General features: G+C 45.7%; 2 protein-coding genes and 2 long non-coding RNA genes across 4 annotated transcripts in view; 3 read left to right on the top strand and 1 right to left on the bottom strand.

Moving 5' to 3' along the window:
- Positions 1-191: 191 nt before the first annotated feature.
- Positions 192-2,267, bottom strand: LOC115388097 (tripartite motif-containing protein 35-like). The gene is made up of 2 exons (XM_030091033.1): positions 700-2,267; positions 192-611 (listed from the first exon to the last, which is right to left on the bottom strand). Exon 1 carries the CDS (start codon positions 2,156-2,158, stop codon positions 713-715), a length of 1,446 nt encoding a protein of 481 aa, XP_029946893.1. The 5' UTR covers positions 2,159-2,267; the 3' UTR covers positions 192-611; positions 700-712.
- A 21,997-nt stretch (positions 2,268-24,264) lies between these two features.
- On the top strand, positions 24,265-38,424 carry LOC115389073 (membrane-spanning 4-domains subfamily A member 15-like). Its single transcript, XM_030092459.1, has 8 exons — positions 24,265-24,364; positions 25,059-25,209; positions 29,502-29,612; positions 31,825-31,881; positions 33,738-33,842; positions 37,414-37,539; positions 37,812-37,913; positions 37,996-38,424. The coding sequence occupies exons 2-8, from the start codon at positions 25,069-25,071 to the stop codon at positions 38,059-38,061; spliced, it is 708 nt and encodes a 235-aa protein (XP_029948319.1). The 5' UTR covers positions 24,265-24,364; positions 25,059-25,068; the 3' UTR covers positions 38,062-38,424.
- Positions 38,425-43,844: 5,420 nt separating this feature from the next.
- Positions 43,845-46,985, top strand: LOC115389352 (uncharacterized). The gene is made up of 3 exons (XR_003931582.1): positions 43,845-45,601; positions 46,284-46,385; positions 46,466-46,985. It is a non-coding gene; the product is annotated as an uncharacterized LOC115389352 (long non-coding RNA).
- A 20,570-nt stretch (positions 46,986-67,555) lies between these two features.
- LOC115389351 (uncharacterized) overlaps positions 67,556-71,801 on the top strand; it is a 7,482-nt gene continuing 3,236 nt past the window's right edge. Inside the window, exons 1-2 of the long non-coding RNA XR_003931581.1 lie at positions 67,556-67,604; positions 70,146-70,268. This is a non-coding gene — a long non-coding RNA (uncharacterized LOC115389351). The remainder of the gene's footprint in view (positions 67,605-70,145; positions 70,269-71,801) is intronic.

The raw sequence follows: 71,801 nt of genomic DNA, 5'->3' as shown, positions 1-71,801 counted from the left end.
TGGAAGGTGAACTTAGACATTGATACAGATGTTTACGATTTCAAAATGAATAATAAAATCTCACAATTTACAAGCTGATGTTTCTATTCCAACTCAAAACTTGTCTCATGTTTCCTGGTTGTCCACTTTCGAAAAAAAAAACAAAAAAACTCAAACAACACAATCAAAACAAACACACCTCCAAAGCTCCTGCACCAAATATTACAAGCCTGTCTTTTAGGAGAGACCAAAACACTACAGAATGACTTCACTGTAGCTCCAGAAAAATGTGAAACAGTCAGCTGAAGAGTCTAAAATTACATTAAAAAAAGTTCAATCACTTGTTAACCCAGAACTATTTAGATTCTATTAAAAGGAATAATAATAATAAAAAAATTGCATATTTTCTCTGATCAATATTTCCATATTTTACAGCAACAAACTTGCTGTCTCATGGGGCGTAAAGTGAGGACATTTTCTCCACCTGCTCACACTCTGCTGTGGGATGGATCTTCAACCAGCGTCTGTCCACTGTCAGCCAGCGAGGCTCTGATGCTCAGCGAGGTGGAGCTCAGGACTGCTGGAAGGTCACAGAGGTCATCGAGGGTCGAGACACAGCGAGGCAGGAGGAGCTGTTTGGGATCAGCAGAGGAGCTTCAACAAAAAACTGAGACAGAAAACACTGAATGAACTGAAAATATAGAAGTGAAACAGACTGACCTGGTTCAGGAGATCAATAAGAACATGTGACCTCTTCCACTTCTGTAGAGAAGCTCAGTGGTAAGACCTTCACTGGATTTTCATCGGAGGTTTGAATGTAAGGAAACATTTCATTGGTTTCTACTGAAAAGGTGTGAATGTATGAGTTGGTGTCAGGATCATAGAATGACAGCTTCCTGTTGTCACAGTCCAAATGTATTCTGACCCTGGTCAACTTCTTGTTCAAAGTGAGATCTACTGGAAACATACAATCAAAGTACAATTTAAATTTGATCTGTTCCAACATATTAAATGATTGCTCATCATCTATCTTACAGACTGCTGTGTATTTTCCACCAGTGAAACACATTTCTCTGTATGAAGTCCCATGATATGGTTTAGTCCTCACACCGACGCTCCAGCAGTTATTATTCGTCACATCAACATCCCAGCAGTGAGTCCCTAATCTGAAGCCCTCTGATCCAAGGACGATGCTGTGACCTTTAACCCTCTCTGGATTATCTGGAAGCCTCTGCCTCCCTCCTCCTCTCACAGCGGTCAGATCATCACAGACCATCAGATCCTCATGAGCCGTGTTGGGATCCAGAATCACAGGACTGTAGGAGACCTTCTCCTTCATCTTCTTCCAGATGTTGAAGCTCAGGTTGCCCAGATGTTTGGCCACATCGATGAGAGCTCCTGAGGGCAGCTGTGGATCCTCCAGCAGGGGGCGCTGCTGCACCTCTTCCACTGCAGCCTTGTAGTTTTGTAGGAACAGGCTGTCTGCAGCTCTCAGCTTCTCCTGGGAGGATCTGATGGTGTCTGACAGAGCTGATCTCTCTCTGTTCAGAGCCTGGATCTTCTCCTTCATCATCTGACTCTTCTGCTCCTCTTCCTCCCTCAGAGCAGCCATCCTGGCCTCCTCTTCCTCTTTGAGAAACTGATGAAGCTTCTGAAACTCTGCACTAATCTGCCTCTTTGTGTTTCCAGCCTGGACTTTAATGAGATCTGCAGTTTGATCAAACTGTACTTTAACTCTGTTAAAGGCCTCCAGTTTCTCCTGCAGAGGTTTCAGGGATTTCTGGAGATTCTTTCTGTGTTCTTTTGCAGCTTCATCAACAGGTCTGATCCGGTGGTTGATGTGTGTTCCCGAGTCTCTGCAGACGGAACAAACCAGCTCCTGATGATCCAGACAGAAGAGTCTGAGTTTCTCTGAGTGCAGACTGCACAGAGGTTCAGAAACTCTCTGCTGTCTCTCCAATAAGAAGGCCTCACACAGGTTCTTTAACGCCAAGTTTCTCGGTGGATCTTTTAAATCAGATGTTTCTCTGCAGACTGGACACTGCTGTGAGCCGTTCTGCCTCCACCAGGTCTGCAGACAGTCTTTACAGATGCTGTGGCTGCACAGCAGGAGGACGGGATCAGTGAAGATCTCATGGCAGACAGGACAGGACAGATCTGTTTCTGTCTGATCAGACATTTTGTCTCAGAGTGAAAAAGACAAAAGCAGCAGTGGAAAAGTCCTTTTAAAGTGATACTCACTAAGAGCTGTGGATTTTGGATCAGCAGCAGGTTGAAGAGTTTCTCTGGTTAATTCCACTGTAGCTGTAACTCCTCTGACTGTGTTGGAGGTTGATCACTGTGAAAGTGAAACTTCCCTATTAATGACTCATTTCCAAGTATTCCAGCTATTTGGTCACATGTTGGTGATTCTCAGTTCTTAAAGGTGCAGAAAAAAACCCTCTAACTACATTTTGTAAAGGGATATACTGACTACCACACATACACAGGAATGAACTAATAAAATGTGAACATTTTTAACTGTTTGGGAAAACCAGTAGAGGCACTGATGTGACCTTGAACTCTCTTCTGCTTAACAAAGTCATCCAAACCCGTCCATATCTTTGGATTTACAGATCAAGGTGGTCAGTTGTAGGTGAGACTCAGGAGAGAGGACGCCCCCTGCCGTGCATCATCCTGTGGGTTGAACCCATGAACAACCAGGCAGCTCTCATGAAGGGGCATGGGGTGAAAGTCCAGGCTTGATCACCCTGCAGCTGGCCTCCTTTGATGAGGGTGTCCAATGTTGAAAGGCCTCAACACCCCTGATTCAGATGTGCAGCTCTGATGATGTGTCCAGAGATTTACATTCTTCCCAGATCTGAGACAAAGCTCCCACGTCACTCTATATTTTGACAAGCTATTCTGACCATAATAGGAACAAGTCGACTATATTTATCAGTTCAATTACACGTGACCAAATGTTTTATGGCTTTGAAGATATAAATAGTGTCATAAATATCCAATGCGATGAGTAAATTATAAAGCACACGGTGTGCTGAGGCAGGACATTCAGGTTTTGTCAAGGAATAGTTCCTCAAATGTTAATCTCATAATGATAACTCAACACCTCGTTGCACTGAAAACAAAGACAGAGAATCAGAACACCAGTTGTTGAAATATCATACTGTGATTATTTCCCAACTGGCTTACCTGAGTTCAAAAGCAAACATGTCATACTAAGAGTAAATATATATTCAGATAGATGGATACTAATAACTGTTTTCCTCTACAGTGTCATGACTCCCAGTCCAGACTCTCCTGGATTCGATAGGTTGACAGTTGACAGTCACTGTAATCACAATACAACTTGGTCATTTGTCCATTTTCACTTGAAAGATAATTTTTGAGAGGTAACTTTAATGTGTCCAAACTAACCCGCAAGTTAATAATCTACAAGTGAGTCATGTTGACTCATTCATCACGTGAAGCATCAACCTGTTCACACCCTCAACTTTAATCCAACACACATTCATAAGTACACAACAGTTTCAAAACACCTGGAAAAAACACTCAAATAATAATCATTAAAAGAACACGTATGTCTCTGAAAAAGTTCTCAGTGCAGCAAATAATGAAATGAAAAAACTCTTTCAGGTCTAATGTTGGCTTAATGTCACGCCCGGCCGCCACAGTGAGCTCACTGCGGCTGGCTCACATTTCGCCAAATTCGTCCGAACAAAATCATAAACGGTTGGTATTCGAACAAATAAACGACATAGTCGGGCTCTAAACGACCGCTTTGTTGCCTAATTTAAAAAAAAATCTCGATGAAGTTATACATTTGAAGAGTTTAGAGCTAAAGTGAAATCAGCTTTAGCCGGTCGATTTCGGCTCGGGGGGGAGTGCAATGCATTGTGAGTTATTATGTAGCATGCTGTAGTGTAAACGCTTTGCATACTGTCTGATGGACTGAGTAAGCAGAATGCAGGATGGATAGTATGAGTATGGAAGGATGTAGGAGGCAGTATGGGGTTTCGAACACAGCCTCTTTTTCTAAAAACATGCAAAGAGAGCCTGTGCTTCGGGGGCCATCCTACTTCTGTGGTGTCTGTGTAAAAATAAGGTTGAACATGCAAACAACACACCTAGTGGCACGAAGTGCAAGTTCAGGAGATTTCAACAACTAGAAAAACCCAATGAGAAACACTCCATGATAGGTTGGTAAAATGGTAAATGGACTACACTTGTATAGCGCTTTTTACCCTGCATGACAGTGCCCAAAGCGCTTCACACTGCAATATCACATTAACCCATTCACACCATACTGGGTGGTGGTAAGTTACTATTGTAGCCACAGCTGCTCTGGGGCAGACTGACGGAAGCAAGGTTGCCAATCTGTGCCATCGGCCCCTCTGACCACCACCAACCATTCACTCTCACACTACATTCACACTTAGGCGAGGTGGGTGAAGTGTCTTGCCCAAGGACACAACAACAGTTTTACACCTGCAGGAGCAGGGATCGAACCACCAACCTTCCAGTTATAAGACGACCCGCTCTACCAACTGAGCTACTGTCGCCCCAATACACATCAACATTTATACCGCGATGTATACCGTTACCGTGAAGGGATTGGGACAACTGCAGGTAGAAATCAAGGGCAGGCTCACATCTCTGAGAAAAGCAGAAAACCTCTTGACGAAACGCAGAAGGAAGGAGCAAGCAAGATCCCGCTTTTACAAAGATCCCTTCAAATTTGTGAAAAGCATATTCACAAAGCAGAAGCGCGGAAGACTCTCTGCGTCAAAGGCCGACCTCGAGGAATATCTGAAAAGAGCTTCTACAGATGACCGGCGACAGGAAGAGATTACACTCCCACCTGATATTCCACCAATCAGCACAACAGAATACGAGCGAGACATCAGTCCACCCAGGTGGAGCGAATGGAGAGCAAGAGCCGCATCAGCTCCAGGCCCTAATGGAGTTCCATACAGGCTCTACAAAAATGCCCCAGGTGTCCTGCAATTCCTCTGGAAAGTGATGAAGGTCATGTGGAAAAAGAACGAGATTCCAACATCCTGAAGGAGAGCCGGGGAGATCCTCATCCCCAAGGAGAAGGACTCATCAGAAATTGTCCAGTTTCGCCAGATTAGCCTTCCGAATGTGGAGGGGAAAATCTTCATCAGCGTGGTCGCTCATAGGCTGGCAAGTTACCTGCAAAGGAACAACAGGCTTCTCGATGGGTAGTTGGCGGACAGCGAATAAGTTCTGGGCTGAGGCTGCCGCCGATCAGGGCCTATATGGATGACCTCACCTTATTAACTATGACCAAGGCATGCACAGTGCAGTTGCTAGGAAAACTCCAGAACAACATCAAGCTGGCTCGCATGAAGATCAAGCCGAGCAAGTCCAGAAGCATCTCCATCATCAAGGGGAAGTTGTCAGACTACGGCTTCCACATTGGAGAAGAAGCCATTCCAATGGTCTCTGAGAAGCCGGTGAAGAGCCTAGGATGCTGGCATGATGCCTCCCTCAAAGATAAAGAGCAAACAGAGCAGCTCAGGAAGGACATAGCCAGCGGCCTGGAGAACATTGATAGGACAATGCTTCCTGGTAAGCTGAAGCTCTGTTGCATGCAGTATGGACTTCTTCTACGTATCCTTTGGCCACTGACCCTCTATGAAATTCTGCTGTCAAAGGTGGAAAAGCTGGAGAGGATGGTCAACACCTATGTCAGAAAGTGGCTTGGCCTTCCCAGGTGCCTTAGCAGCATTGGGCTTTACGGAAGAGGGATGCTAGAACTTCCCATTTCCAGCCTGGTAGAGGAGTGTAAATGTGCCAAGGTCAGGTTGGAGATGACCCTGTAGGGCACCTGTGATCCACTTGTGGCCCAAGCAGCACCCATCCTGGTCACTGGGAGGAAGTGGACCCCGTTGGCAGCAGCTGAGCAGGCAAAGACAGCAGTCAGACACAGGGACATCATGGGGCATGTTCAGGAGGGGAGGAGTGGTCTCGGTCTCTCTACTAGCACACCCACCTGGAAAAAAGCCAATCCAGCCGAGAGGTGCAAGCTAGTGGTTCAGGAGGTACGCCGGGAAGAAGAAGCTGGAAGGCGATCAAAAGCTGTGGCACAGGCAAAGCAAGGGCAGTAGATGACTTGGGAAGGAGTGGAGAGGAAAAAACTCTCCTGGAAAGATCTATGGGAGATGGTGGCATTCAGGGCAAGATTTATAATCAGGGCTGCTTATGATGTTTTACCTTACCCCGCAAACCTGAGTCAGTGGTATGGTGAAGACCCCACATGCTCTCTATGCCAATGTCCGGCAACACTAAAACACATCTTCGTGGGATGCAAGACCAGCCTAAGCCAAGGCTGGTACACCTGGCGACACAATCAGGTGCTAAGCTGTCTTGCAGCAGTACTGGAAAACCAACGCACAAGAACGAACGCCCTTCCTCAGCCACCATCACATCGGCAGCCAACATTCTTTGTCCGGGAGGGTCAAAAAAGCTGCAATATTACCAGTTCAGATGACATTGGGCAGCTGGGTAAGGCACAGGACTGGATGTTGCTGGCAGACCTGGGCAAAAAACTTTGCTTTCCACTGGAGATTGCGTCCACCAATCTGCGTCCAGACCTCGTTCTGTGGTCATCCTCACATTAGCTCGCTTATGTCATTGAGCTTACTATACCCTGGGAGAATGCAGTGGAGGAGGCCTATGAGCGGCAGATACTGAGGTATTCCGATCTTCCAGCAGATGCCAAAGAACAAGGCTGGAGTGTGAAAGTACGGCCAGTGGAAGTAGGCTGCAGAGGCTTCGTAGCCACCTCAACATCTAGGCTACTTAGGGAGATGGGAGTGCGGGGTAAGGCTCACAGGCAGACTGTCAGTAACCTCTCCAGGGCTGCTGAGAAGGGGAGTCAGTGGTTATGGAGCAAGAGGAAGGACTTGACCTGGAGCTCCAAATGTCTGATGGCTGATGGGGGTGAACCTGGGACGCTGGGATTCACTGCTGAACCCTCTGGAGCTGTCGTGGGCTTGTCAGCGAAACACCGAAGAAGGAGGGCACTCACTTGACAACCCAAAGGATGCTGTCACTCATTTGCCTGCCACAGTGTCTCATCGGTGCCATAGGTATCTACTGAGGGATAATAACATCTAGTCCTACATAACTAATACCGCGATTTGAGTTTTAGGTCATACTGCCCAGCCCTAATTTCCTGCTAGTGTCAGTACAGACGAAGAGTGTATTTGGCAGCAACAGCTCATGTGTTCTTTGTTAATGTTAATCATTATTGCAAAGATAGATGTAAGGAGAGGAGAGGGTTTTGGGTTTTAAAAATCCCTTTATTGGGCCATTCTAATTAATTAACAACATTGCGCAGCAAACACTTACAAAAAACAAAGAAGCAAAAGCTAAAATCAAAGCTCAAAAGCTAAAAGTCAGCTCTTCGTCTTCCCCCACCGAGCACAGAACGCCCCCAACAGCCCAGATCTTACAAAAGCCCAACAGATTCCCAGTCAGTTTGTAAAATGCATAATCAATCCTCAGTCTGGCCTTAAAGGCCTCCACACACTACAGGATAATCGGGCCGAATTTTGCCCCGATCTTCTCCTCCCGATCGAAGCCGACAGGGTCCGATTGTCGGGAGTATGCAAATGAGTTTGGGTCCGATCTTCATGTCGTGTGCGGTGTGTTCCGAGAGATTTTTTCCGGTCGCAGCCTCTCGGGAGGCGTTGGAAGGGGAGATCGTCGATAATGAACATGTTTAATATTTCCGATCGCAAATCCTGTAGTGTGTGATGCTCCGAGAGGCGCCGATCAGCTCCGAGTAGAGCTGTCCACACCCTCGAAATGAAGCTCCTTGATTGGGTGAATATAGTTCCGTCTCACCAAGATGCTGCTGATTAAAAAAATCCACTTACAGCAGTCAGAGCTGGATGAATATATGTCTCTGAAATATATTCATTATATATGACAGTGAAACAGAAAAGTCAGAGCTCCTAAACTCAGACTTGGAGAAAGTGAGGGGTTAATTCTATTGCTCCTGGATGAACTGGATTTCCTCCATTCAGACCCAAACTCCGATCTAATATCTGCATCTCGCCCAGTCCTGCAATAATCCCAATATTTTAATTCATCTCCGTTATTAACCATCACGGAAGAATGGGGAAGAAAAAAAAATAACAATAAAAGAAAAAAAAAACTTTCCGCTGACTCCGTGCCTTCAGAGACAGAGCGGACTATCATGAAACTTACCTAATCAAAGCTCAACGTGTTTTTATTCTGGTGTAAACTATCAAATCTGTGGACATAAAGAATTATTTAAGATGTTTGGTGATTTAAAAAAGTAGCTTTTATTTGACACGGTCTGCTAATAACTTTATTGTACTGCTCCACTCGGGACTCAAAAGTAAAAAAAAAAAAAAAAAAAAAAAAAACCCCAAAAAAAGAAACACATACAAACAGATTAGCTAATAAGCTGAATTATTATTAAATTTGGAGGGTAAATTATAATAAAATGATCTGAAACTATGTTTCCCTCTTCTGTACTGGAACATTAAATTTTCTGACAAGGTTCTGATAGTCCGTGCTCCGTGCGCACTGGGGGGGGGGGGGGATACGGATAAGGAGCGATACAGATGTGAATGAATGAACTGAGGGAATGAATGAGTATTATTGAAAGTGGAGGTGAATGTAAAAGCAGCAATGAAGGGAAACAGCACAAAGTCACGTTGGAGTGAGGAGCCGATTCTCGGCTGAAGAATCTGCTGGTGTGTGTTCTGCTCCAGAGCGACTGTGCTGTTCTCACTAAAGCGTGTTTACTTCAGCTCAACAGCGAGCTAAACTCCACTCCAAAAATGACAGAGTCGTGTAGTAAAGTTGAACATTTACTGAAGGCTCTTCATTTCAACATGGACATGGAGTAAAAACTGAAATACACAAAATAAAACAATGTTACATGCCATCAGACTCGAGTATTACAGGCCAGAATTGGAAACACAAACACTTTTTATATGATGCAGAAACAATCACTTTTTAACACATTTTATCATCTGTTTTATCTTTCTGTAACTTATTAACATGAAATATTACTCACGGCATTGCTTGAACGGAGTTGAGAGATGTTTTGAAAGAAGAGAGAGCTGAAAACATGGAGATTTTTACATCTTCTCTGTGAGTGTCTGAACACTTCCTGTTTCTCTGAGAAAACGGCCCTTCAAAATAAAAACACTTCCGGAAAACCCGCATTTTCAAAATAAAAGTCAGATAAAGAAACATCCCTGAATAACAAGTAACAACACACTCCCCGCCTGACCTTTATGAGGTCACTGCTAAATTACTATACAGATTTTGAACATCATTCTTCTTTCGGTAGAAGCAAAACTACTTCAGTCACTGGTCTGTGGAAGGTTTTTGTGCATCCTTGGTCCACAGTCTTCACTTCCACCTTTCGAACTCTCTCATCATTCCCTGGAAAGGTGCATGTGATCCTTGCCATTGGCCAGTTGTTGCGAGCTTCGTGATTGTCCTTCAGCAGAACGATGTCTCCTTCCTGCAGATTTCTTTTGGGTCCCGTCCACTTCATTCTCTTCTGCAAGGTAGGCAGGTACTCGCGACTCCAACGTCTCCAAAACTGGTCAGCTAGAGCTTGAACTTGTCTCCACTGCTTGGTGTAGAGATCCTTCTCTGTGAAGTCTCCAAGAGGAGGGGGGACTCCAGCTTTCTGTGTGAGAATCATTGAAGGTGAGAGTATGAATGGAGAGTCTGGGTTTGTAGACACAGGAGTGAGTGGTCTTGAGTTCATGATCCCTGTGACTTCTGCCATGAGCGTGCACAACACTTCGTGTGACAGATGGACATTGTTTTGAAGCAACATGGAGTCTATGATTCTTCGGGCCATGCCGATCATCCTTTCCCAGGACCCGCCCATGTGTGAGCTGTGAGGGGGATTGAACTCCCAAGTGCACCCTTGCTGGCTGAGGTACTTTTGTACACTGGTGCCCCTCTGGTCTTGGGTGAGTCCCAGTTCGTTGCAGGCTCCTATGAAGTTGGTCCCACAATCCGACCTTAGCTGCTTCGCAGGTCCTCTGATGGAGAAGAAGCGCCTGAGAGCATTGATACAGCTTGATGTACTCAGTGACTCAATTACTTCAATGTGAATGGCCCTTGAACTCATGCAGCTGAAGATAATAGCCCACCGTTTGTTCTCTGCATGTCCTCCTCGAGTGCGTCTTGTTATAATGGACCAAGGACCAAAAACATCCAGTCCCACATAGGTGAAAGGAGGGCATGTTTGAAGGCGTTCTGGAGGTAAGTCTGCCATGTGTTGCTGTTGGAGTTTCCCTTGCAGCTTTCTGCAGGTCACACATTTGTGTATGACCGAGTTGATCAGAGTTTTTCCTCCCAAGATCCACAGACCTGCTGCTCTGACTGCTCCCTCAGTCAGATGGCGACCTTGATGTTTCACTTGGCCATGATGGTGTCTGACAAGCAGTAGAGAGACGTGGCTGTCCTTAGGCAGGATAACTGGATTCTTTTCTCCTCCACTCAAATGTTCATGCTTGAGTCGTCCTCCAACACAGATCAGGCCACCTTCGAGGATTGGACAAAGTGGCTGAAGGCTGCTACCTTTTGAAATTTGGTTGCTCTGTTGGAGAGCTACAAGTTCTTTTGAGAAAGTTGCTCTTTGAGTTGCTTTGAGGACAACTTCTTTCGCTTGAGTCAGCTCGTCTGGGGTGCGAGGTCGGTTACAGAAGTGCCATCCTTGGCATTTGCCATTGTTTTGTCTGAAGGATCGTGCAACATGGATCAGGAGTGCTACACCTCTTAGGAGAGAGCTGAAGGTGGAGAAACGCTGAAATCTTTCAATGGTGAGGCCTTTCTCTTTCAGCTCAGTGGTGTAGGTTTTGACCTGTGGTCGTATCTCGATGTCACTTTCAGGTTCAACCAACTCAAATGGCTGACCTTTTCTTGTCCTTTCTGCAGGATGCTGGCGTAGGAAGGCAGGTCCAGTGAACCAAGTGGTCTTTCCCAGATGTGATGCGGGTACTGAGCGAGATGCGTGGTCAGCTGGATTGACTTCGGTGTGTACGTAGTGCCACTGAGCAGGTTTCGTGGACTGACGGATTCGCTGCACCCTGTTGTGGACGTACACAAAGAATCTCTTGGTCTCATTGCATATGTAGCCTAAGACTACTTTACTGTCTGTGTAGAAGTTGGTTTCGTTCAGGTTGATGTCAAGCTCATCCTGGATGAGCTCCGCCATTTCCACAGCTCAGACAGCAGCACAAAGTTCGAGTCTTGGGATGGTAGGCTCAGACTGAGGTGCCAACTTTGACTTTCCCATCACGAAGCCGATGTCGACATGTCCATCTTTTTGCACTGCTTTTAGGTACGCCACTGCACCTATTGCCTTTGTGGAAGCATCGGAAAACACACACAGCTCTGTGTGTACTGCCTTGGAGAGAGAGGTTTTCGTGTATGCACGTGGCATGTGCAGACCTTTCAGGTCTTGGAGAGAATCTCGCCAGGCCATCCATTTAGGGAGCATCTCAGCAGGGATTGGGCAGTCCCAAGCAGACTGGTCTCCAGTGAGTTCTCGAAGAAGAGCTCTTCCTTGAATTGTAACAGGAGCCAGCAATCCCAGGGGATCGAAAACACTGTTAACTGTGGAGAGCACTCCTCGGCGAGTGAACGGCTTTTCTGCTGAGGATGCAACGAAAGTGAAACTGTCAGTTGCTGTCTCCCATAACAGTCCCAGGCTACATTGTGCGGGCATGGTTTGATCACTGAAGTCTAAATCTTTCACACGTTTAGCACAATCTTCAGGTGGGAAGGCTGCCATGACAGCTGGATTGCTTGAGACAAATTTATGGAGGCGCAGGTTCGATTCAGCCAGTGAGGCTTGGGTCCTTCTCAGCAGGTCAATAGCTTCAGTTTCAGTTGGTACCGAAAGGAGTCCGTCATCAACATAGAAATGTCTTTTCACAAACTGGACGGTGTCTTCTCCATGGCTGCATGCCCCTTCCATGATGGCTCTTCTCAGGCCATATATGGCCACTGCGGGGGAAGGGCTGTTGCCAAAAACGTGGACTCTCATCCGGTACTCGATGACTGGTTTGGTTGTGTCGTTGTCTTTGTACCAAAAGAAACGTAGAAAGTTCCTGTGGTCCTCTCGAACCTGGAAACAGTAGAACATTTGCTGTATATCAGCCATTGCAGGAACTTGTTCTTTGCGAAAGCGGATCAGGACACCAAGAAGGGAGTTATTGAGGTCAGGGCCCGTGAGCAGCACGTCATTGAGAGAGATGTTGTGGAACTGGGCGCTGGAGTCAAAGACCACGCGAATTTGTCCGGGCTTTTGCGGATGGTACACTCCAAACGTCGGCAGGTACCAGCATTCTTCATCTTCTCCCAGCGGGGTTGCTACTTCAGCGTGGCGATTCTCGAAATCTTGCTCATGAAGGTGACATACTGATCATGCATTTGTTGGTTCTTTCTCAGAGTTTTCTGGAGAGCTGTGAAGCGATCAACTGCCTGTTGTCTGTTGTTTGGTAGTCTTTGACGTGGCTTTCTGAACGGTAGTGGAGCAACCCAGTTGTTAGCCTCGTCCTTATAGACTTCCTCATCCATCATTTTTATGAAGATTGCGTCTTCAATGGAGGGAGCTGGCTTATTGTCTGATTCGGTTCTGTTGAATACTGTCTGTCCGATCGTCTTTTCTTTACTCTTGCTCACCCTGAAGAAACTATCACGTGACTCCCTGCCTTGGGAGGTTTTCTCTTTAACGTGCAGAAAGTTTGTGCAGGGTCGGAGGATTGATGGGCGGCCATTTTCTAACACGTTGGTCTTAAACGTTGTGACCACGGGTTTGTGCGCGTTGCCCAGGCATACATCTCCTATGAGCACCCAGCCTAAGTCCAGACGTTGGGCGAAGGGAGCATTGTGTGGCCCACTGACTTGTTCTCTTACTTTATGCACTCTGATGACATCTCTGCCAAGCAACAGTAAGATCTCTGCTTGTGGGTCTAAATGTGGGATGTATTCAGCAATCTTCCTTAGGTGTGGGTGGTGCATGGCTGCATCTGGTGTGGGGATCTCTGACCTGTTGTTGATGATCTCGTTGCATTCGATAAGCGGTGGCAGATGGATACTGACATTGCTGTCCAGCGACTCGATGACAAATCCCTCAGCTTTCCTGCCGGATGTCTCGACCATGCCGGAACATGTCTTGAGGCAGTATGAAGATGGTTCAACCTGTATGTCAAACAAATCAAAGAAGTCAGATCTTGCCAATGAGCGATTGCTTTGGTCATCTATAATTACATAAGCCTTGATAGCTTTGTCCCGAAAACCCTTTGGATGCAGTTTTACAAGACAGATCTTGGAGCATGATCTGCCAGCTTGGCCCAGACCGCATATTTCTGTGCAGCTGGAGCTAACAATGGCTTCGTTAGCACGGTCTTCTTCTCCCTCCCCGCCGTTATCTGTTGGCGATGAAGTAGGCCGGGATGCCTGCAGGACTGGTCCGGGATGCATGGCTGTTTCATGCAAGCTGCTGTTGCACTCAGCACACTTTACTGCTTTTTTGCAGTCCTTTGCCATATGAGAGGATGAAGATACACATCTGAAACATATTCTCTTTTCTTTGAGAAAATTCTTCCTGTCAGGCAACGGTTTATTCCTAAATGCCCTGCACTTCTGAAGAGAGTGTGGCTTGTTGTGGATTGGACATGTTCTGGCTATGTCAGTATCGCTCTTTACTGGTTCTGTATCCAAGTTCTCTGAAGAGATGTTTGTCTTGTGAACTGTGACTGGATTTCTGGAGCTGTGACCTCTAAAGGTAAGTTTATCTTGTTTTACAGGTGTGTTGCTGCTGCAGGGAAGAATGAAACTTGGATCATTGCGCTTTCTGGCTTCGTGACAGACAAACCTGGTGAAGTATGCGAATGGTGGGAAACAACCACCATTTTCTTCTTTCCAACTGGAGCCAGCGGACACCCACTTTTCTTGAAGTGCATACGGCAGTTTCTCAACAATGGGATTTATGCCTCGTGCAGTGTCTAAATATGACAATCCCAAGAGATCACCATCCTCCTTTGCACACTGAAGCTCCATGAGCAGGTCACCAAGTTCCTGTAGCCTTTTGTTTTCTTTAGCTGACACCCGTGGAAATTCATCCAGCCTCTTGAATAGGGATCTTTCTATTATTTCTGGTGCTGCATAACATTCATGGAGTCTTCTCCATGCCTTTGTGAGTGCTGCTGCTGGATTATTCACATGCACAGACCGCATCCTTCTCACATGTTCACCGGACTCTTTACCGAGCCATTTTGTCAGTAAATCCAATTCTTCTGTTGGTGTGAGGCTTAGCCCTCTAATGGCGCTGGTGAAGGATGAGTGCCAAACACGGTAATTTTCAGGTCTGTCATCAAACTGGTACAGGCTCACCAAGTCTCGGCGAGCGAGGAGCTGAATGAGAGGTTCGGTTGCAGCTGAATTACCATGAGCTGTTGGAGTGGTGTGGGGAGTGAAAGGCTGGGCTGAAACATTTAGATTTGGGTGAGGCCTGCTTGGATGTCTCTGGTAGTCATATTCTTCACATGAGAGCTGGCATTCACTTTTCATAGAGAATGGTTTACTCACCGCTTGATAGTCAAACTGTCTTGGCCTGTTCATAGAGTCAAGACATGATGGCTGTTTACTGTGGGTTACCTGAGCCTGGTCTTCTGGATGGCTGCCGTCATCATAGACTTGTGGAAGAGGGGTGACAGGTGTAGGTGACCCACCTTTACCTGAGTAGAAATCGGTTTGTGACTTGACAAACTCACTCGTGCGTTCTATTTTTTCTTCTTCTGTGACGGCATCCAACACTTTAAAGTCTCCTTTTAGTTCAATAGCTTCCAATACTTCAGCCTCTGCAATGGCTGCCTCTGCTTCACGCTTGAGGGTGAGTGCTTCCAACTCTGCATCATATTTAGCTGCGGCTAGCTGTTTCTCTGCTTTCTCTATCTTGAGTCGAGCTCCTTGGTCGGCATAAGCTGCTCTTACTTTGGCGGCCTCTGCTTTAGCACGAGCACGTGCTGTGGCGCTGGCTGTCGAGCATGATGTCCGTGAACTTCTTCTGCTTGAAGTTGAAGACGTGTCGCTCTGCCTCTCCGCCATCTTTCATAGCTGCCAACACCGCTGATGTCTGCCTTTTTACTGTGCTGTTCTCACTAAAGCGCGTTTACTTCAGCTCAACAGCGAGCTAAACTCCACTCCAAAAATGACAGAGTCGTGTAGTAAAGTTGAACATTTACTGAAGGCTCTTCATTTCAACATGGACATGGAGTAAAAACTGAAATACACAAAATAAAACAATGTTACATGCCATCAGACTCGAGTATTACAGGCCAGAATTGGAAACACAAACACTTTTTATATGATGCAGAAACAATCACTTTTTAACACATTTTATCATCTTTTATCTTTCTGTAACTTATTAACATGAAATATTACTCACGGCATTGCTTGAACGGAGTTGAGAGATGTTTTGAAAGAAGAGAGAGCTGAAAACATGGAGATTTTTACATCTTCTCTGTGAGTGTCTGAACACTTCCTGTTTCTCTGAGAAAACGGCCCTTCAAAATAAAAACACTTCCGGAAAACCCGCATTTTCAAAATAAAAGTCAGATAAAGAAACATCCCTGAATAACAAGTAACAACACAGCGACACCACACACTGGAAGATCAGGAGAGGAAGATCGGGTGCGATCTGTCCTCTGTTGTCTTGTAGTGTGTGGTGTCTGGATCGGGGAAGATTGAAAAAATCCTGTAGTGTGCGGCGGGCTTTAGCAGACCCTTCAGGACCGACACCACATCCACACTGCCCACACCCTGAGCCCGGTTCTTACGGGTCAGCCAAATGGCCAACTTGGCAGATCCAGACAGGTGGTTTAGTAGTGTGTGCACGTTCTTCTTCCGTGCACAATAGTTGGGACCATAAATGAACAAAGCAAGGGAGAAAGCCTCACCCAAACCATGAAACCACCTCTTCAAAAGTTCAAAAAGTGCAGACAGCCGGGGACACTGAGAGAACAGATGAAACAGGGTCTCTGACTGCGAGCAGAAAGTACATTCCTCCCTCACCCCTGGATCCAGGTGTGCACGGTAGCGATTGGTTGCAATAGCACCATGTACCACCCTCCACTGAAGATCCGCTGTCTGTTTCTTAATGGGGAGCTTGTACAGCGACCTCCAGCTGCCTTTTGGGGAAGCGTCCGAGCCAACAAGCTCCGCCCACCTCGACTCCTTCAGACCCTCCAGGAGACGCCAATTGAGCACCTTCACACAGAGGAGGCACAGGGCTATTTTCCCCACATCCTGAAAGTCATTCAGCTGGGGAGTTGCGAATGACAGCAGCTGTCCTCCCGCCTCCTGCCAACCCCCCACTGCTGGAGTGATGCGAAAGGAGGGGAAGCTGTACCCCTCCCCTTCAGACCATTGGTCACACTGTCTTTCAGCAAAGCTCCTCAGGCCTGGTGGCAGGGCGTCGCAGACCTCCCCAACCAGTCTGTTGAACAGCCTGACGGACGTGATGTTGCACCTCTGTCTTATGGTGTCCTCAGACTGAGTCACCATCTTCAACAGGTGACCAACCTTCAACAGGTGCAACCGGCCTCCCTGAGGCTGGTTCTCACACTGGCAGACTGCAGGGTTCGTGTCCTCAAAAGGCTGTTGAAAAATAAAGGTTCCTCAAACACCCACAGCCCAGGATTAATATTTTCTTGTTCCAGGCCCAGGCAAAACTGTCAGCTGGCCTGCTCAATGTTACGAAATTAAGTATTTCAGGTTTTTGCTTCAGCCACTGCAGAGAAACTTGTGGAGCTGATTTTCAGTATCTTCTCCTGAAAGCAGACAGTATGTTTAGTCAGTTCGTCTCAGTGAAAGTCTGCATCACAGTCCACCAGTTTTCAGGTTTTAATGAAGAAGAAGGAAGGAAAAAATAAGAAAAGACATTTTCAGTGTGTGTGTCTGGAGTTCACTCATAGGTTCAGTATGTGAGTGAGGAAACTGTCAGTGAACAACAGGAGCTGGAGTTGTTGTTCAGGACAAACATAAAGGCAAACTGAAGACTCACTACTGCCGCCTAATGCACCGCGGTGATATGACCTCAGTTTCACAGAGTCGGTCGGATTTAATTTCTTAGCTGAAAGACAAGATGAAGGATCGACGGTTAACTCTGAAACTACCATGACCAGGAGACTCTGGACCCTCTGGAGGAAATTAGTAGTCACTGGACGTAACTCCAGTTCTATGAGTAAGTGTGGGGTAATTCGGGGCAACAGTAGCTCAGATGGTTGGCGGTTCGATCCCTGCTCCCGCAGGTGTAAAACTGTCGTTGTGTCCTTGGGCAAGACACTTCACCCACCTTGCCTAATATGAAAGTTGTGAGAGTGAATGGTTGGTGGTGGTCGAAGGGGCCGATGGCGCAGACTGGCAGCCTCGCAGCCTCGCTTCCGTCAGTCTGCCCCAGGGCAGCTGTGGCTACAATAGTAGCTTACCACCACCCAGTATGGTGTGAATGAATAATGCAATGTAAAGCGTCTCTGAGTGTCCAGAAAAGCGCTATATAAAACCAATGCGTTGTTATTATTATCAAGTGTGTGCCCACCTGCGGGCTTCGCTATTGGCACCCCTCTTGGTGCACTGAGACAGCAGAAAACAGAAAGCAACAGATGCACCAATTCCCTACGCGCAGTGGTGGAAGAAGTACTCATTTTGTTTACCTAAGTAAAAGTACAGATACTGGGGCAAAAAAATACTTAAGTAAAAGTCAAAGTACCTAATTTACTTAAGTAAAAGTACAAAAGTAATTGCTTTCAAATTTACTTTGCAAGTAAAAAGTAGGGCTGTCAAAAATAACGCGTTAATTGCGTTAATTAATTGATGTAAATAATCTGATAAAAATTTTTAACGCAGTTTAACGTGTGCGCATCATGACAAGACTCACCTCTACCAGCGGGTGGCGGTAGTGCACCCGCATGGAATGCAAGCTGCCTGCAAGCTGCCAGCAACCGAAGAAGAAGAAGAAGAAGCCTCACCTCAGCCTCGGCTCGTCCATGCTTCACATGTACGCGTTTCCGCGTCTGCTTTGGAGTGTCCGCGCACCACCGATGCGCACGCGCTTTCTCCCACACTACAATCTGGCTGCTGCGCGGACGTCCGCGGTTCGGACAGGAATTCACGACGATTTTTACGTCACGCGGACCAACGCGCAACACCCACGCGGACATGTGAAGCATGGACGGGCAGCAGACAGGAGGCAAAGGTGGCCTGGCGTCAATTCATTTATCAAAACAGAAGGAGAAAGCAATATGGAGGGAGATGAACCGCTTGGCCCCATGGATTCTACTTGTTTGATTAAAAAAATGTTGAAGCAGTTTTCTGTTTTCCACACAAAAAGGAACACTGGCTAAGAATGACCTGTTTAATTGTGCAAGAAATAAGTGTGGTATCTCTTAGTTTTACTTTTCTTGTGGTACTACATTTGTTACAGACCTTAAAATGTAACTCCTGCCAAAAGTCAACTTTAGAGGGACTGCAGAGGGAGCACTGCACACACACACAGACAATATGTTATGGTGTGCATGTTTTAGTCTTTTGAATATTTATTTTATTTGGAGCCTTAAATATAAAACACATCACGTGTTAAATATATATGATCATGTCCTGTCGTTTTTTTGTTAATGCAATAAAGGAGAAACGGGTGTATTTCAGACCTAGTTGGAAATTGTGATTATTTGTGATTAATCAGGATTAATTAATTAGTAAGCTGTGATTAATCTGATTAAAAAAATTTAATTATTTGACAGGACTAGTAAAAAGTAAAAGTATTTATTTCCGATGAAAAAATGCAAAAATGTAAAATATTGAATGTGAATTGTGAATGTAGTAAATAGTCAAAATAAGAACCAGGCAAAACACTGTCTGCTCAAATTTATGTAGAACAGAGCATTGTAAACAAAACCTTTACAAGCTCAAAAATTGTGAATTATTTACAATTCTGGCATAATACTTAACAAGGCAGACAATTCTCTTGGCAAGTATTTTACAGGTGTTTGTGGTTCAACTTCAAAAGAAGTTGATTTTCCAAGTTTTTGGAGTGGAGATGTACTCTTTTAGGAGAGAAGATCAATCAAGCTGGACTGAACAGTCTCAGCATGCTGCAGATGCAGGTAAAGGTGTGTTTAACTCGGGAGACAGACTGCACACCATGGGGAACGACTTCAAAACGTCAAATACTGTGCTTGTGCTGGTTAGGTAGGCATCTTGCTGCTTTGTACTTTCCTGGACGTTGCCTTCATGGAGCCAAAGAAATCCTCATCATCTGATGATGGAGAGCTGTTGCCAAACCTTTGTGTTGGTACCTGGTGCAAATATATCTTGATGTAATCCATACCTATACAAAAAAAAAAATCATACATTTGCAATGATTTAGTGACTTAGCATTTTATAATAACTCATATTAATGAAAGTGGCTGAATGGCAATTGTTTAAAAAAAAACCCTGCTTTCAGCACATCCTCATTACTTGTCGATGATGTTCAGAACTTTGGGAGCAGGATAGCAGCAGCGATCATTTCAGGATCAGCTAATATTTCTGAAAATCTCTGCTCAATCAAAGCCTGGAGTGCATTGATCAGGGGCTGACACAGCTTTGATGACAGCTGGAGGCGCTCAGGCTTCTGGGTAAGAACTGTAATGGTTGGTACCAGCCATCCCACTGCACATCTGCTTCAGTCTGCAATATGTGGAGAGCCTTCATGGCTGGGGTCATAACGGCAACATATTCAGTCAGGAGCGAGAGCTCGATCGGAATAAACCTGCAAGATAGATATTGCAAGCAATATTATAGATTAAATTTACTGCTCAAAGACATTTCATATAATATATTACAAGTATAGCTATTGTACAATGTAAATGAAAAATAGAATTAATAGATTAAGTAGAAAAGTAGTGTGTAAGTGGCATAAATTGCGACTTACATTGGAACTTTGAGGGCAAAATACATTAAACACACAAAGTTTAATAATTTCAGTTGTTTATTATTGGTGAATTATTTTTCTCATGTCATGATCATTGATTTATTACACTAAACCATTGACCATTAGTGTGCAAGTTTAGTTGATCATTAATTGTTTTCTATACTCTGCTTTGACCAATAAATAGGGTTTTAAAAACGAATACAGATTATTGGACTTATGAAAGACTAAAAACTAAATATAAAGGAGATCTTTCACCGGTCAGCTGATCTTGAACCTCAGGGTAATACCATAACTCAGAGCGGATAGAACAATAATGTAAAAAAAAAAACATGAAGGAAAATCTCACCTGCACGTGCTTTTTCAGATTTGATGGCGAGTTTTTGAAAGCCAGCAGCTCAGTTTTTCCAGGCAAGCAAAGACAGCACTGAAACCACCAGGAGTCATTTTTCCTCTTTCCTTACTTTCCACCACTGCCTATGCGCGATGGTGCAGCACCACGTCCCGCGCCAAGGGTATATATCCTGACAGCGCGATCAATCTCCCTTCTTCTGAATCAGTCAAGCAAGGGAAGCAGACAGCTGGGCCAGCAGGTAGGTGGGCATGCACTTCCTCACAGAACTGGAGTTAGGTCCAGTAACTACTAATTCAATTTCGTAAGTGCTTAGTGTTTCCATCACGCTTAGCCCACCTACGGGCTTCGCTATTGGTACTCACCAAGACGGAGGCCGTAGGCGATGAATGTACTCCCAGCTGCCATGCTGACAGAATTGGTGCGTCAGGCGGAAGTAAACAAACCGTACGTCCAGAACGGCCGCCGAACTCCCGAAGAACGAGGCAGGCAGCCATGCGCCGAAGCGCCGGCCGCGACGTGCACAAGCATAGCCACAGCGATACACACACACGCCTGCCAGGGCAAACCACAGTGGCAGGCGAAGGGGAAACCCCCGGTCCGTGACCCACACACGGGAAGCTGCAGCCGGGCTAGAAGACCCAATACGACAAGTGGCAGAACACCTGTTCCCGCTAAGCACCGCCACGGTCATAACATCCGCAGGCTGCGGCAAAGCCAAGTGGCAGGCAGGAAAAACCCTGGTCCGCGGCCCCACTTGGGATGTGGCAACCGGGCCACAGGGACCAACACGGTTAAGCGACAGAGCCCATGCTCTCGCTGAAAACCGACATGGCCACAGTGTCCGCACCGACGGTGAGAACCCCGGGCAGGTGTCGCGCTCTGAGAGACGCGAGGTGCCAGTCCGCCAACAGGAGGATCTCCGCCGCTTTGCGATGAAGAGGGGGAGACCGCGTCCCCCCCCTGCCTGTTGAGGTACGCGACCACCATGGTGCTGTCCGTCCTGACGAGCACATGGCCGTCCTTCAGCCTGGCTTGGAAATGGAGCAGAGCCCGCTGCACCGCCGTCATTTCCAGCACATTGATGTGAATGGGAGTGAAATCCCAGGCAAAGCCCATTGCATGGTGGTCTAGGGTGCCCCCCATCCTGCGAGAGACGCATCCGTGAACACCTCGACGTGATGCAATATGCAGCCCAGGGGTACTCCTTGCATAAGGAGAGCAGGAACCATCAGGAAGAGGAGATCCTGGCGTGCTTAGGGCGGGATCGAGATCAGTCTGTGTCCGTCCCGCTTCCCCAAGCAGCGGAGGCGACTGAACCACGGTTGCAGTCTGCGCATGTGTAGAAGGCCCAGCCGTGCCACCGGGTGGGCCGCAGCCATTAAACCCAGGATGGTCCTGACCAGATGGACCCTGACCAGAGGTGCGGCCATCGCAGACCTCAGAGCCGAAAGGAGGGAGGCTCGCTTGTACGTAGAGAGGCGGGCCGTCATGGAGAGCATGTCCAGCTCCAAACAAAGATAAGCCATACGCTGAGCTGGGGTGAGCGCGCTCTTGTCCCGGTTCACCACGAACCCCAGGAGTTCGATGTGGAGCAAGACCTGGGTCGTGTGCTCCACTGCCTCCTGATATGAGGATGCTAGTATGAGCCAGTCGTCGACGTAAGTGAGGATCCTCAGACCACGACGACGGAGGGGCTCCAGCACCGCTTCGATGCTCTTGGTGAAAGTGCGAGGGACGAGAGAGTAACCCACGGCAAACCGGAGAAAGGCTCTGTGCCTCCTCAGGATGTGGATGTGGAAGTAGGCGTCCGTAAGGTCGACTGATATCATCCAGTCCCCAGGGTGAATGCTCTCCAGGAGGTGTTTGATCGTCAACATACGGAGCCTCCTGGTGGCAATGTGAGTGTTCAGGACCCGCAGATCCAGAATGGATCTCATACAGCCACTCTCCTCGGGAACCAAGAAGTAGGTGGAGTAAAAACCCGAGTGCACCTCCTCCGCGCTCAGATCCGTTACCGCGCCGCGGCGGAGGAGCTAGGACTCCTCGAGAGCGGTCGCCCCCGCAGGGCATGCGAGCCGCGTGCAAAGGATCCCATTGAAGAGAGGCGGATGACAGGCAAACTGCAGGGCATAGCTGCTTCTCAGCGTCCTGGACAACCAGGGAGAAAGCGGTCCCAACATAGCACGCCACGTCCGAAGCGGAGCGTGAGCAGCTGTACCACGGCCTGCGAGGACGGCCCACCCGTCCTCCCGGCCTCGGGAGATGGGGGGCCCCTGGCGAAAGGGCTGTGGAGGGGGCGTCCCATGAAAGAGCATGGGGGGCCACTTTGGGGCCGCGGACCGGCGCTTTGATGGAGACAACCCCGGCAGAGGCGGCATGATCCCGGAGTTTCCTAGGCCGCTGACCTTGGTGCTGAAGTCGGAACTGGGACGCTCAATAGCGGAAGCCTGGGCCGGCAGAGCGCTGCCGCTTCGCTGTGTTAATACAGGCTGAAGCCGGCGGAGAAACGCAGCTGGGAGCGTAATGAATGAAGCCGGGGCCGGGGCGCTCCATAGCGGGAACCCGGGCCGGCACGGCTCCACTGCTCAGACGCTTTGCATGTGCTCACACGAGCTGAAGCCGGCGGAAAAACGCAGTCGAGAGCGCCGCGACTGGGACAGGGGCGCCTTGTGGCGCGTCCCTGGGCCGGTGAAGCTCCGCCGCTCTGACGCTTCGCTGTGCACACACGAGCAGAAGCCGGCGGATTATGCAGCCTGGAGCGCTTATGAGGTGCCGGTAGGACATTGGCAGAGCTCCGCTGGTGTGACGCGCACGGCGGGAGAGCCAGCGGCCGAAGCTTGCTGCTGTGTCCCGCATCCACAGCCGCAGCGCGGCGAGACCCTGGAGGAAGAGCCGGTGACGGCGCATGCGTCCCGGCGGCGGATCAGCAGAGGATCGGCGGGAAGATGGCCGGGTCTGGTCTGGCGCCGGGGAGCTCCAGGGGGCTGGGCGCTGCTGCTCCACAGAACGTCACTGCTACGGCGTATATGTCGTAGGAACGACATCGCGGCGACGGGGGAGCATACTGAGGCCTTAATATGCTTTCCCTGTAGTGCTCCCCCTGGTGGTTAATGAAAGAAATGATAAATGGTTCCTACAGTCAAAATTCCAGTTTCTGAAACATTTGGAATAACCCGTTTGTGTGTGAGCAGACAGAGTTTCTCGTGATACATGGCGATTGTGATCAACTGAAATATGGGGACGTTATTAAACGTCACGAAAATCCAAAAACAGCAGCAGCAGCGAGGCGGATCCACCAGCAACATATAAGTGACTGTTCCTCATGGTCTTCACTAATACAAGGAGAGATCTGGAAATGGAGCCTGAGCTGCCAAACGTGTTTCTGTTTGTTCTGTCCTCCAGTGACTCCAAACAGGACATATGAGCATTACGAATGTTTATTCACAACACTTCTCAGACAGCGTGTGATATTTGATTTGATTTGATTTGATTTATTTATTTATTTCAAACATGCCATAAATAATGTAATAAATAAACTGAGATATACGTAGAAAAGAGAGAGAGAGAGAGAGAGAGAGAGAGAGAGAGAGAGAGAGAGAGAGAAACAATATTAATAATCCAACAAATTAATGGAGTCCGACATGTCCGAAAAGGGGTAGGAAGAAGCATAAGCTTATATTTTACCATGTTTGTGTAAAAACAATGACACGGAGAGCAGTTCCCATCGCTGCAACATGCAAATGACTCGTAATAAAGTTATTTATTTCCTCGACGCTGGCTGTGCTGCATCACCGTGTCTCTTTCCCTCTGCCTGTGTCTTCCTGGTGGGCTGGGCATCAGACGCTGCACAGCACAGCAGGGTCATTTCCAGACAGTGATGCGTTTCAGGCAATAACAGTGGAAGTAGGAGGAGACCGAGGAGACTGACTCTCCCTGCCGCTGCAGCCTGCTCCACCCCGCACATCTGCGCCTCCAGCTCGGATACTTCTGCCGAAAAACAGCGGAACGTCCGGAGGGTGAGTAGGAAAAGACGGAAATGGATCCACTTTCAGTTGTTATCTACTAGCAGTCATCAGAAATAACGGAACTGATTCAATGAAACAATAAGAAACACTCAATATGGGGATAACAGAGCTGACAGATGACTAACAGCTAACAGAATTAACACTTTCCCATCGGTGTGAGGAGGACAATATGCTTCAAGTGTCTGCCATAAAGCAGAGATAAAACTGATGTCGATGAGCAGGAGTTCAGGGACCGTCTGCAAATTAGAAGAGGCTGAAGAAGTTAAGACAAATAAAACAAGAACCAAAAAAAAAAAAACAAAACAAACAAAAAAAAAAAAAACCAGAATAAAAAACGTAGTTTCATCTCTAGTATTAACTGCAGTGTCACTACCAAAACAACTACAACCTTTACTAGTCTCCTTATGATCATACTTGCTTCAGTAATTTTATTCAGCAATTGTTATTAATCAGCAAACTGGAAACATTTTTAAAATGCATTTTTTGTGCATTGCATTAAGTGAAAAGTGTTTCACCTCTAAACAGGAAACTTTGAGGAGAAACTTTTCTTTAACAACAAAACAGGAACATTTAATATGTTTTTTAAATTTAATATTTATTTTTTCTGCATTTGATTTATTCTACAAGTTTTAAAGTGCTGTGTGTGTTTTAGCATAATTGATGTATTCTTCATTCTAACCTCCAGATACAACAACATGGTTTCTTCCACTGTGTCGTACACCTCGGGAGATGCAGTGGTCGTCACCTCTTTGCTCCCAGAGACTCCCAACGGGCAGCAGCAGCCATCGATGGATAGAAGACACAACTTCGGGAACAGAGAGTCCAAGGCGCTGGGGGTGAGTTTCTGACAACAGACAAACTTGAATGCACTGTTTCTTGGATTAACACTGACAGAAATAGATGGAAATGTAAAATTTTGGATTTCAAGAAAAGTGTTTAGGTACGGTTTAGGAAGACATCACCACATGATTTTTTAAAGTTCGTGTCCGGAGTTTTGAAAGAGAGAGGTTTTTTTTTAATCCAATGTCTCGAGGTTCCGCCCTATCTCTGCTTTCATGAGCGACCAAGCCACGCCCCTTTAATTGTGCACGCGCATTATCTGTCGGGTGAAAATGAGAGCCTCCAAGTCCTACAGCATCCTCCATGTTTAGCTGTTTACGGTGGATGTTCAGCAGACAGTGGATATATCCGAGTAAGCGCGGCGGCTGCTGCGTAGCTAACTCACCTCTGCCTGGGCGAGTGCGCGTGCTCTCTGGCTGCGTGCACAAGTCGATTGACAGCACCACAAGGCTGAAGCTCGAAATCTATTGGCTGAAGCTGACCAGGGGGTCTATGAGATGAAGGCGGGCTCACAAATACATTTTTATATTGCTTTATGCTAATATTATATTGTAGTATCGAACCAGACTGACACATTTAAGCTCTTTTAAAAAATGATACATACATTGGAAACGAACGGAAACTCTGGACACGAGCTTTAATGCAATACCAGTAATAATGGATTGGTTTTAAGAAGCGCTTTTCTTCGGTGAAGTCAAAATGGCTTGCAATGACATTATTCATTTGTTCCATACTCAGTGGTGGTAAAGTTCATCTATAGCCACAGCCACCCTGGGGCAGACTGACTGAAGCAAGGCTGCCATCCTGCGCTATCAGCTGCTTCAGCCACCAGCAACCATCAACTCTCATGTTGCAGACACATGTATTCATCTGATTGAAATAATTATTTGCACTGACTGAATGGACAGACAGCACAGAAGCCATAGCATGGAGACAGGCGCAGGAGACAAGAGCCTCAGAGCCTGAAGCAAGAGACACAGAAACACCACAAACAGGACAACACATGCCCTGCAGACTGCTTCTCCAGATTGCCGCACATCGCCAGTCTCTGGGAGGAGGAGGAGGATGTGAAGGAGTGGCTCCCGCTACTGACTGGACAGCACGCACACACATACACACACACACACACACACACACACGCACATATGCATACACGCTCCATGCCAGACACCTTCCTACTTCCTGGCTCTCGACACCCCTCACACACAGCCTCACCATAATTCTCCCTGAAAATGTTTTGTAATTCAGTTGAAGCTGCACACTTCACAGTCCTACTCCTTCATATCAGCTCTCAAAGATTGACACGATGGACAGTCACCAGACGCCATGTTGTGTCCCTTCTGCACTCAGACGGACAGTCATGCAGCCAATCAGAGCTGCTCCTACAGATTCAGCCTTACAGGGGCGTTGGGAGGGAAAATGGCCACCCGACCAGGTGCACTGAATTAATTAACCAATTATGTGCATTTTTGTCCTCTAAAGAGTGTATCTTGGACTGGAGGATGTATTATATTGATGAGTGGGTTTTTATTTTCTTCCCACTAGAGTTTATAAGGATTTTCTTTCATTTTAGGGCCACAATATGAATGAAGCCAATATGAAGCCACAATTTTGAATGTATTATTGTTGTTGGTCACACCTAGATTGAGGGGCTCATCAAATAGAAGAAAGCCATCGTGGCTCGTTGAAGGGCGTCTTGGCGTGAGTCCTTGTGGCAGTGTTGATGGGGAGGGTGAGAGTAATGCTGTGTTTCCACCAGACGCGATGCGAATTTTTCGTGCGATGAGATTACATACAAAGTCAATGTAATGACACGATTGTCGCTCAATCTTGAGTGGCGGGTGACGGGCGCTAACCGATGACGCGGCGAGCGGCCAGGCCGACCGTTTTAAGCGAAAAATTGGTGCGCCGTTTGACTTGCACTGCCACTCGCCGCCGCCCGCCGCTTCATCGCCAGACGCTTGTCGCTCGAGTTGAAATAATTGAACTTGTCAAGCGAAGGTCAGCCTATCAGCGTGGAGGTCTTCACAGACGTGGTGACGCAGAGCATGCAGGGCTCCGACCACGCAGAACAGTTGGTGTGATGCCAAGGCGACTGGCGATCGGCGTGCCCGATTTCATTTGTTCACCGCTTCAGGTGGAAACTCAGCGTCAGCCTGAAGCAGCGCTGGAACCGGCCGTGGTCCGGGCGCTGCTCCTGCAGAAGACGGAGGAACTCACCGAGCTCAGACCGCCTCTGGAGGGCAGCAGAGCGATGCCGGCGCCTCACCTGCAGCCGACGCTGACTTCTCCATGCCAAATACAGAGCAGCGATGGTGGCAGGCGGAGCATCTCAATCTCAATCTTTATCTGTAAAAGCACTTCTCATATTCATAAGAACAACGCAAAGTGCTGAACAGTAAAAACAGTCATAAAAACAACTACTTGGTAGCGTTCTTTTGACAGGAGGAGGGAGCTGAAGTAGAGTTCCAACCAGACCAAGAAACCTGATCTGAATTGGTCAACACACTTTGTGTTGACTGGAGGAAGGAGCCATGGAAGAGCTCAAGACCAAAGCCTGAACTTACTCTGTGAATTATTTCTTCTGTTTCATCTTTAAGCTTTGCAAGTATTTTTGTTTCATCACTGGGATATTGAGAGCGGTGAAATCAACACCATTTTTTTTTTAGCAGTTAAAATTGACTACGCCTTATTAAAACATTTCCTGGAGGGAACCCCGTCACATCGGCCTTGGTGGGATCCCGCCATCCCATCACAAACCATGACAGGAGACTTTTGACAACTAATTTAATGAGTGTAATTTGAATAATCTACGTAGTTACAAAACCAACAGTATTTGTGTGATTCAGCAAATAATATGAAAACAAGCTTGAGTGAGTCAATTTATATTTGTGTATATATATATATATATATATATATATATATATATATATATATATATATATATATATATACGTATGTATATATATATATATATATATATATATATATATATATATATATATATATATATACGTATGTATATATATACATTAGGGCTGTCAAATGATTACAATTTTTAATCAGATTAATCACAGCTTACAAATGAATTAATCATGATTAATCACGAATAATCGCAATTTCCAACTAGGTCTGAAATATCCCCTTTTTTTCCTGTATTGCATTAACAGAAAAACGACAGGACATGATTATATATATTGAACAAGTGATGTGTTTATATTTAAGGCTCTAAATAAAATAAATATTCAAAAGACTAAAACATGCACACCATAACATACTGTCTAAAGTTGGCTTTTGGCAGGAGTTACATTTTAAGGTCTGTAACAAATGTAGTACCACAAGAAAAGTAAAACTAAGAGATACCACTTTTTTCTTGCACAATTAAACAGGGCATTCTTAGCCAGTGTTCCTCTTTGTGTGGAAAACAGAAAACTGCTTCAACATTTTTTTAATCAAACAAGTAGAATCCATGAGGCCAGCGGCTTATCTCCCTCCATATTGCTTTCTCCTTCTGTTTTGATAAATGAATTGACGCCAGGCCTCCTTTGCCTCCTGTCTGCTGACCGTCCATGCTTCACATGTCCGCGTGGGTGTGCGTTGTGCGTTGGTCCGCGTGACGTAAAAATCGTCATTAATTCCTGTCCGCTAGGGTCCGCGCGGACCGATCCGCGGACGTCCGCTCAGCAGCCAGATTGTAGTGTGGGAGAAAGCGTGTGCGCATCGGTGGTGCGCGGACACTCCAAAGCAGACGTGGAAACGCGTACATGTGAAGCATGGACGCGCCGAGGCTGAGGTGAGGCTTCTTTTTCTTCTTCGGTTGCTGGCAGCTTGCAGGCAGCTTCCATGCGGGTGCACTACCGCCACCCACTGGTAGAGGTGAGGCTTGTCATGATGCGCACGCGTTAAACTGCGTTAAAAATTTTAATTAGATTAATTACATAAATTAATTAACGCAATGAACGCGTTATTTTTGACAGCCCTAACGTGTGTGTATAAACATATATATACATATATATATATATATATATATGTTTAACCAGAGTTGACTTAGAGGTTTGAGAACCACACTTGGGATGTGAATGTTGCTGGTTTGATTTCCACAGCCAACATGCCACCACCGTGGGTCCCTGAGCATGAACCTTGACCCCCATCAGCTATGGTTAAAGTCTTTATTTTTGACTCAGTCATTTGAATGTTTTATAAAATACATTTTTGTGTATGTAACCCTTCATATATCAGAAGGGTCTGTCATCAGTCTTCCTCTGTTTTCCTCTGTTTGTCTCTGTAGACCGTTCAAATCATGATTGGTGCATTAACGCTGCTGTCTGGGATCTTCATGGCTTTCTACCACTCTTCAATTGGAGTTACCACCGGATTCTTTGTTTGGGGAGCTTTGATCGTAAGTCCATTGTTTATGTTGCTCTGCCTTCAAGTTGTCTCTGTCCGTCTTCACATACAGTTATTGTCAAGAGAAGGACACAGCGTACATGACTTCAGAGACAGGACTTGCATTCAATCATTCACTGAACTCAAGTTATTTTCAGAACATCACTGGGTGGAGTCTTGAGCTCCAGTGTAGTTAAGTGTGAGAATGGAGCAGCTGACAACATTTACATCACATCATGAGAGGTGCAGTTCAATATCAATTTATCAATACTTCAATCAAATCGGCCTCTTTTATCAACAAAAATTAAAAATTACAGGACGTAAGCTCCAGGAATCACTTTTCCTCCTAGCTGTCATGAATCAAAGTCCAGCTCTTCTGTCCAGTCTGTGAAAGTCAAACATGACATCAGTCAAATTGGCATTTTAGAGATTTTTAGTGTATTCACAGTGAAATATCAGCTCAGAGGCTGAAATATGATTATTGAAGATCGCTGATGCAGTCATGGTTAAGATTTGAGTCTCATTTCATTGATTTAATGAAAGAAATCTTTTATTTTTGACAACAAAGTCAACGGAAACTGAGCAAGTTGCAAAGTGGATGGGAGTTACATTCAGTGATTCAGCCATATTGATTAAACCACAGGTGTCAAACTCCATTCCTGGAGGGCTGCAGCCCTGCATGTTTTCCATTTCTCCTTGCTTTAACACAGCTGACTGCAATGAGGATAATTTTCTGGCTTTCTGCTGTACTTGGTTATGAATCTTCATGAGATTCAGGTGTGTTGAAGCAGAGACATGGGAAACATGCAGGACGTCGGCCCTTCAGGACCGACTTCAGGACTGGACACCTCTGGATTAAACCAATCTGCTGCTTTCTGATCTTCCTAAAAACAGAATCATCCACCTTCTACTGCCCCAGAATTCAGCTAATGGTGCTGCTGAGGACCAGAAGATGTTTATCCTCCAGTTTCCTCCAGATTGGACTTTTTCCAAAAGTTAAAGGAGAACTATGCAAGATTTGCTTTAGCGCTCCCCCTACTGGTCTCCTATAAAAGCTCACTGTCGTAAACGTTCTCCACATCACCCCCCCTCCCCCACCCCCGACTCGCGTGCAGAGAGCGTCCCACTCCTGTTTTCTTTTTTTCCGCTCGTCAGACAAAGGTCTTTTCTGTCTTTTTGGTTCTGCCATCCGTGAGCACCTAAGGGTTGTGTTGCTAACATTAGCGAGGGTTTCATGTTTGTTTTACGCGCTTTTATACTTGTACTCCCGTATGAGTGCTGTAAAGCAGGTTTGTTTTCACAAGATGTAGTCGGGTCCGCTCCTCTGAAATTGGAAGCGCTGTTTTTAGGACACAGACCCCGGGGGTAGTGGAGGGACTGGCGAAGCACCGTGACAAGTCTTTGTTTACCCCCACAGGGATTCTGAAAAACATTTATTGAGGTAAAGAAGTTGCATAGTTCTACTTTAAGATGTCACATTGTGGTGAACTCTTCGCCCTGCCTGACTCAGCAATGGGAGGTGGGTGGTGGTGGCCATCTCCCTTTGCTGAGGTCTTGATGACTGAGGTTTGATTTTATTTTAAAGTGTAAAGAAGGCTCAGCTGAGGTTCATTAATACGCGTTTCACAATTGTAACTGTGATGGCACGGCAATTTCCACCCAGCAATTGTGACAGTAAGCTGCTGTAGCCTGAAAAAAAAAGAATGTTCAGAAATGCACCAATTTGAGAAAAATTGGGGAACGGCGTCGACCGCAAGATCAGTCACCGTGGGAAGGAGATTGGTGAGCAGGCGGTGTGTGAGTGATGTGCAGGCGGTTGGCGTCTGGTGAGCGGTCATTGTTGGGGTGAGATAATGCCCAGACAGCCACACGGGTACTGTCTGCAGCTGTGCTGACAGCTGCTCTCCGGTTTACTGCTACGCGCCGGCTGCACACCAATCCCACAAGCCCTGCGTGTGCCATGTGGGCGGTTGTGCGAGTGGGAATTAACGTAAGAAAAAAATGAAATCGCAACGATAAGAGCGATTCGGAGTGAATTCTCTGCTCCCAGCCGTTGCGGCTTATGAGATTTCACCAAAATCGCCGGTTTAAACTGTGTTCTTGGAACCATGATCACCAATGCTGACAAAATCCTCTTGATGTTTAAGAAAGGCCTGTGGTTTGGTTGTATTTGATTATTCTGAATCTGATTGTAAAAATGCTTCATTTGATAAATGTTGTTGCAGTACATCACATCTGGAGTTCTGACGGTAGCTGCTGAGAAGTATTTGAGTCGTTCTCTGGTGAGTGACCCTGATATTTGCATCTGAGAAAAAAAAAAACTTTGAAGTTTTCTTACTTTTAAGCACAATTTAAAGGGCAACATGATGATAAACCTTCAGCCAGGGATCTTCAACTGCACTCCTGGAGGACTGGTCTCCTGCAAGTCTGAGGTCTCTCGCAGCTGCAACGCACCTGATTTCAAAGAGGGCTCGTTACTGGGCTTTTTTACAACCATGATGAAGACATCAACATCAGAGTGAGGTGTGCTGAAGCAGGGAGAGAGCTAAAACATGCAGGACACCAACCCTCCAGGACCGGAACTGATAATCCCTGTTGTGCTGTCTCATCAATGTGTTCACAGAACAAGCCTGTTCCAGCAGTACTAGATCGAGCCGAAAAAAGTGTTCAGATTGTCGCTCTGGGCTCGACCACGGGCTGCTATGTCAGATAGGTCAAGCCAAATACCTTTGGTGTGAACACAGCCCTAGATGCAGTGAGAACATGGTCGCTCCCTGGGTCGAGCCAACTTTCCTCGTTTCGATTCACACCGCCTGCGGTGCCTCAGCAGTCCACTGGAGGAGGTTGCCAGATCTGTCTCTCTCCCCCGTAAACAATATGAAACCCATTTAACCTCCAGTGGCGGTGTAGGGTTGCCGGCGTAGGAACGACGTTGCTGCGACGGGGAAGCATACTGAGGCCTTAACGCGGCTGCAAACCCACCCACCCCCACCCCTGCTGTCACGGCCCGTGTGCGCAACCACCATGTCTGCTCCGGGTCTGATCCAGGTCTGCTTCGGGTAGGCTCACAGCAGAGGGTTAACAGTGGAACTTCTTCTTCTACGCTTGCAAATTAGCACAGTAGTCCCTGAAAGCGCGCAGGCATCTGGCTTGGTCTGCCGCGGCTTCCATAGTTCAGGGCGCGCGCACAGACGTGCACTACGGAAGTACGATATAGCACTGTTTACGCTCGAAAAATGTACTAAATGACCTCGTTTCTAATTAATTATGGACGTTACCCACTCAGGACACTTGGATTACAGCAGACGAGCAGTATGAAGGAAAAATAGGCACGTTTTGTGGACTTTATGGGCCTTTTTGTTTCGGGCTCTATCGGTCCCTGTTATATGGAAGTTTGTTGACAATGAAAATCCCCCGGATCCCTGGCTGCATTTGAGTCATCAAAAAAGTGCTCCAGAGTGTTCCTCAGCATGACAGTGAGTAGAAAATGAGGCCAAATTGTTGTTTGGGTGAAGTATTCCTTTAAGGCAAGATTTGTGAAAAACTACACATGCATTTCCAGTTTATTCAATGCTAATGGGCTGTGAAGCATTAAAAACTTAAATAACAGGCCAATCCCCGTATCTGTCTGTTGCCTTATACAGGCTGTGTGCCAAATAATTTGTTGCAGTTCGGGGTCAGAATTTCCCGCACAATCGTGGGGATGTGACGTAAATTGACGCTGTATGCGCGTTGCCGAACAGGAAGAACATGGCCGCCGTGGACACGGACTCAAACACTGCATCCCTGCTGCAGTGCTATGAAGATGGACAGTCTGTAAAAAGCTCAGCATGCTTCCCCGTCTCAGCGACACCATTCCTATGCCGTGTACACCGCCGTAGCACCCTACGCAGCGCCTACGCCAGGGCTTGACGCGCACCGGAAGTGTTTGTGCGCGCTACCGTGCCACCTCGGCTGGTGGCTGCAGTTACCCAAAGCGCCTATTGCGGCAGCACTGAGGTAAATTTTGTAAAGTTGCCTTAAGTCCCTTTAAGGTGTTTAGAAGAAAATGGCTGATTTTGCTTTACACTGACTTTCAACATTTCATAAGATTTTGTCAAACTTTTCGTCTCATGTCTTGACTCTCTTCTGTCTCCAGATCAAAACTTCTGTGGCGTTCAACATTATTGCAGCAGTTGCTGCTGCATTTGGTGCTTTCCTGTATGTATGCGAGGCTGTCATCATGAGCTGGTTCGGTTCTCGCGTAAGAATTCTAATGTGAAGTAAAACATCTCTGTATTAACCATAGTATAGATCTTTTGGCACCAAAGCCCTGTTTGAACGGGACTGGAATTACCTTGAGACCTCTTGTGATTTGTGATAATTATGGAGGATATCTGTGATTTTAGCATAATCTCCACCATACTTTCAGAATTCTGGTATGACAATCCTGGACGTATTGCGTAGTGTACTGGAGGCTGCGATGGGAATGATTTAGGAGGATATTGATCTGGATGATGCACAGAACCAGCAGCGGGTCAGTCCCTCATGGACGCCCCCACAGCTCCGCTGTGCACCTGCGCTGACTGATCAGAACACAGACAGACATGACTGTAGCTTATATCTGCATTTCTTTGTGCTTTGGCACATTTCAGGTTCAGAGTTATGATGCATGCAAATCAAAAACCATCTGTCCTGTCCCTTAGAAGTGTCATTTAGCCTCCTGATGCAGAGTGCCTGCATTTTTATATCAACTATTCCGGCCCTCCAAGCTGTGTATCTGCTCTTTTATTACAGATTATTAGGCCATGGCAGCGCAGCACGTCATTCATGGAAAAAAGGAGAAAATAAGCATTTAATTATGTCCTTAAAAATGGTAATACAACAATATTTTGACCAGAATTTGTCCTGAAATGCATCTTTTAGAAATGGACCTGTCCACGATGGACGCATAAATCAATCATGATCACGACATAAAGCTGCAGAAATAAAACTTATTTTTAGGGCTTCTGTGTTAGTGGGTCTAAAGATTAAAAAATTCTGCACAATAAAAATATATTAAAACAATATTTTGACCAGGATGGACGCATCCATCCGGGATCATTTCTGGCTGTAATGCTTGCTTGGCTCTTGGAGGAGGCGGACGCTTTTCCTATCGTTGTCTCCTTTGCGTCTTCCCTCCATATTGTCTCTGCTTGCTGCTGCTCTCTGTCTCGTCTGTTTGACTGGAGAAGTTGCTTGACTTGGTTTTTTTTCAAATCAGCTAAAATACCAACCATAGAATTGATCAGCTGGTCTCTCAATGCAGTTGATACAATAATTTCGACAAAGAGCGAAGGAGCAGGGGATCCTCCCCGCTCAGACGGGACCCAGCATGCTGGGTATGTGATCAACGCATGGGGCAAGTGGAGAGGGATCATGTGCCTGGCGCATCTGTCCGTGGAAGACGTGGAAGATGGGTATATTTTTGGATCTATGATGACAGGCCTGCTGCTGATCGGCCTGGGCTGCGGCCTGGGCTTCTGGAGAATTAAGAAGGTCACCACCAGAAAAGACATCCGAAGGATGATGGTCTTCACAAAAATCGACACTCTGATTGGGATTGTGGGCATTTTGAGACACAAGTTGGATGTCATCACCGAGAGGGTTAACGCAGCTACTGTATGAGAAGTTGAGAACCAAGCAGAGGAAGATCAAGCGGTTCCTTCCACACAAAAACAAGATACCAACTGATTGCATTTGGTGTCGCTTGGAATTTAAAACAACCCCCTGAAAGTCTCAATGGCCCAGTTTACTTGGGTTAGAATCGTGTTAAACGCATGTGTATACATGGACGGCAAGCAACGCGGTCCACGATCAATCCTCGTTTACAAGGGTCCTGGGTGTAGCGGATTATATGGCGTCCTGTGACAAGCGCACAAAGTCTCTCGCGGAACTTTGAGGTGTTTAGCGTTGCGGCCAGCAGTCCTCAGCGCCAAGCAATTTGTTTTTATCTGCTGGATATCTGCTCAAATAATTGGGGGTTGTTTTCAATTCCAAGCGACACCAAATGCAATCAGTTGGTATCTTGTCACGTCTCCATGATACGCTGTTCAAAGAGCTAGTGCTCCCCTGACCAGACTACCGCCCCGTGTACTGCGCACGTCACACGTCACTACGTACGTGGGAACGCATGCGCGGAACAAATAATCCCCTGTTTGATCCGCTCCGCTGTCAAGCACTGTATATATGAGACATGGAGCGGATTGTCGATCGGCGTAGACGACTTCGTACAATCAGATCTGAAATACAATCTGCTCCGAGTGAAGCGGATCCACTCGGGTGTTTATATGACACATTTAAAATCTGCTTCACCTTACAATCTGATTATATGGGGCCCATGTAAACATGGCCAGTGTCGAAGGATTTTTTTGGTTCGTCATCCTAACGACGATTCCCTTATGCTACGTTCACACCGAACGCGTCGCGGGCGTCGTCGACGCTTGGGACGCCTCGAAGCTGACGCTTGTGACGCTTTAAACACGACGCTTGACACCGGGTGGTCACAAAGCTCGCGACGCTCGCAACGCTCTTGATGCACGTCAGTTAATTGGCGCGCTGGAGGCTGATTTCTGTTTCCAGCTATGGCGGATCGCATCAGGAGAGCGGCTTGGCTTTATTTGTTAAATAAAGCTAGACCGCGTCGTCGTCGGAAAAGTGGCTATTGGCTGCTCTGCTCCTCTCTGCTCTGACTGCAGCGGGGAGCGCTGCTGAGACTGACCGCTTGTGAGCGCTTTGGGACGGGGGAGGGGCTCACGCAGCACCCGCTGCTCATTGACGACAGCAACGAGACGTCCTGTCACGTCTCCAGAGCACCAGAGAAGGTTGCTAGATTTGTCGCTAGTTGCTTTTGACAAAAAAACTTCGCCAAGAGGCTTTGGAAAGTCGCCAGATTTAGCGAGAAAGTCATCAAGTTAGCAACACTGGCCGGCCCGCATCGGTGCTCGGATCACTCGTAGTGACGTAGCACCGGAGGGATCGTCTCTGATTGGTTGACGCTCAGCGGCAGCGCGTCGAAAGTTCAGTTTTCCCAACTCTCAAAAAGCGACGCTCACGACGCTCTTGACGCCGGGGACGAGCGTCGTGGGCGTCGCCGCTCGAAACGCTGGAAAAGCGACGCTCATGACGCTCCTGATGCGCCGCCCTGCCGCCCGCCGCTCCACGACGCTCGTCCACCATAGACTTTGCATAGAAAAGCGCCGCTCACGACGCTTGCGACGCGTCCGGTGTGAATGCACCATTAGGAACCATAACTTGAAATGCTGTACCTTTTTTGATTCCCCTCTGCCCCACCACCCCACCCCCACTCTGGGGATTAATTAAATAAATCTGATTGTGATTCTGACTCTGTAATTTCCAGTAAGACACAGAGTTCTCTTGTCCCGTGTGAATGCAAAGAAAGATGTCAGGGGGTAAATCACAAATTACCAGTGGTCCAGAGGTGATTACAGTTCCATACGAAAAGTCCACAAGTCAGCTTTTTTAGACAGTGTTCTTCCTTTCAGGGGTTTTGACCAGGACATCTGGATAACCATAGTTTTCCTGCTCATATATTGGAGACCCTCAGCTCTAGCTTCATTACATCGCAATAGCTAAACATGATCCTGACCTGTGTGTGTCTCAATAAAAGAAACTTCAGTCTGTTCTCAAATCTCCTGTTAGCCTTTGCTTGTGCTCCAAAGAGTGTAAAGAACACTTTGGATTTGAGACTGTTCTCTCCTTTAGCTTTTCAGTGTGAGTTGTATCCATGTAGCTACAATTCCCTGTGTGCAGATACTAACTAAAACTCTCTTCAGGATTACAATGGTGGCTTTTCGGCTGTGCTGGCTGTGTTCCAGTTCGTGGAGCTCATTATGTCTATCACCGTGGCAGGATGCGCCAGTCATGCAACCTGTTGCGGCTGCTGCTCCTGCTGCACGGAGGTGAGTCGGCTCCTCCCTGTTGATCTGTGTCCGTGTTGTTTTACCAGATTAATTTCCCATCCTTCAGCCTGTGTGTGTGGCTTCATCATATAAACAGACAACAGCACCCACTCATGGCCCAACATGAAAAACAACTTCATTTCCAATGTTTCTGCCGTTTCAATAGAAACGGACAGAAACGCTGCAACGAAAACGTTTTTTCCAAAGTGAAACACTTGAAACTTTTCATGTAAATGGGACCTCAGTGACGGTCTGTGTTTTTCATCTTCCAGGAGCCTCAAGTCGTCGTTCAAGCTGTAGAAGGGCTGAACTCCATCCAGCCTCCACCCTATTTCCAAGTAGCATCTGTTGCCCCCACTGATCCATTCCCTGAGGTAGATAAAATAAGTGTGTTTGCAATGTGAATCTTTTTAATGTAAGTTAAAATCCCTCTGACAGTGCACTGTTGTGTTGCAGGTGGTGCCCTACTTTAAAAACGTAGGAGATCTGGGTTCTGCTGAGCCTCCACCCTACCAACCTTAACTGACCCACACACACAAGTCAAAAACAGGCAGAACTTGACAGGGATTGAGACATTTTTTTGAAATAAAAACCTAAAGACAACAAACATGGGAGAGTAGAGATGGCCGCAAATCGCACAACAGTGAGTTCAAAGAGCTACATGGCTACAGCTACGAGCAGACTGCCCAGCTGGCGTGATGGATTAACTGGTTCCCATGTTAATGAGCAGTATCGTGCTAGTTAGTTACTGAAAAATAGTAACTAGTTACAGTTATAAGTTACTTCATCAAAAAAGTAACTCAGTAACTCAGTTACTTAAACCAAAAAGTAATGCGTTACTGAAAAAGTAACTTTTTCAATTACTTTTAAAGGTTGACTGACTGAACTCCCCTGTAGCTCTTATTTCAGTCTGTACTGATGTTATTTTACAAACTGTTGATGAAACCGACCATTTCCGTTCATTTACATCCACATCACTGAATCTAACTACCAACTAGCCATGGAATATTATCCACTGTGCACCAATACAAACACCAAAGTATTGTTTCAATGCCTATTTATTTTATTCAACAACAGCCTGCAAAAAAATAAAGTGGCTTAAAGCAAATATAGACATTCAGATATAATCTATTATTCAGAATCAAGCTGGACAAATTAATGTGCTTTCACTCAGCACCTAAGAACTTCTGTTAAAGACAATGAATGAAATATGAAATGCATACTGATGCATAACACCACATGCATATCAATACAAAAATAGCCAATTATATCAAAGGGAAAACAAAAAATCCCCTTTGCAATATTTAAACAATAATATCTACAAAATTCACATGGAAAAAAACAAAAACAATGTGCAATGTGCTGTAGAAACACACAATGAAGATAAATGTGCATGTTTCATGCTAAAAAAATTGCCAAATATCACAGAAATAGTAACTATTTGCCATTCGGTGCCTCATTCCAGCAGCACTGTGTGGTTATGCTAAAAGATGTCTCCCAGCTCTATGATGCCTCAGTCACGTGTAACATATCGTTGGAAGGCTTGCAAGACGTAGAATGTCAACTAACTTTATTTAAACTCCCAAAATTGACGACAAGCCCACAAGATGTTGACAAGGGGCAGCACATACAGTCTGGTGGTGCATGGCGCTCTTTCACCACTCCAGAGGATTATGAGGTTAGTTTTGGTCGGAGGAGAGCGCGGATAGATGGAAAATGACCACAAAACGGTAAGGAAATAAAACATGTTGTGTTTGGTGTGAACAGCTTTGAGATTTGGTGAAGAAGTGTGTGAGAATCTGAGGTGCTGCTGTGAAACGTAAAGATCGGTTTTGGGTTTGTTTCGCCGCTGACGGGAGCTGGTCGGCTCAGAGAATATTCTGCCTGGTGTCTCTTAAAGTGTAGATTTTTTAGTTTCATGTGATATCCAATATGTTGGGGTGGAGCAGACGGATCTTGCGTTGTGTTGCGTTTTGTGTCTGGAGGTGCGGGTGAGGGGGGCGTGTCAAATCGTTGCATCTGGATTAAGTTGTTATAAAACAAACACACGGTTGTCAAAGTGCAGCTGGAGCCTCAGTTAGTGAAATTAAGGCTTCTGGTTTGAGACACAATTGAAAGAAAACATCGACACAGCACTTTAGTCACTTTTTACACATGGTGGAGTCGCGCACAGCTGTCGGTCCGTCGGGCTGAACGGGTTAAATAAATGAATTAAATTAAATCATAGTCGTGATGCGTGATATAATGCGAATATCTCCACGGCTGTGTTCGAAACTGCATACTTACCGACTACTCATACTAACTTAATGAGTATGCAGTGCGTTTACACTGGCAGTATGCGATTTGTGAGCATGCGAGAAGTTCCCAGATGCATACTGCATTCGCCAGACATGTTGAGTATACATCGTGGGTTTACTCCTCATACTGAAATTACCCAAGATGCAACGCGACGGACAGCGGGAGAGCGGGAGCCTATGAAGAGCCGTTGAAGCGGAAAAAAGTCTCAGTCGGTAAGGCATCGTAACTGGTCCAATTCCGTTAATGGGACAGCGGTCCAAACGGCGATATTAAGCGAGATATATTGCTGAAAGGTTGGCTTCTTGTTTTCAAAGTAAAAGCACAGATTTATCAGAGATTTATCTATATGCATGAGAAAGGGAAAGGGGTAGTTTATTTTTGTGAAAATAACCGGAAGTGCGTTGCTCACTGCGGCTGGCTTCAATTTCGCTGAATTCGTCCGAACAAAATCATAAACGGTTGGTTTTCGGACAAATGAACGACACACTTGGGCTCTAAATGACCACTTTGTCGCCTAATTAAAAAAAAAAAAAATCTTGATAAAGTTAAACATTTGAAGAGTTTAGAGCTAAAGTGAAATCAGCTTTAGCCGGTCAATTTCGGCTCGGGGAGGAGTGCAATGCATTGTGGGTTATTATGTAGTATGCTGTAGTGTAAATGCTTTGCATACTGTCTGATGGACTGGGTATGCAGTATGCAGTATGGACAGTATGGGTATGGAAGTATGTACTCGGCAGTATGTGGTTTCGAACACAGCCCACGATTGGAAACTATTCTTCTCTGCCATCTTGTTTCTCATCAGACCAGAGTGGTCGAGAGGCACTGACCTGAGCGCCGACGCAGGAGAGAGAGAGAGAGAGAGAGCGCCAAATGTTTTTTCAATTCAATAAAAATTTATTGATCGCTGGAATGTTACAGGAACTGTGCACCATTGCAATGAAAACGTTGTACGAAACCATTTGGTAACGGACACGGAGTTACTGAATTAAAAAGTAAAAGAACGCGTTACGTTACTCGTTACTGAAGAAAGTAACACCGTTATGTAACGCTGTCACTAATAACGCGTTACTACCCAACACTATTAATGAGTGACGGAATTCTGTGTAAAAAGACATGCTGGTAACAGCAGATGTTAACATAAGACTCACAAAAAACACTAAACTTAGAAATTTACTGTAACTGTAGCTAACCGACATTTGCTAGAACGACTACAAGCAGTTTAGAAAAAGAAAAAAGAAGAAGAGGAGAAACAGTCAAAAGATAAAGGTATGCATATTTTTATGAATGGTGTGAATGATATTAGCTATTTATTAGCCTTTTGCTAAGCCACAGAAGACGACTGTATCTGGTATTTAGTTTTGCTGAACTACCAACTATTGTCATTGAGGCATCATGTCATGCAACTAATTTCACCCAGAGACAGCGTGGTATAGTTTGTGTTTCAAGTGCAACAAGAAGTGCAAATTCACACAGACATCCTGACTGTGGACTTATTCCCATACGCTATATGCTAAGATCAATAACTTCTAACATAAATTGACATGGCATTTTGTGAGATACACGAGATATGGCTTTTTAAATAATTTGCAGTGTGTCATGCTTAGTCAATAGGATGTTGACAAATGTTAATAAAATGTGCATTATGGTAATTTTAATTGGGTAACTGATGCATGTGGGATGTCAGTGTGATCTAACATACATATTGTATCTTAATTGTAAATTCAGGGGCAATTCTGAAATATTTTGGGGCTGGAGCCACTGACCAGGATGAGCACAGCAGCCACAGACCTGGTCCTGAGTCTGGTGAGGAGCCATCTACCGTACCTCCTCAGCTACATGTTCTTTTCAGGACTCATCAGGTGTGTGTGTGTGTGTGTGTGTGTGTGTGTGTGTGTGTGTGTGTGTGTGTGTGTGTGTGTGTGTGTGTGTGAGTGAGTGTGTGTGTGTGTATGTATGTGACAGCGAGAGAGAGAGAGAGAGAGAGTGTCTATCCTTTTATCCTGTTTATCCTTTGTTTTTGTATTTAAGATTATATTTAATAAAATAATCCAAAAATAATATAATGTATTGCTATGTATTGTTGTTTTGGTGGTGGGGTTTGGCGGTAAGTTTTTGTTGGGGGGGGAGGGGGGGGGGTTTGGACGGTTCTCGCCCAGGGCACAATTGTAGCCAGAACTGCCTCTGACTACAAGTTTCAGTTGGTATTCCAACATCTGTTGGTCACAAGTTAACACAGGCACCAGTTAATTCAAAACATCGGCAGGCAGAGCGGAGCCCCGGTGTACACCCCGGGATGTGCTGGCAGGGCGGTACTCCGGCCAGGGGAGTGATAGCTCTTTGAGCAGCGTATCATGGAGATGTTGGAACATTATTTGAGCAGATATCCAGCAGATAAAAACACTCTGCTCGGCGCTGAGGACTGCTGGCTGCAGAGCTAAAGACCTGTAAATTCAGGTGAGAGACTTTGTGCACATGTCACAGGACGTGTATAATCCGCTTCACCCAGGGCCCTTGTAAATGAAGATTGATCGTGGATCACTTTGCATGCCGTCCATATATATACATGCGTTTAACACGATTGTTTTCAATTGGATTGAAAAAACACCCATGTAAACTGGGCCATTGACTCCGATCCTTGCAAAGCTGCTGCTTGAGCTTGTCTTTCTTTTTCTGTGACCTTAAAATATGTCAGTGACAGATGTGGAAATGGATGAACTGCAAAGGAGAAAAATAGAAATGAAACCAGACTTTCATAGAATGTATTTGAAGAGGCTTCATGGTGGTAAATGTGGATTCTGCTTCAGACTTTTAAGAACGGAAGAGAGATTAAATGTATATTTGAGGATTCTCTGCCGATTTTGTACAACATGGCCGATTTGCCATTTTTGGAGCACTGCACATGCGCGGCTCCCTCGGCATGAGGACTGTGGGAGCGCGCACGTCAGCCGCATGTCAGTTTGTTTACATCCGCGCAGCTGGAGCATCGTCTTTCCGCATAGGATTAAAACACATTTGTAATCATGTCGGACTCTTCTTCCAATCATACATAAGAATACGATCCGTAAAGTAGTGTCTTACGTGTTTACGCAACAGAAACACATTGGAATAGGATAATCAGCATGGTACCTGTCCAGCAGAAACTTCCCCACGTCGTGATCAGTCCTAAATCCCTTTTTTGCTTTGGATGTCCGCCGCCTCGTAAAGGAATCTCCCAGTAAAACACGGGTTTGCCCTTCTTTTGTATGGCCTTTCTTCTATCCTCTGCCATCTCAAACAATGTTCTTTTATTGCCACTGGCTCTCTTTTGATGCTGAAAGCTCATTTAGATGTAGTTCTTTGTGGGATTCGAACCATCACCTCTGTACTTGAAATGACGTCACTCTGAATAAGGTTTGATGAAGATACTGACAGGTAGTGGAATGATGAAGGATCCCTGGAGCTGATGCTCTTTTGTCATCCTTATTCTTTGAAAGATGTGATTTATAAATCATGCTCTATTTTGTATGTTTAAATAATTTTTGTTTTCATGTTGTTGTGAATTTCCATGGTGTAAAAAAAAAAAAGGGCCGAATAAAGAGATATGTTTTCTTGTCATGATTATTATTTGCCTTCATTATTATTGCACTCCATGATCCAAACTTTCATTCACACCATTTGCTGTCTTTAAATTTTTTTTCCAATCATTGTAAAGACATTTTTTTTTAAAGGTTTTAAACAACAAACATAAAAACAAGTGATATAAGAATCTTTTCTGCTAATATACATTTATACATTGTGTTACTCACAGAAAATTATACTGCACAACTATAATACACGATTGCAAAACAATTACAAATTGCTATTTAAAAGCAACAATGTCAAGACTAAAGAAGAATTTAACTAGAAACAACTGATTTCAGAACTGAAGCTGTGGCAGCTGCTTGATTTGTGGATGCTGTGGTCACAATTAATTCGCTTTTAAAACCCCCCCAACCCTTGTCCCTGGCGGTGGAACCGGTGGCGGCCGATGGAGGAGGGGGCTACCGAGGGCAGCTGTCCCTCTCCTGGATGTGGCTCAGCCGGCTTGCTGGCCGGTGATTGAGGTTGATTGTGCAGGTGACACACGCCTCCTCCCCTCGTCTTCCTGTATGCTGCTGTTTCTTCTGGCCTAGTTCTGCTCCGAAGGCGCAGCAACGAGGGTGCCCTGGGCGGCTGTCCCCTCTCCCAAGCGCAGCCCCAGCTGGGCTTAGTAGTACAGTGTCCGCTGTGCAGGTGGCGTATGCCCCTCCCCCATCTTACTGTATTGCACTGCCGTTGTATCGACCTGTTGCGTGCACCCACCGTTCCCAGCAGGTCGAACTGCGAGCGAGGTCGTCGCGTTGCAGCTGGCATCAGCTCCAGGATTTGCACAGTTATAATAATAATGCAGGCGACTGGTTTGATCAAACGCCGCCTGGTCACATGATCTGGTCACATGATCAGACAGCCGCTCGCGCAGCGCGCTAGTAGCTAAGCTACTCGTTTCAAACAGCTGGAGGTGTTCAGGCTGCAAATTCCTCAGCCTTAGGCTCCAATGCCGTAACTGCCCTGTTTAGACCTTGGGACTAGAGCGCTGTGCTTGTTTGTATTTGTTGATCCAAGGAGGAGGGGCAGAATGTAGCAGTGTAGGTGTGTGCTCTGTGCAGGGCACTGCTGATTAGCCACCTGATGCCGCAGCAGAGAGGTGTGTGCCCTGTGCAGGGTGCTGCTGATTGGCCACCTGGTAAGGTGGACCAGTATAAAAGCAGGCCTCCTCCCAGCAATCATCCTTTTGCACTTCAGCTGGTCTTGGCATGTCATATCCAGGTCAGAGGCTGCCCGACTGAGAGGTACGGCTGCACGCTGCTTCAGCTTGCTGGCTGCTTGATTTCCCTCATTGTGCTTACAGCATGGGTGCTTGTTTGCAGGCAACTGTTTGTGTGCAGTTGGGTGCTCCGTTTTGAGGCTTCGCTGCATTGTTGAGCTTTGGTAGGTGTCCTCTCTTCACAGTGTAGTAGATGCTACCACAGGTGGCTGATGCTAGTGTGGTCACAGGTGAAGCGTTGGTGGCTGGAGTCCTCTCTCCCTCCCTCCTCTGAGTGTGCGTGTGCATCTGCTGAAATTCCAGGTATGCATGTGTATAGTTGCAGCTCGTCGGCATGAGTTAGTCTAGCTGTTTTAATAGTATTTCATTGATCCAGGTGCCGCTGTGACCGGCTGGGAGTGTCGCTGCTGCTTTGTCTCCAGCTGATCGTCTCCAGCTGCTGGAGTTGAGCTGCTTGGTCACAAGTCTTTGTTTTTGGTGCCTCCAACCTGCATAACACGGTCTGCCTGTGCCGCTGAGGAGATCCGACAGCGCAGCAGTTACGACTGAGCCAATTCCCCCGTTGCCTTGTGCAGGCCGGGGCACCATCTTAACTGGGGCTCTCCGCCCCCACTTTTAGCATGAATGAGTCCATGAGTGTGTGAATGTGTGGGTTGTGTATGTGATGGTGTTTTGTGTTATGTGCATCTTTTGTTAATTTTGATTTCTTTTTGATTGCAACCCCGATGTTTTATTCCCTTCCCCTTCTTGCAGTGGCTGGAGGCCAGTGGTGGTGGTGTTGGTGATCCGGTGGTGGCGTCCCTCCATTTTCTTCGCGTGTTCCTGGTGGTTGGAGTATTTTTTTGTGTGTGCCACTGGTTGGGTGATTTTGATTGATTTATTTTTCTTTGGACGGTCCCTCCACCTCACGAACCCGGGCCCACCTACTAGGCCTCAGCCAGGGTAAATTCTTCCTTTCCCCTCCGAGTTTTACGGTGTGAATGTTTTTTTTTACCAATTTGTCAATAAAATTTGTATCTTCTCGGTGTAACCACGTCTCAAGCCGTTCTTCAGGGCAGCGAACCAGTGTGCCTTTGTATTTTGAATAATTCCCTGGGTGAAATTCCCAGGGTGGCGTTGTCGGTTTCATTAATATATCTTTATTCCATTTTCCATTTCATCGTTGCCACACTACTTTACAATGTAAAACATGCTTAAAATGATGTACGTCAATGAGATTATGCCGAGGTCTTTTGAAAAATGTTTTTATTTCATGTTTAGCTGCTGCCATGTGCGCGTCTTCCCCGCAGGATTACAGCTAAATGAAATACCTTAACTGGTGACCATTCAAACAGTTTCCCTGTAATATTTAATATTCAATAATATTCTGATATAAAGGACTGCATTTAAACTTACACATTGACACGGGCAGCAATTTTCTGCCACGCCATCTTCCTCTCTTTCACTGCTGTAGCAGCACCCACTCATGGCCCAACATGAAAAACAACCTCATTTCCAATGTTTCTCTCATTTCAGGAGAAACAGACATGTTAAAAATGTTTCAGTGTAAACGTTTTTCCAAAGTGAAACACTTGAAACCTCATGTAAACGGGGCCTCGGTAACCGTCTGTTCTTCGTCTTCCAGGAGCCGCAAGTCTTTGTTCAAGCTGTAGAAGGTCCAGTCACCCCTCAGGCTCCGCCCCTTTTCCAAGTAGCATCTGTTGCCCCCGCTCAGCCATACCCTCAGGTAGATAAAATAAGTGTTTGCAATGTCAGTTTTTTTAATGCAAGTTAAAATCGCACTGACAGTGTTCTGTTGTATTGCAGGTGGTGCCCAACATTAAAAACCCAGGGTTTCTGGGTTCTGCTGAGCCTCCAGTTTACCAACTGAACTGACCCACACACATCAACTCCGATCATTGCAAACCTGCTTCTTGAGCTTGTCTTTCTTTTTCTGTAAAAATGTATCAGTGAGAGATGTGGAAACAGTTGGATTACCATGGACAAAAATAAAAACCAGACTTTCATAGAATGTTTGAAGGACCTTCATGGTGGTACATGTGGATTCTGCTTCAGACTTTTATTAAGCAAGGAAGAGAGATTATTCAGGGAGGTCGTACAGGAAGGTCAACAGATGAGTGCTGCAAAGTGATATATCATTGTTGAAATATTATGTATCAGATAATACTTTGAAAGTCAGTATGCAAAGTGGATTTGGTTTGAGGTTATTCTATGAAATTAAAATACTTCAGTTCAATTAACCTTCCTCTGGTCTGGAACTGTTTCAAAATTAGCTGATAAACACATGGGTGGTTGATTGTTGCAAGTAAAACAAGTTTTGATCTGCTCTGGCAAATTACATGTGCACACACACAATTCAAAATAAATTTTCTAAAACATTTTTTCTGAGGGCTGCTGTCTTTTTTCTTTAGATACTAGTAGGGGTGTCCTCAGATAGTCGACGATTCTAGGATTTGTTTGAAGGGGCCTGATTCGACTGCCAATCACGCAGTCGAAGCATCGAAAAAAATGTGGTTATTAAACGAGGACCATTCCATTACAGCTGTATGGGGGTGCTGAAAGACTGATTTTACATAGAATTGCTTGTTTGTTTTTTCCAAATAAACATGATATAAAGCCTATTTGTTATACATGTTAGCCTATCAAATACACTGTGGAAAAATTTACTTAACTTGTACGTTTTATTCAATATTCTATTTAGTGTTTGTGAATGAACCACCATGGTGAGTGGCACAATCCGATTTCGCACAGAGCTCCGTCACCGAGCAGCATCTCGGTGGTGAGTTGGCTTAACTTTGAAAGGCTCAAAATGTCGGGGAAAAAAAAAATAACTTCAGACCAAGTCAAAGATTATTCAAAAAAAGTCAAATGCAAATTGTGTCCTTTCATATCACTCCACAACAACCTTAAACGGGTAAGTAGCCAGATAATTGGGCTTATAAAAGACGGTTCTGTTACTCAATTCTCATTTTTAATGCTGAATTTAATTTCGTTTAATTGTAATATTTTAGGTTATTATATTATTATTTTTATTTATCTAAAAGGCTAATTCTATTTAATTTAGTGTTTATTTTTGCATGGATGTTGTGCTGCGAAACGGACTGACAGTGCAATTAAGCCTATTTCATTTCATTTGAGCAGATAATGTGAGAAACTGTTTAGCCAAAAAATGTGAGCTTATCTGCAGAGCTTTTTTAGCCCGTTTGTTAGAAGTGGGTTTGGTTCTGGTCATTTGAACTTCATTTGTTTGATGTTTAGAGTTAACGACACTTTGTTCCAGTCTGTGTTTCAGTGTGTTGGAAAAAAAATAGCTGGTGTTTTACCTGCCTGCTCTGTTTTTTTTTTTTGTTTGTTTTATTTTAATTTTTTATTATTATTAGTCCAATCAGGGTAGGCTGTAGGCATAGGCGCCCCGACGCTCCATGTGCAGTGTGAGCACCGCTCTGCACTGTGCTGCCCTGCTCCAACGCCCCGTGTAGGCACGCGAAAACTCTACAAATGTGGCTCCAAACAGGAGCTATTAGAAAGAGGTGCAGAATAGGAGGAGAATACAACCAACAGCCCTGCTGAAACTGAAGTTGACGACACTGAAGCGAACACGAGGCTATCAGGTGGCTAATGGGGTATTTTCACAGCTTCACTACTTCCTGAAATTAACTGTGCACATTCATTTCCTGTCTTGCATTATTGGCCAAACTGATTAATCCAGGTGTGTCTGGTTTAGACTGCTGCAACAAGACACACCTGGATTAATCATTTTGGCCAATAATGCAAGACAGGAAATGAATGTGCACAGTTAATTTCAGGAAGTAGTGGAGCTGTGAAAATGGCCCATTAAGCAGCGTAGCCAAGCCTCACTGGCATCTGCTGGCGTTAGCAACAAACGACGCTGCATGAGTGCGCACGAGAGAGAGAGAGAGAGAGAGAGAGCGTGAGTGAGGATGTAAGTGAGAGGGAGAGTTGCCCCTTTGTGTGTGACAGTTCTAGTGTTCTGCCTTTGTTAACTGTGGCTGACAGAATTAAACAAAAACAAAAAGACCAAGACTATTAAGATAAGAAGACTTTATTGATCCCACGATGGGGAAATTTCACTGTTACAGCAGCCAAAGAAGAAGTACCACAGTCGCAAATCAATAAATAGAAAAACAAGAACACAAAGTGCAAAAAAGTTTGCAGGCAAGCATTTCACACATTTTGCAGGCAACACCGTGCACATCCTTAGCACCTGAAACAGGAGGATGGGGCATGCGCCACTGCCCATAAATAGATGGCTGAGTATGCAGACCGGAGGAGGCAAAAGCACATCAAAAACACCACACTGGAATTTATACAGCGGCATCGAATAGTCTGACAGACGCTGGAATAAATGACCTGCGAAAACGCTCCTTCTTACACCTAGGGTGCACTAGTCTGTTGCTGAAGGAGCTTTTTAACGAGTTCACAGTTTGGTGCAGAGGGTGGGAGGAGTTTTCCAAGATGGACAGTAGTTTGGCCAGAGCCCTCCTCTCTCCCACTACCTCCATGGAGTCCAGAGGGCAGCCACAGACTGAGCTGGATCTTTTAATCAGTCTGTTGAGTCTTTTCTTGTCTCGCTCAGTGCAAACCCCCCCCCAGCACACCACCGCATAGAAGACCACTGACGACACTACGGTGTCATAGAAGGTCCTCAGCAATGGTCTGTTCACACCAAAAGATGCGAGCCTCCTCAGCAGGTACAGGCGACTCTGACCCTTCTTATACAGCAGGGGTCGGCAATTAGCGGGCCAAATGTGGCCCGCCGAACCGTCCAATCCGGCCCGCGAGAGGATTCCAACACGCGCGTGCACAAACGCACACATTACCCCCTGCCCTCGAGCGGACGCACGCACCCCTGTTGGAGTGCGATATCTGTCATTGTGTTGCAATAGACAATCTTCGAAGGATGTGTTGTTTAGTTGTGGTTTCCGGTTTGTCACTGAAAAATAAAGAGGAGTGGCACCTCGTCTGGTGAACAGAGAGCACAAGTGAGTGCTGCACCGAGCTCACCGTGTGTGTTTATTCTCCAGTAAGTTTGAGTGTAGGTGTGTTCCCACCGGACGCGATGCGAATTTTTCGTGCGATGAGATTACATACAAAGTCACTGTAATGAGGCGATTGTTGCTCAACCTTAAGTGGCGAGCGTTTCCAGGGAAAAATCCGCACGCCCGTCGACTTGCACTGCCACTCGCTGCCGCCCGCCACCCGCCGCTCCATTGCTCGTCGCTCGAGTTGAAATAATTGAACCTTTCAAACGAATCCCCGCCAGGACAGCCTATCAGCGTGGAGGTCTTCATGGACGTACTGACATAGGGCAGCAGGACTCCGACCATCAGAACAGTTGGCGTGATGCCAAGGCGAGCGGCATGCGCGATCTCACTTGTTCACCGCTTCTGGTGGAAACTGGGCGTCAGCCTGACACAGCGCTGGAACCGGCCGTCCGGGCGCAGCTCCTACAGAAGACGGTGGAACTCACCGAGCTCAGACCGCCTCCGGAGGGCAGCATGCGGCCAGAAGCGATGCCGGCGCCTCGCTGCAGCCGGAGGAGCTGACTTCCTCATGTCAATTACAGAGCAGCGATGGTGGCAGGCAGAGCATCTCAATCTCGATCTTTATTTGTAAGAGTACTACTCATATTCATAAAAGTGCCGAACAATAAAAACAGTCATAAAAACAAAAAAGAAAAAAACCTGCACCATCGATCAGTATGCGCCCGTGCGCACACATACACACAGACAGCCGGGTGCACACAGGACTGTGGGACAAACATCAGAAAAATCCTGCCCACTGTGCAGGAGATGGTGATGAGGAGCTGTGATGTTTCTGCAGGATGTTCTGTGTTGCATATTTGTTCCAGCGTGACGCGTCCCGCGAATGAATTCACACACCAGCGATAAAACTCGTGCATCTCGCGCGGCACGATGTCATTTGTCGCGCGAATGCAGTCGCGTTAAACGCATCCGGTGGACCAATGGACCCGCTTCCAAACCCCCCCCCCCCCCTCGGCTTTCCTGTACGCAGATGGATGCGTGCGCGAGCCGGAGACCCCTTGGCCCGCGATTGAAGTGCCCCCCCAAAAAATGGCCCGCCGCCAAATCTAATTGCCGACCCCTGTTTTACAGAGAGTCAGTGTTATCTGACCAGTCCAGCTTGTTGTTCAGGTGAACACCCAGGTACTTGTAAGTCCTCTCTCTCGATGTCGAGTCCCTGGATGCTCACTGGTGGAGTAATTGACGGTGTCCTGTGGAAATCGATCACGATCTCCTTTGTCTTCGTGACGTTCATCTGGAGGTGGTTCTGCTCACACCAGAAGACAAAGTCCGTGATGACCTTCCTATACTCGCAGTCGTTCCCCTCTGACACGCATCCTATGATGGCAGAGTCATCAGAGAACTTCTGGAGATGACAGGTGTCTGTGGAGTAGCGGAAGTCTGATGTATAGAGGCTGAAGAGGAAAGGTGAGAGTACTGTACCCTGGGCGGCTCCCGTGCTGCAGACCACCACCTCAGACACACAGTCCTGTAGCCTCACATACTGGGGTCTGTCTGTGAGGTAGTCCATGGAATATAGAAATATACCTGCTTCCTGTGGGTGGTTTTTTTTTTTTTTTTAACTTTGGTCATAATGGTGGTACTTGGAAAGCATAATTTTTTCTGAGGTGGCACTTGGTTTAAAAAGTTTGAGAAACACTGTTGTAGACAAATGTTTGGATCTGATTTGATTTGATTTTAGCTAAACCTTTAGCTGGTTTTTAGTTCCTTTAGGCTTCTTATTAGGATTCTCATTAGGTGAAAAACCTTAAGGAAAACACAAAACATACCAATGACTCCTGGGAGTAGTATTTAGATTCTTACTTCTCAGTTTAAGGTAGCAAATAAATGCAGAAATAAATCAGATGCTTTTCCTCACAACACATTAACTTAAAGTTACTTTTCAGTGAATTTTAACTTAACTTTATCACCTCAATTAAATATTAAAGAATTAAAGAAAAGAAAACATTAAACTTAAAGTTCTCATTTCCAACTGGAGAGTCCCAGGCGCTTCTGCATGCAAACATTTCTCCTTGAAACAGTAACCATTCTGCAGCTCTTAGCAGCTGTCCATCCAGGTTGAAGACTTGTTTTTCACAAGGTAAAATCCAAGGAAGAACAACTTTTCTGATCATTCCCAGAGAGCTGTGTCCTCCCCTGGTCTGTCTCCTGCTCCAAGCAGGGAGGCTGTGAAGCAGGTCGTCTCTCCACCCAGCTGGCCAGGGGCATCAATCAGGTGATAGGAATCACCTGCTCCCTCTCCTTCCGGATGGGGGATGGGAGGCGGAGCCAGCTCGCAGCCAGTTTTGACAGAACAAGGAAAAATAAAAAAAAAACAAAAAAAAAAAACTTTGTAACTTTGTAAATGATAGGGATAGAGCGTGGGTCCAAAATCTTCGGAGTATTCCTTTAAACTAATTATCCTTACAGAATACTCAAATATGCCTGAATGAAGAGAAAGGAAGTAAGCTTTATTCTGATATAGACAGGAATAAAAAGCCCCAGGTAAACGGATGGACTGTCTTAGGGACTAGCTCCACTTTTTGGCTCTTAACTCCATCTCTGGGTCTGCGGAGCTCATGGCGAAACAAAACTGCAAACATTTGATTGACAGAAGTTGAACCAGAGAGGAAACAGACTGAAAACGTTATCACTAAAACAGGAACTACGCACATCCTCTTCAGGGGTGGTATAATAGCGTATTAAGTGAGTTTGGTTTTTCCTGGAACCAGTGAGTCACCCTTTGAGTCTGTGAGAAGAAGTTCATCTGGGCCTGAACTGTTGATGTCCTAAAATTTTAAGGTAAGATCTTCGTATTGACTACAGAACTGGGGAAATCTGTAATGGTGATTTTATTAGAGAGGTGAAACCTCCTGTTTGGAGATGAAACTAAGATTATTGAGTTTGACTTGAAGAAAGCATCAGATTGATATGAGACTAAGTTCAGGGTTTTTTTTAGCTGCTTTGTAATGACACCCTATATAAATCTATACAGGCAATTTGTAAAGCATGAGTTTATTTTATTTTTATTCTATTTGCACATCAACCTATCTTTTAAAAAGATTGATCTCGTGGCTGGAAAAAAAAAAAAAAACAGACAGAGACCGGCAAAAAAAAAAAACTGGCTAAAATTGCAACAAATTGAGAAAGGAAATACAGCAAAACTGAAAGATACAAAAAAATACAAAAAGGATCCTAAAATGGAAAAATAAAAAAAGACAAAGATTCAAATCGTTAAAACAAGTGTACAGAATAGATCACTTCAAAATGTAAAAAGGAAGAACACTGTTAAAATGGAAAAGTGGTTTTAAACAATTAAACTGTGTAATTGACTGAAAAACCGGAGTGATGGCCTAGTGGTAGAGCATCCGCCTCACAACCGGGAGGTCACGGGTTCGCGCCCTGGCCGGGTCATACCAAAGACCTTAAAAATGGTACCTACTGCCTTCTAGCCAGGTGCTCGGCATATATAGAATGGGGTAGGGAGTCGAACACACAGCCCACACAACCAGAGGACTAACCCCCCCACTGTAGCTTCCACTACTACTCACAGTAGCTGTGTGGCCTGGGGTTACGACTCGGAGATAGGCGCCGCCCTACGCACTTAGCACGGGAGACTTTGACTTTGAATTGACTGAAATGACTAAAACAATGTAAAAGACACCGACCGATGACCTACAATTAAATTCATTCAAAGTTTGACAGGTTTTCTTTAAAAACAGAAAAAAATAAATTAAAAACTTGTGTTTCTCAATATTTAATATTTGAGGAATTAAAAAGGATAAATGGACATGAAAGGAATATAAATACTTTATTAATCCCAGAGGCAAATTCTTTCAAGTGTTGTTCCACACAGAACAAAATATATATGATGATGTGAAGGTTGCAAACGAAGCACAAGTATATGTGAAGACGGCCTTTATTCGATACTCCACTCACAGCTGTCATGCAGACGCCATTTTGACAGGTTACTGCTGCCATTTTAACCCCCACCGTCAGTGCACCACACCTCCCCACGTTACCAAGCCCCGCGCCTTCTAATGTGAGAATTTCCTAATCCACAGACAGCATAACGGAATAAAATTAAATTAATAAATAGCAATATGTACAAGTCTTTACAATGACTAATAGAGTGTAAGAAAGAAAAAAGCCAAAACAGTTAACGACAGTCATTAACTGTCTAATCAAAGTTTGAAGCTATAAACACTGTTGTAGTCAAAAAAGGTGGGAGTTCACCGATCCAGGTGACCTTTTATCTAGATCTTTAGTTGAAGCCAAAGTTTCCTGTATTTTCAAGTTATTTTTGATGATTGATCCAGATTATTGCTTAAGTAATTTTAATGAATCGGCAAACTGGGAACATTTGTTTTGGTCTTGCAGTGTATTTTGTCCGCATTGCATCAACTGAAAAGTTCAGAATGTTTCAGTAACAAAAACAGGAGACTTTGAGGAGGAACTTCTGTTTCATCAACACAACTTTAACATTTGACATGTTTTTTTCCATTGATTGTGTCTGCATTTGATTTAATCCACACATTGTAAAACGCCGTGTATGTTTTCTCATCGTTGATATATTCCTCATTCTAACCCTCCAGATACAATTGGTTTAAATAAGTTCTTTTATCACAATGGGTTTGTGACGGCTCTCTGTCTGTCTGCGGGTTCTGAAGCATGGATGACGTCAGTCTGGTCAGAGTTTCAGTGTTTTTATCTGCAGGTACATCAGTCAACAGATACATAACCACTGGACCAGTGGCGGCTCGCCACTAGAGGGCGCCAGGGCGCCGCCCCACCACTCGCCACTCACCTCATTATCACTCATATTCAAAAAAAAAAATGTAAAAATGAAATAATAAATTACAAATATTTTGGAGTGAATGTTTATTTTTATATGAGCATAATAAAAACTATATAGGGAATGATGATGAAGGCTGTTTCATTCATCCGTGCTGTCTGATTAGTGACGTATATCCGGTTTCTGCTCTGGGGTGCAAAAATCTTTGGCCATAGGCTGTGTTCGAAACCGCATACTTACCTACTACTCATACTAACTTATTGAGCATGCAGTGCGTTTACACTGGCAGTATGCGATTTTGAGTATGCGAGAAGTTCCCGGATGCATACTGCAGTCGCCAGAAATGTTGAGTAGACATCGTGTGTTCACTACTCATACTGAAATTACCCAAGATGCAACGTGACGGACAGCGGTTGCGCCAGACAGAGCTTGTGCCGCTTTGTGGCCGGTGGGTGTGGTGGGGGGGGGGGCGGCTCGGGTAGGGGGGCGGGGCCCTGGCCCCGCGCTCTGGGTCCTGCCCCGGAGGGTGTGAGAAACTCTGCGCTCGCCAGCGGGCCCGGGGGTCCGCTGCTGCACCTCCAGAACCGACTCGGTGTGACACCCGGAGCGGCCCCCCTCCGTAGGACCGCTGGGTGAGACCGCGCGTCTCGGTCCGGCTGCCAAGTGGGTCGGCGGGGAGCCGGTCGGAGTGGCAGGGGCGGCTGGCGGCGTGATCTGCGGTCGCCCGCCACCAAAGCCCGACCGGGCCTGGAGGCTGGGCCGCTGGGTCGGTGGACCCGACTGCCACGGCCACAGCGCTGGGCGCCATGCTGGGCGGGGGACCCTGTGGCGGGTCCGGGGTTTGTGTGTGCTCTGCTTCTCTCCTGCTTCTCTGCTTCTCTGACACCTCCGCGCTGGAGCCGCTCACTGCGGCTGGCTCACATTTCGCCGAATTCGTCCGAACAAAAGCATAAACGGCTGGTATTCGGACAAATAAACGACACACTCAGGATCTAAACGACCACTTTGTCGCCTAATTTAAAAAAAAATCTCGATGAAGTTATACATTTGAAGAGTTCAGAGCTGAAGTGAAAGCAGCTTTAGCAGGTCGATTTCGGCTCGGAGAGGAGTGCAATGCATTGTGGGTTATTATGCAGCATGCTGTAGTGTAAACGCTTTGCATACTGTTTGATGGACTGAGTAAGCAGGATGCAGGAAGGATAGTATGAGTATGGAAGGATGTAGGAGGCAGTGTGCGGTTAGTCCTAGACTCTGGTTGAAAGTTGGACATGCGCAGTAGCTCCTCTTCAATACAAGAGACAGGGCGATTTGGGGGCGCACATTTCATGCGCTCACAGCTGAATACAAAGGGATTATTTTCGTACCGCCACCCTCCCGCCATGGGAGGCGCTGACATGTAGCTGACACGCAGATCAAGGCATGGAAGTTGGAGACGATAAAGTGGAGACGCAGATTCCCTAATTACTCTCTGTGAAGAACACAGAGGCAGTGTATCTCAGCTGGCCAAGAAACGCCACACACTGGGTCCAATTGATCTTCAGAGTAGCTCCAGAGGTAAGATAAAGAGTGTAAATGGTGTACACACAATGTTTTTAATACTGCTATATTGTGAGACACACATCTTAATATAGGCCCTCCAGAAAATAATAGTCTACTTTTATAGAAGTGCCATGTTAATTTGCACTGTTGACATAAAATTAACACATTTAATTCATAAAACAAATAGTTCATCATCATTGAGAAATTTGCTCCTCTCAAGGGCAGAAGTGCAAAATTTATGTACAAAAAGTAGTAAATGCTAAGTATTGTTGCTTTTTGTACTTGTAATTTATGTAAAGACAATGGTTTAATTCTTAAGTACATGTTTGCTTGCTTTTTTATCTTGCTTGTTTAGGGTTGTTTTGTGGCCATAAATTAGGTTTGTTTGAAAGAAATTCTGTGGCGACAATTTTCCTTCTGACTTTGCATCTGTCTTAAAGGTGCTGTAGGCAGGATTCGGCATGTCCGATTTGACCCATCTAAGATGGTGATTTGAAACCCAGCACAGCCAATCCTGTCCTGTTTTCTCTGACATCACGCCCTTACGCAAGTTAAGCCCCTCCCACAAGAACGCCCCTCGACCAATCACGGTTAGAGCCTCATGGGCTCTTCTGATTGGTCAAAGATACCTGGCGCTGTCGAGATTCCTTTTCAGCTCAGAACAGAGACAGATGGAAACGCTGCGCCCTAGCGGTAGAGCAGTTACGCTACACTCCGAAAGGATTATCAATGGATACTCTAACATTTAATCCAATGAAAACACAGAAAAATTAGCATTGACTAGCAAAATCCTGCCTACAGCACCTTTAAATTTAATTCAAAATGTTTTAAAAACTCTTAAATTCATTCAAATCGATAGAAACCCTGTTTTTGGCATATGCCTATGTTGAACTTATCACCCCCCCCCGCCCCCGGAGAAAACTGCACCACTGCTCTGGACAGTCTTTCCAAGCTGCTCTCCTGGCAGCACTCAAGCCCGACAGTCCTCAGCTGTAGTCTGACCAACAACTCGTCGTCTTAATCACGCCCCACACCACCACATATCCCCACCCCTCGACTCAGATCGGGGAGCCATCCGGCCTAGTCAACACCCCCAACCCTCCCTCGTGACAGCGAGAGAGAAAGTCCGCCACAGTCATCTGTGGATCACCTTGAACTGCAAAGCACTGAGTGATCTGGGTGCTGTAATCTGTCATGCAGTGGAGCCAGTGAAGCAGAGCAGAGACTGAATGAGCATCCCTGGAGGTCATACCACAGGGAGTCGCCCACCCACAGAAAGGCGAAGGCTTCCTTCTCCACCGGGCTGCACCAGGTCTCCCTTTCCAAGAGCTTCCTGCTGATGCACAGCAGGACACATTACGCCGGATTTACAGTCGCTGCATTGGCTCCCTGTCCGCTTCAGGATCGATTTTAAAGTTCTCTTAGTTTTTAAATGTCTTAATAGCCTTAAGCCTTCTTATTTAGCTGATCTGTTTTTTAATCACCTTTTTAATCTGGCTTTTAATTAACCTTTTATAGTTCTTATCTCCATTTTTATTTTTGGTCATTTGAATTTTTAATATACTTATCCTATTTATTCATTCTATTTTTATTATGTACTTTTAATTTATTCTACTTTTCTATTTTATAATCTTATCTTATGTCTGTGTATGTTTTTAGCTGCTTCACTCCAGTGTTTCCTGAGGGGGGTTCTTCACGCCGGGAGTTGGTCCCGGTCCTCTGCTGGGGTCACTGCGCTCGAGTCCTCCGGTCCTGGCTGGCCTGGGGGTCTCCACACCTCGGTGTGCGGGTCCCCTTGGTCTGACGGGGTCGGGGGTCGAGCGCTGGGGCCCCAGTATTAATGACCTTCGCCTTCTCCTGGAGTGGACGGCCCCACTAGTCGTGTTTTCTCATGATGCTTAGTGCCATGCCATGTCTCCTCTGCCTTGCTATGGGCAAAAATTGGGTGTAGGTCTGTTTGTGTGTGTGCGTGCGTGCGTGCGTGCGTGCGTGTGTGTGTGCGTGTGTGGTGTATACTTATAGATGGTGCGGTTTTTATTCTTTTGTTTTTATGACAGTTTTTTACTGTTCAGCACTTTGCGATGTTTTTATTATTAAGAAAAGTGCTATACAAATAAAGTTTGATTTGATTTGGATTTTATAGCGCGGAGCGGTAATGTAATTTATCAATCTCACTATTAACTAAAAACCAACAACGCCACCCCAGGAATTGCACCTGGAGAATTATAGCCCAAGCACACAGATTCGTAACCTTACTGAGAGGCGGAGACGAGTCAATTAGCGTTTGACAGGTTTTATTTACAAAAAAAAGTAATTAAGACAGTACTTTATCATAACAGTATTTTTAAAAGGCCAACAATTGCTAGAAGTAGTGAAGCAACTTTTCTTATTTCTCCCTCTCACAACCACACACACACTTGCAGTGGAAAAAGGGCTCGGAGCTGGGGCTTAACCGTGGTTCGTGACTGGGGAGGGGGAGAACCAAATTGGGTAGAAACCTTAAACTAATGAAAAACACAGACTCAACACAGCAAAATAAAAAAAGGAAATGCACCACAAACTAAACGGAAACGACCACCAGGGGAATCCACCACCACCACCTGACTCCACCACCAGCTCCTAGAACAAAACAAATATTACAATTTATATTACAAAAAAAAAAAAAAAAAAATGAACGTCAGTTTTCCCCCACAATGGAGGAAGGGAACATATTAATTGATCCCTAATCAGTGTCCCAATTGCGTAGCCCTCCTTCGACGAGACATTAACTGGTGAGCCTTTATAGTCTCACCATCCAAATGCAACAAACAGACATCAAACCCTCCCTGTGGTTGGACGAAGCGCCATCCGAAAGGCCTCAGTATGCTCCCCCGTCGCTGCGACGGGGTTCCTACGACGTCTACGTCGTAGCCCTACGACGGGCTACGCCGGGGCTTGACGTGCGCCTCCCGAAAAAAGTTACTGTGCGTCGAGGCGACGTGTCGTGACGTGAACGTCAAGGGCTGTGATTGGTCCGCTTTCGCGTTGTTTATAGAATAAAGTAGAACTCACCCGGAATGCTTTTCTGATCCGAACAGTGCTTCTACTCTCGAGTCAAATCAGCAAATCCATGGAAGCAAGTATTTCCTTATGACTCTTGGCACTGCCACACACCGCTGAAAACACTGAAGTTCAGCATGGATCATGACCTACTGTTTTCCAGTACATGTGCACCGAGGGCTCATGCTACCACCATTCACAGTGATTGTTGATGACGCCCAGGTTTTTTCAGTGTATGTATCAGACCATAGAGGAGTCATTTGACCCAGAAGGGTGGGGTGTGCCGGGGACAAGCCAACCTTTTCTTATGTTATATAGATCCTCTCTCACTGATGTTCCTTGATGTTGTTCTGTATTGTGTAGGGATGACCCGAATACTTGTTTTAAACGAGTACTCGTTACGGATAATGCATTTTTTCCGAATCCGAGTATAACCCGAGCATTGTCCGTCATTATTCGTACTCGTGCTGATGGGAGATCCTCATTGGTGTTTCAAAAATACGGTATTTTATTTCTTTGTAGCGTGCATTGGTGCCTGAGGAAAACCTTATAAGGTTGAAAAGTCGGGCGATTGTGCATGCTCGAAAAGTCGGGCGATTGTGCATGCTCGAAAAGTCGGGCGATTGTGCATGCTCGGGGTTTTTTTGGGGGGGGTTTTAAGTTTCGTTTTCCCTTGCGTTTTTTTTTTTTTTTTCCTTTTTTCTCGTCTTTTTCATAATAATTTGGGCTTGTGCTCCACTGGGAGGCTGTGATCTGTGGGAGAGAGATGATAAGTGGACCGAGGTCCACGTCCCGGTCATGTCCGTGGCACTGCAGCCGCAGACATGACCAGGAAGCTCAACAGGGGCGCATGAGAGGTTTCCCCTGGACGCCGGGGAGATTCTGGTGGGGATCATGGGGGGAGGCATTCATACAATTAAAATATTCATGTTCTGACTCAATAAAAAATACTTGTTCTGTAAATAGTTCCTTTACTATTGTGACCAAAAATATTCAAATTTTATTTCTGAGGCTTTTTTGTGAATCATTTATATAACTTTAAAAATATTCATGTTCTGACGAAAATAAAAAAACAAAAATCTGTACATTGCATAATTGAGACTGTTCTGTAAATAGTTTTCAAATGAAGAATCAATATAGCAACTTCTGAGCAATTCATATCAATTTCAGACTTAAAGGTGCTGTAGGCAGGATTTTGCTAGTCAATGCTAATTTTTCTGTGTTTTCTTTGGATTAAATGTTAGAGTATCCATTGATAATCCTTTAGGAGTGTAGCATAATTGCACTACCGCGAGGGTGCAGCGTTTCCGTCTGTCTCTGTTCTGAGCTGAAAAGGAATCTCAACAGCTCCAGGTATCTTTGACCAATCAGAAGAGCCCCTGAGGCTCTAACCGTGATTGGTTGAGGGGCGTTCGTTACACGTTCTTGTGGGAGGGGCCTAACTTGCGTAAGGGCATGATGTCAGAGAAAACAGGACAGGATTGGCTGTGCTGGGTTTCAAATCGGAATCTTAGATGGGTCAAATCCTGCCTACAGCACCTTTAAAATAGTGCACCAATTTCTGCCCAAGCCCGTTTCCAGTTAAACCACGCCCACTTCCGGTTTAGACCACAGGCCCCTCCAAGTACAGATACGGATACAGATAATTTGGATGGGTACACAGATACAGATACAGATACAGATAGTAGTGTACTCGCTCATCTCTAGTATTGTGTGTACCTGCAGCTGTGATTGCCTCATTTACATGAAGGGTAGACTTCCTGGCACCGCCTGAGCCCTGGTCGTCATGTACTTTGACAGCTCCATTCAAATGCCTTTTCACATGACAAAAGCTTGCTTATCACATTCTGGGTCAAATGACTCCTCTCCTGTCTGATACTGGGATAGGGACAAATGACCCTTCTCTTGTCCCCCTAGTGTTAACCTGTGGATTTATATGTGACAGCGAGTGGAGCAACTCTGAAGATCGCAGGACCATCTGGACGTGGAACATGGCTTCTTCTAACGTGGCCTCTTCCTACACCTCGGGAAATATGATGGTGGTCACCCACATGCTCCCGGCGGCTCCCAAATGGTTGCAGCAGCTGCCGCTGGATGGTTCGGGGATCCCTCAGTCACGCATGCCAGGTCTCCCCACGAAAGCGGCGTCTTCCTCTGCTCCGATGCGTGGGGGTGTGACGTCACACACTCGTCTGCTCGCCCCGCTCCCTCCGGGCTGGGTCTGCACGCTGGAACCCTACGCGGAACAGAGCTGCGGCAGTGACTCGATCTAACACGCCCACGCTCTCAGCGCAGCTCGTCCGATCAGTGCTACTGAACCCTCAAAGTACTCACGGGCCAGGCAGGGTTTCCCCTGCCTCTGCGTGTGCGTCGCGTCGTAGCAATGGCAGGCCCAGCGTGGTCCTGAGCCGATGAGTGCGTGCCGTCCTCCCTTGGAACTTCCACCTGCTGCAGAGTCTCTGGGGCACACCTGGCGTCTGCTGGCGTCTCCTCCTTACATCCTTCTAATCAGCGCACCTGTGTGCGCTGCATACGCAGGGCACTCAGTGATTGGAGGGATTGTGGGGATGTGTCAGGTGATGTGGCCACTCATTCAAAAACACAAATGAATAAAATGCACTGCAAAATAAACACTAAATAAAAACACAGCAAAATCACAGCACACATTAAAAAAATCTAAAAATCAAACAATCTAAAAGGCCGCATCCTGGAACCTGGATCACATTATCAATCAGTCATTGGTTGATCTAATGTTTCACATGTTGCCCCTCGTGAGAGAAAGTCAAGATTCGCTGCGACATGTTGTGACAACTTGTTCAGCTATTTTACATGTCAAGCTAAAAGCCTGAAATGCCTAAATGTTGAGGGGGTGAGACCCATTCGAATCCATTTTGATCCACATGACAGAAGCAGTTGAAAATGTAGGAAACAGCAGAGAACTGAACAAAAACATTTGCATGAATGTACCAAAGCATTTTCAATTTGATCCATGTCATTGCTTGAGTAATTTTATTCAATTAGCGAACTGGAAACATTTTTTAAATGTATTTGTTCTGCATTGCATAGAGTGAAAAGTGAAAACCTCTAAACAGGGAACTTTGAGGAGAAACATCTATTTAACCAACACAACAGGAACATTTGGTATGTTTTTCCATTTGTTTTATTCCACATTTTAAAGTGCTATGTGTGTTTTAGCACAATTGATGTATTCTTCATTCTAACCCACCAGATACAATTCATTTCATGATTTCCCTTTGTCACAGTGGCTTGTACATCAACAGTCTCGGCGACCTTCTATTGAATAAACAGAAAATTTCAATTATTTGGATTTCCTGTTGTGGTGGAGAGAAGGACACTGCTGTGGTTGTCATGGAGAATCTGTAAATCTGTGATCGATCACATTCCTGGATTGGGTTCTTCTCCCTGAGAGCAGTATCCTCAGTAAGGTTCATGTTTAATTTTTTTGGGACGGCATCTTTACGGGGTTGCCGTACAAGGGGCGCACCCAAGGCTCCGTGTGAGCACCGCTCTGCGCCGCACAGCACTGCCCCCCCCACCCCCCACCCCCCGCCCCCCACCCCCCGCGCTCCCACGGGGCGCTGAAGCCCGGACCCATGCTTGTATGGAAAAAACAAATGTGGACCTTAAAGATTTGTATTTGAGGACCCCTGGAGGACCCCTATATGTTGTTATTTCAACTTTGATTATTGTCCATTGATGTCAAACCATGAACTGCATCCATCACAGTTTTATTGTTCACAGAAAAAATGTGTGTCCCACACTACTCTAAACACTCTTGTTTAGATCATTACCTTGTGTTTTCCAGTAAATGTGTGCCGTGGGCTTGTGCTACCTCCATTCATAACAGAGTAAACCTGTGGATTAACCTGTGGATTTACATGCAACAGCAAGTGGAGGAGCTCAGAAGATCACACATTCTCAACGTGGAACATGGCTTCTTCCACTGTGTCGTACACATCAAGAAATGCAGTGGAGGTCACCCATGTGCTCCCAGCGGCTCCCAACGGGGATCAGCAGCCATCGTTGGACAGAAGACACAACTTCAGGAAGGGACATCCCAAGGCACTCGGGGTGAGTTAAAGCTATGTCTGGAGCCACAGCTACCCTGGAGCAGACTGACTGAAACAAAGCTGCCATTCTGCACCATCGGCTCCTCCAGCCACTACAAACTTATTGAAATAAATGTTTTCCAACTGAATGAGCCCATCTGTGTTTGTAAGGTACAGTACCAAAAACTATTATCTTGATTAAAATTTCAACAAGTGCAAAGAAATTTAAGAGTCAACTGATCTGGACATTCTGCATAACTGCACTCCAGAATCCATTCACAGTCCTTTAAAATCCACTGAAAACACTGAACATCCCCCTGAAAGCATCTTCCACTCAACACACTAAACAACTTCCATACTCCTTTATTGTTTTTAAGATAATTGCTGAACATGTGACAGCTGTAATAGTTTAAATCTACCCTGGAGATGTCATGTGTGAGGAAGGAAAGTTCAGTGGTGAGGACCCATGAAGGCAGGTACTGCCAGAGTATCATGTGAAACTCATGCTTGACTGTCCTTAAAGACAAATGAAGTCCAAAAAACTGACAATCCAAAAAGTCCACAACAGACAAAAGGAGGAGTCCGCTACGGACTCAGGAGGTGAAAACCTCCAAAAGCCAGGGCTGCTGCAACAGAGGACAGAGAGGCAGGAGCAGAGATCTTCCAGACCATGCAGGAGCTCAGCATGCAGCTCTCACTGCAGCACTGACTGAATGGACACACAGCATAGAGGACATAGCATGAAGACAGGTGCAGGAGACAAGACTATCCCACAACCAGAACACAGACAGAGGGTCTCTTATATGCTCAGAGCACCAGGTGACAGTAATGAGGAATCAGGCACAGGTGAACCACATCAGGACAGGGAACAGTAATCAACACTGGGAGAGGGAGCCTCAGAGCCCGAAACAAGAGACACAGAAAAACCACAAACACAAACAGGACAACACATGCCCTGCAGACTGCCACACATCGCCAGTCTCTGGGAGGAGGAGGATGATGTGACGGAGTGGCTCCCGCCACTGACTGGACAGCACACACACACACACACACACACACACACACACACACACACACACACACACACACACACACACACACACACACACACACATATGCACACGCTCCATGCCAAACACCTCCCTACTTCCTGGCTCTCGGGTCCCTGAGCATGAACCTTGACCTGCATCAGCTCTGATTAAAGTCTTTATTTTTGACTCAGTCATTTGAATATTTTTTAAATAATTTTTTGTGTATGTAACCCTTCATATATCTGAAGGGTCTGTCATCAGTTGGGTTTCTTTTTTTTTGTCTCTGCAGACCGTTCAGATCATGATCGGCGCATTAACGCTGCTGTTTGGGATTGTGACGGCTATCTACGAACCGTCACTGACAGCTGTTACCAGGATGTTTGTTTGGGAAGCTTTTATTGTAAGTCCAGTTTTTATGTTTCTCAGCCTTCAAGTCGTCTCTGTCCGTCTTCATACAGTTATTATCAAGAGAAGGACACAACGTACTTGACTTCAAGGACAGGACTTGATCATTCATTGAACTCAAGTTATTTTCAGAACATCCCTGGGTGGAGTCTTGAGCTCCAATTTAGTTAAGTGTGAGAATGGAGCAGCTGACTACATTTACATAACATCATGAGAGGTGCAGCTCAATATCTATTTATCAATACTTCAATCAAATCGGCCTCTTTGATCAACAGAAATTAAAAATTACAGAACATGAGCTCCAGGTATCACCTTTCTTTCTACCTGTCATGAATCAATGTCCAGCTCTTCTGTCCAATCTGTGAACGTGAACATCACAACATCGTTAGCCTAATAGCATAATTGCATAAGTCAGGGGTTTTCAAAGTGTGGAATAGCGAGCCTCCCCAAAGAGAAGTCAAAAGCATGGTGGCCCCCCTTTACCCGCTTACTCATATCGTCTGAGCGGGTTGGGGTTGGGGGTGGGGGTGGGGGTGGGGGGCAAGAAGCTGTGCTCACTCGTACCGTCGGAGCGGGGGGTGGGGGGTGGGGGGGTTAGAAGCGGTGCTCATAATATCTTCATCCTGAACAGAAGAAGAAAATATCCATGTCATGAAAACTTTGCAAGCTGCAGGTACCCCACTTGCCCCACTTTCATCTTTTCGTGTGAAATACAGCCAAACTCTGGAGCTTCTTCCTGACACCAGGTTGGAAAGCTCAAAGCCAAATTACACCGGCCACACTGGATGCCCTTGCGTGTATGGTCCAGCTCTGCAGCTCTGTGACTCACAGTCTTGGTGTGTCTTCTGTCAGCTGATGGAGGTTGCCAGATCTGCCCCAAATATAATGTTAAAACCATCCAACAATGGAAAGCAGTCCAAACTTCCATCTCTGTAGAAAATGCATGGTAAAACCGTAAAAACCGGATTTGCATTTAAAAAAAAAAAACACGTCACAAACATCAACCCACCTCGGGTTCAAAAGAAGCTTGATTGTGCAGAAACCCGTCCAATCTGGCAACACAGCCGCTACAGTCATGGAGCTTTGATTTGTGCAATTTTGCTGTCGTTTGACTTTCCTACAATGAGTAAATGCAACATTGTTCATTCTTGTAATACATATAATGATTAGATTGCGTTGTTTGTCACATATTATGCCAGAAGAATTACGCTAGATGACTAAGGCAGATAGTATTTTGGACTCTAACAAGCGTTCTGATAGGCTGAGGACATAGGCAATAAGAGAGGGTTAATGCAGCAGTGAAAGGAGAGTAAAGTTAGGCAGATATCACTGTTTGGCCAAAAAAAATGACTTAGGCAATTATACTATGAGGCTAATGACATGATATCAGTCAAATTGTCATTTTATAGATTTGTATTCACAGTGAAATAATCAGCCCAGAGGCTGGAATACACGATTATTGAAGATCACTGATGCACTCATGTGGTGAGGTGTTTGAGTCTCATTTCATTGATTTAATGAAAGAAATGTTTAATTTTGGGGGCGCTGTATGGTTCCGTGTGGGTATGTGTGTGTGTTTGTGTGAGGTGAGTGTGTGAGTGTGTGTGTGTGTGTGGGGGGGGTTACAGGAAGGGTGTGTGTGTGTGTGTGTGTGTGTGTGTGGTTGAGCGAATGGACGAGAGATGGAGGGAGAGAGTCAGGACACCAAAACCCTGGACGAACAGGCTGTCTCTTAGGTGGACTCGAGCCGTGATTGAGGGATAGCAAACAGAACATCAATCGCAGCTGATCTATTGATCTAACGAGACAACCTGGACTTAATGGGTGCAATCAGATCTAATTGGGCATCAATCAAAATAGCTGATCCATTGATTGATTGAGGTAACCTGGACCCAGTGGGTGAAAGTGGCTTACTTAACCTCGGGCTCCTGCCACGTTGAACCAACTCCCAGTTCTGCTCCTTTATCTCATTTCAATATAATTTCATTGGATTACTACATGTCATTGATGATTGTTACTCCTGTAGCCTATGTACTCTCTGTTTATACATGAAATGTATGGAGATACAAGAAATTGTCTGTCCAGTCTCCTTCTCTTTCTGTCCCCTCACCCCAATCAGAACAGCAGAAAGCTGCCACCTCTGAGCCTGGTTCTGCAGGGTTCTTCCTGTTAAAAGGGAGTTTTTCCTTTCCACAGTCGCTTATGCTTGCTCATGTGGATCTGTTGGGTTTTCTCTGTAAAAGCATCTAGAAACGATTATGCTGTAATTGGCACTTCATAAATAAAGCTGAATTGAATTGAATTGAGTGAGTGGGCGTGTTTTGTCCCGCCTGGTCTCAAGGTCTCTCCCCTCTTGCTTCCACCGGAGACGGTTGGGGGGGGCGTGCGGATTTGCTCTCCACCTCTCGCTGTGAGTGGAGGCGGGGGTGACACGCGGACTCGTGCGTGGACAGTGAGCAGCCACAGCACGAAAAAGAGGAACGTTCACAAATGCATCACTTTGTGAAAAAATTGGCAAACAGCGTCGACCGATCAGCCACCGTGGGAAAGAGATTGGTGAGCGGGCGGTGTATAGGTGGTGTGTGGGCGGTTGGTGTCTGGTGAGCGGTCATTGCATTGGGATGATGTAATGCCAGCCACGCACCAGTCCCATGAGCCCTGCGTGTGCCGTGTCGGCAGTCGTGTGCGTGTGAGAACAAACATTAAAAAAAAAAAAAAAAAAAAAAAAAAAAAGGAACCTGGAATTGCAACGATTAGGAAGATTTGGAGTGAATTCTCTTCTCCCAATAGTTGCGGAGGCTGAGATTTCACCAAAATCGCCCGTGCGGTATGAACTGTGTTATTGAAACCATGATCACCAATGCTGACAAAATCCTTTTTGTCATTAAGAAAGGGCTGTGGTTTGGTTGTTTTTGATTATTCCAAATCTGATTGTAAAAATGTTTCATTTGATAAATGTTCTTGCAGTACATCACATCTGGAGTTGTGACAGTGGCTGCTGAGAAGGATCCGAGTCGTCTGGTGAGTGACCCTGATATTTGCATTTGAGAAAAGAACTTTCGAGTTTTCTTATTAGTCCAATTTAAAGGGCAACATGATGATGCCTGGTTATAAACCTTCAGCCAGGGGTCTTCAACTGCAGTCCTAGAGGACGGGTGTCCTGCCTGTCTGAGGTCTCTCGCAGCTGCAACACACCTGATTGCAATGAGGGCTTGTTACTGTGTTTTTTTACAACCATGATGAAGACATCAACATCAGACTGAGGTGTGCTGAAGCAGGGAGAGAGAAAAAACTTGCAGGACACCTGCCCTCGAGGACCGGAACTGAAAATCATTGTCGTGCTGTCTTATCAATTTGTTCACACAACATGGATCCAACATCGGCCGTAACCCCCCGCCCTTTTCTGGGACCAGGAAATATTGTGAATAGAATCTTTCTGGCTCTGTTCCAGTGGTACTATTCGAATGGCTCCTTTGTTTAGCAGCACAGTAATTTCTTCAAGCAAAACATGAGCTTTTTTGCCCCCTGAGCCAGCGACTGCAGCATCATGTTAAACTGTAGATGAGTGGACGCCAGTCTGTTGTTCCACATGCCCACCATTGCTGGGCTCAGGCCACTAGCAGGCTGTAAGCTGAGTGGGGACCCGGCTCCAGTGCTGGGCTGGACAGGGCTGGTTAGCAGCAAAGCAACTCTGCTTCTTACAGTAGATGCACTGGCCCCCTTCCTCACAGGCCAAGCAATAGCTCCTCCTTGAGGCCCTCAGTGCAACTGCACAAGTGTGTTCTGGGCAGCTGGGTTTGGTGATCCGCTGCACATGTCATCTTCAGCCATCGACTTAGCAGTCGGAGGGGAGTTAAACGGCTGGCATCCTCTTTGGAACCGAGGCTGACAGGCTCCTCCCCGGACTGGCGGTGCTCCACCCTGATGTTGTACTGCTCCATCATCGGGCTGACACCGTCGTCATCGGCAGGGGCTTCAGCGTCCAGCAGTTCTCATCAACTGGCTTCCATGGAAATGGAGTCTGCACAGGAGCTCAGAGATTCCTGAGTTGGGGGAATGGTTGCTCCCATCACAGGATCCACGTCTGACAGACTAGCTTGCCGTGCTTGTCTGCATTGGTGAGTTTCAAGAGAAAGACGAGCACAATGCTGACAAAAAGCTGGGGATGAGAGCACTTCCTGGCCGTGTTGCAGCCCGAGGCAAGTGCGGTAAGCAGTATGGATGTTTTTCCTGGACATTTTGTTGTCACGTTTGCGGGTCTTGGTCTGTGGCTTGGTCCCGTCCATGGTGAGGAACAGTTAAAGTTCAAACAGAACGTCAAGCATGAAACTCCAGGTCCATTCTCCACCTCTAACCTGTCAGTTACCATAATCACACAGTTTGTCCTCCAGTCCCCCGCCTGCTACGTGAGGAGAAGCACACGAAAAAAATGTGCAAATCGTCGTGCCGCAGTCGGCATCGTGATTAAAAAAAAAAAAAAAAAGAGGCTTTTGGCCAACTTGTTAAGCAGCTTACAGTCAAGTCGGCACCGACCAACTCGGCCACTTGAGAGCCCCCCCCCCCATGAGGCCGACTTGGCTTGATGCCGACTTGACTGTATCCCTGGGGCGGTGCCAAGTTGGCCAGGGCCGACTTGGATTAGTGCCGGCCTGACTGTATCCCATCTGAAACGGGTCCAGAAGTCCATTCACAAAGGGCAGCTGGGGGCAGGCGGTCCCAATGCCAAAGGTTCTACCAACCGTTTCAAGACAACTCACCCTTATTAATGTAGAATCACATCTCATAAATGTAAAATAATATTGGTCTTAAGGAACAGACTGTATTCACGCACAATTAATAATAGAAATTTTACCTTAGCAATGGACGACCAAATGTGGTTGATAAGTCAAAGATTGAAACACAATAGCAAACGTGTGGTTCACCCAAACATGCGTAATGGGCCATTTTCACAGCTCTACTACTTCCTGAAATTAACTGTGCACATTCATTTCCTGTCTTGCATTATTGGCCAAAATGATAAATCCAGGTGTGTCTTGTTGCAGCAGTCTAAACCAGACACACCTGGATTAATCAGTTTGGCCAATAATGCAAGACAGGAAATGAATGTGCACAGTTATTTTCAGGAAGTAGTGAAGCTGTGAAAATACCCCATACTGTGTTTGGATCTATTACTTATTCTTTCAGAATCAGAATGAGAATCACAGTCAGATTTTATTGTCAAGTACAATTGCCCATACAAGGAAATTTGACAGCTTATGCCATTTTATCTGTTGAAATGTTATTGATATTATGTTATATGTGGAAGTCAGCAATCAATCAGAAATTACTACTTGGTCAGAGACAAAGCATGTGAAGGGTGATTTGTGTGGGTGCAATGTGGTTTGAGTCTGTAAAGGGCATTTATCCTGCAATAGATGAGTTTTCTTTGAGTTATAACGACTTTAAAACACCAGTATTGTCGCTCAAAAACAGGACACTTTTTTGTCTTTGTCAACTAAAGATTTTAAATATTTCATTAGATTTTGTCAAACTTCTAATGTTGTGACTCTCTTCTGTCTCCAGATCAACACTTGTCTGGCATTCAACATTATTGCAGCAATGACTGCTGCAGCTGGTGCTTTCCTGTGTGCATTTGATCTTGTTATCATGGCCTTCTTGAGCTTCATCAGTTTCTTCAGTTATCGCGTAATAACTCTAATTGTGATTTAAAACATGTCTGTATTAACTCCAGCATCAATCTTTTGGCACCAAAGCCCTATTTGCATGCGACTTGAATTACCTAGAGACCTCTGGTGATTTGTATTTATTATGCAGGACGTCAGTGATTTTACTCCAGTCCTGTGCCAAGTCAGTAACTTTGGGGGGAGAGAGGCAAGGATAATCTCCATCTTTCTCCCATTATTCTGGGATGACAATTCTGGACGTATTGTGTAGTGTTCTGGAGGCCGTAATAGGAATGATTTAGGAGGATATTGATCTGGATGACACGCAGAACCAGCAGTGGTTCGGTCCCTAATTGATGCTCTGGCTCCACCTGCTCCACCTGCTCCACCTGCGCTGACTGATCAGCACACACACACAGACATGACTGTAGTTTATATCTGCATTTCTTTGTGCTTTGGCACATTTCAGGTTCAGAGTTATGATCACGTAAATCAAAAACTATCTGTCCTGTCCCTTAGAATTATAATTTATCCTGATAATGCAGAGTGCCTGCATTTTTATGTCAATTATTCCGGCCCTCCAAGCTGTTTATCTGTTCTTTTATTACAGCTTATTGAGAGAAACAGAAGCATTTACCTTGTTGGTGTCATGGATTTTTATTTAAAAAGTATCCTAGGCTAGTTGCAATGGAAAAAAACCCCACAAACACATTGTCCAGAAAAATCTTAAAATCTTCAAATATATCCACTCTTGGTTCTTGAAGTCTTCAATCGTGGTTTTCTTCGAAAAAATCAGGCAGAGTCGGAGTCAGAATGCAAAATAGAGAGCTTTATTACTAAACCTGCTGGCAACCAGCGTGACCGTCTGAAACTGGCATAATGACCGCTTTCAGCCCCATCCTTTTATACTATTTTCTGGGAATACACTACATCTAACATGACTCTTCGTCAAGACATGCCGTAAAACACTGCGTAACACTCCATGACACTCCATGGTGACTATAGGCATCTAAAAGCACAGTTGCATACTACAAAACACTTCGTCAAGTCCCTCTCTCCCACCCTTACAAATAAGGTGCCTTCTGAGTCCTAATCAGGACCCACTAATTCTCCATCCATCCTTCACAAATGCCAGATGTTGTTCAACAATTCACATAATATTCCATTCCTTGTCAAATGAGCCACATTTGAGTAAGAGGGAAGCAGAGAGGCAAAGTCACATGTAGTTTTAGCTTTAGAACAAATAAAACAGACTGTCCAGTTGCCAGGAGGCTGCCATAAACATGAAAAATGGCAGACAAGAAAACATAAAAAGAATACCTCGTCTTTTCCACTCCTGTGTACACAAGCACACTATATCTAACAGAGACACGCATAATGTGAATGATACTAAATAACATAATATAATAAGCATGATGTGAAGAATACTATATAATTATACAACATTGGTTTACTCTGTGTGCCTGACTCTGGCAAGGCAGAAAGATTACTGTCTACAGAAAGGTAAAAAAAAAACAAGAAAACAAGAAAGACTATTCACCTTGGCGAAGGGCTT

This window comes from Salarias fasciatus, chromosome 5, assembly GCF_902148845.1.
Source record: "Salarias fasciatus chromosome 5, fSalaFa1.1, whole genome shotgun sequence".
Classification (NCBI taxonomy): domain Eukaryota; kingdom Metazoa; phylum Chordata; class Actinopteri; order Blenniiformes; family Blenniidae; genus Salarias; species Salarias fasciatus.
This window is presented reverse-complemented; position numbering and strand designations above follow the sequence as displayed.

Coding starts and splice junctions, on each gene's coding strand:
- LOC115389073 (XM_030092459.1), top strand. CDS start 25,069: ATGGTTTCTTCCACTGTGTCGTACACCTCGGGAGATGCAGTGGTCGTC. Junction 25,210..29,501: donor GAGAGTCCAAGGCGCTGGGG/GTGAGTTTCTGA, acceptor TTGTCTCTGTAG/ACCGTTCAAATCATGATTGG. Junction 29,613..31,824: donor TTGTTTGGGGAGCTTTGATC/GTAAGTCCATTG, acceptor ATGTTGTTGCAG/TACATCACATCTGGAGTTCT.
- LOC115388097 (XM_030091033.1), bottom strand. CDS start 2,158: ATGTCTGATCAGACAGAAACAGATCTGTCCTGTCCTGTCTGCCATGAG.